Source organism: Malania oleifera, chromosome 6 (genome assembly GCF_029873635.1).
Source record: "Malania oleifera isolate guangnan ecotype guangnan chromosome 6, ASM2987363v1, whole genome shotgun sequence".
Lineage (NCBI taxonomy): Eukaryota > Viridiplantae > Streptophyta > Magnoliopsida > Santalales > Ximeniaceae > Malania > Malania oleifera.
The window spans coordinates 100,244,713-100,316,801 of record NC_080422.1 but is presented as its reverse complement, the minus strand read 5'-3'; the positions used below and the strand labels follow the sequence as shown (position 1 = coordinate 100,316,801).

At 35.9% G+C, this 72,089-nt stretch overlaps 2 protein-coding genes and 1 long non-coding RNA gene across 5 annotated transcripts; 2 read left to right on the top strand and 1 right to left on the bottom strand.

Moving 5' to 3' along the window:
- The first annotated feature begins 10,854 nt into the window (after positions 1–10,854).
- Positions 10,855–13,051, top strand: LOC131158153 (DELLA protein SLN1-like). Its single transcript, XM_058112805.1, has one exon. The coding sequence runs from the start codon at positions 11,134–11,136 to the stop codon at positions 12,703–12,705; it is 1,572 nt and encodes a 523-aa protein (XP_057968788.1). The 5' UTR covers positions 10,855–11,133; the 3' UTR covers positions 12,706–13,051.
- A 9,932-nt stretch (positions 13,052–22,983) lies between these two features.
- Positions 22,984–48,752, top strand: LOC131158152 (uncharacterized). Its single transcript, XR_009137413.1, has 2 exons — positions 22,984–23,733; positions 48,397–48,752. It is a non-coding gene; the product is annotated as an uncharacterized LOC131158152 (long non-coding RNA).
- A 349-nt stretch (positions 48,753–49,101) lies between these two features.
- LOC131158151 (protein argonaute PNH1-like) lies at positions 49,102–60,800 on the bottom strand. Of its 3 annotated transcripts, XM_058112804.1 has the most exons (23): positions 60,072–60,800; positions 59,418–59,788; positions 59,049–59,257; positions 58,768–58,914; positions 58,521–58,654; positions 58,278–58,387; positions 57,247–57,353; positions 57,023–57,161; positions 56,824–56,940; positions 56,446–56,553; positions 56,292–56,363; positions 56,066–56,188; positions 55,727–55,886; positions 51,484–51,605; positions 51,233–51,370; positions 51,013–51,155; positions 50,779–50,841; positions 50,569–50,632; positions 50,355–50,490; positions 50,089–50,162; positions 49,815–49,909; positions 49,698–49,729; positions 49,102–49,575 (listed from the first exon to the last, which is right to left on the bottom strand). In XM_058112804.1, exons 2-23 carry the CDS (start codon positions 59,784–59,786, stop codon positions 49,415–49,417), a joined length of 2,823 nt encoding a protein of 940 aa, XP_057968787.1. In that variant the 5' UTR covers positions 59,787–59,788; positions 60,072–60,800; the 3' UTR covers positions 49,102–49,414. The 3 variants fall into 3 exon arrangements, with proteins under 3 accessions (XP_057968787.1, XP_057968786.1, XP_057968785.1); XM_058112803.1 differs by having other exon boundaries at positions 59,418–60,073; XM_058112802.1 differs by lacking the exon at positions 60,072–60,800 and having other exon boundaries at positions 58,768–58,917; positions 59,418–59,851.
- Positions 60,801–72,089: the final 11,289 nt, after the last annotated feature.

Below are 72,089 nucleotides of genomic sequence, written 5' to 3'. Positions count from 1 at the left end.
AGGGTTATTACATGATCTGCCTATAGTAGTTGATACTGCAGAGCCTTGTGAAGCTTGGATGCTGGGCAAGTAACATCGTAAGTCATTTCCACAAGAGAGCAACAACAAATCAAAGCTTCCTCTAGAGCTGGTACATGCAGATCTCTGTGGTAAAATGACTACTCCTACACTAGGAGGATCTTTCTATTTTATGCTATTAGTCGACGATTATAGTAGAAAGATGTGGGTGTACTTTCTTCGTGATAAGGCTGAGGCTTTTGTAAAATTTAAAGTGTGGCATAAACTTGTCAAAAATGAGGCAAGTTTGCAGTTAAAGAAACTTTGAACAGATTAAGGAGAAAAGTTCACATTAGGGGAGTTCAACAATTATTGCAGTGCATTTGGCATCAAGTGCCAATTGTCAACACCAAAAACTCCACAACAGAATGGCATTGTGGAATGGCGAAATCGCACTATGATGGAGATGGCTAGAGCAATGATGAAGGCACGAGACCTTCCAAAATCGTTTTGGGCAAAAGTTGTTAATACAACTTTGTATATCCTCAATCGATGCTTCACTAAAGCTTTGGGGAACAAAACACCTCACGAGGCTTACTCTGGTAAGAAACCCTCCGTTTCTCATCTTAGAACATTTGGTTGTAAATGTTTTGTGCATGTTCCAAATGATAGTCGAAGGAAGTTAGATGACAAGAATCACAAGTGCATCTTCTTGGGATACAGTACAGAATCGAAAGCATATCGTTTGTATGATGTAGAGGCGAAGAAGATCATCACAAGCCGAGATGTGGTATTTGATGAAGGACCACACTCAATGGGAGATATAGATCGGCCCACTTTATCATCAACTGATAAAGTAACCCACCATGTGCCTCACTCAGAGTAGCAGATTGTGGTGAATGGTGAAGAAATTCAAAACCAGCCTGTTGTACCAATAGCACCTGTTCAGAAGCCACACCCTAGGTGGGTACAACAGCTCTTTGACAAAGGCAATCGACCAACTTGTGAATCAAAGCTCACAACCTGATGGACCTCGAAGGTTGAAGAGAATAGAGGAACAATAATGATCAGCAGAACACTTGGTAAATATGACCTTAATGGCTGATATAATTAGTACAGTTAAGGAACCAAGTAGCCTAGATGAAGCTCTGGCTGATCTGGAGTGGAGAACGACTATGGAAGCTGAATATGAAAGTATCATGAAAAATGACACTTGGGAGATTATGGATCGTCCCCTTCATAGGAAGGTAATCGGCACGAAGTGGATATGGAAGGTAAAATATAAAGCTGATGGTACTTTAGAGAAGTACAAAGCTCACCTTATAGCACAAGGATTTTCTTAGGGGGAAGGTTTTAATGTTACTGAAACCTTTGCACCAACAACCCGCATGGAAACAATCAGTCTAGTTTTGGCTACTACTACACACAGAAGCTGGGTGCTATTTCAAATGGACGTGAAGTCTGCATTCCTCAATGCTCATCTTAAAGAGGAGGTTTATGTGATGCAACCACCAGGATTTGAATTGCCAAATTCAGACAACAAAGTGTGCAAGTTGAAGAAAGTCTTGTATGGGCTGAAACAAGCCCTAAAGCTTGGTACCAGAGGATTAATTCTTTCTTCACCAATTATGGATTTTGTAGAAGTACCCCTGATGCAAATTTATATGTATTGAAGGAGAATGGGTTATATGTAATAATTGTACTACATGTAGATGATCTTGTGCTTACAGGTGACCACGAGAAGAAGATCAACAACATCCATGAAGGCCTATGCTTAGAATTCGAGATAACAGACTTGGGACTACTCCACTTCTTCTTAGGCATTGAAGTGTGGTAGCATCTACGAGAAATCTTTATTTCTCAGCAACGATATGCTCAAGAGTTATTGAAGGCATTTGAGATGGCATAATGCACTCTAGTGGTTACTCCAATTGAAGTAAATATTAAGCTCTCCATTGAAGATCCCTCTCCACTTGTTGATACTAAAAGGTACAGAAGCCTTATTAGGAGTTTGGTGTACCTGTGCAACACAAGTTCTGATATCTCGTGGACAAGCAAGAAGCAGCCAACAATGTTGCTATCATCCACAGAAGCCGAGTACAAGTCAGCTTGTCTCACCTCATGTGAAACTGTCTGGATAAGACAACTTCTTACTGATATTGGGATAATGATAAATGCTACAACTCTGATTCACTGTGATAATCAAAGTTGCATAGCTATCGGTAAGAACCTGATGTTCCATGCAATAACCAAGCACATTGAGATTCAGTATCATTACATACGATAACTCATTAAGGATGAAGTTGTTGAGATGGAGTATTATTCAACAGAAGATAATCATGTAGATATCTTCACTAAAGCATTGGGTAGTTCCGACTTTTAGAAGCATTGGGATGCTCTTGGTATTGGTTCAAGAGCGTAGGTGGACATTGTAATGACCTGCCTAATTTTCTAATCTATTTTTTTTCCACTGTGATACTATCTATGTCATTAGCCTAAGCAGCAAGAAGCATAAATCATAATAAACATATCCATACAATATAATACCAGAGTTATATACATATCACTGTTTTCCTAAAATATAAACACATCTCTTCGTCAAAAATACCCTCAACTAGCTAGGGTTAATACAAAAATTCGACTCTATACTCACTTTGCTGACAGGGCACTATAGATGCCCCTCTACTTGCGAGTCTGATCTGTTTGCCTACCTGGATCACCTGAAAAATATATCAACACTGGGATGAGCCAACGCTCAATAAGAGAAAATATGCTATTACTAGTGTGTGGCAAATGAGCTACTATATATCATGAAATCTGTTTCATATAAACATACTGAGTACAAAAGTACAGTATAAATAATAAAGCTCAACACCCCTTTTCCCTATTGCTTAACATATCAGTATTATGGTTATAATTCAAAATACTTCTAGTGTATATAGTAGGATCCCTGTTTCTGTAAATCAATACGTAAGTAATAGTAACTGAAACTGTTCCCTGTGGCTATATGTGTCATGACATGCCCCTCATGACGAGGTTGTGCTGCCCGTAGGCTGGATTTACCCTGACTGGCCAACCAGGAATAAATCATTGAACTCCGTCAGTCGACCTGCCCTCTTCAACCCATATCTGGATGGGGAGCCTAACCTCTTCTAGGGCCTAGGTGGTCAACCGTACCACGTATATCTGAATAAGTGGTTGCACTCATAAAGTAACATAGTATCTGTAGCAACGGTACCGTGCTTTACAGCTGCAAGTCCAACAGGGTCTGATATCGTATAATATATTTCTATATACATGTCTATCTGATTTACCATGATTCTGAAGTACTGAAATAACCATGATACTATTGACCTCACTAGTCACACTCGGTTTTGAATATGACAAATACTCATTGTATCTAATGAGTGTTTGAGGTTTTGTGCAGGAACTAAGAATGATAAGATTAAGATGTACACAAAGCAAGTAAAGTCCGAAGACCAAAGTTTATTCCATATTGTAATATATTTAATTGGTCTATAATAGTAATTAGGACATTCAGTTTGTAATAAGCACACACATCACATGCATGGTTTATTTTGTAAGCTCAAACCAGATACAAACCAAAAATGACCATAGAAAGACTTTAGGGTATTCCCTTCGGTCGATCGACACCGAACTTTTTTGGTATCTTCAAATTGGACCCCAAGTGACCCTAGGACACACACACTTTCACATATATTTGTTAGGCACTTGAATAGGGTTTGTTTATTTTGATACGGGACCGAAATGCACACATGATGCACTTTCGGTCGACCAGCCAAGCCAGTTCATTTTGGCCTGGTCGACTGAAACACCCTGGGTCAAAAGTTTGACCACCTGGTCGACCGAACCAGGTGGTTTAGAAGGCCTTGGTCGATCGAAACCCCCTAGGTCAAAAGTTTGACCACCTGGTCGACCGAACCAGGTAGTTCAGAAGGCCCTGGTCGATCGAAACCCCCTAGGTCAAAAGTTTGACCATCTGGTCAACCGAACCAGTTAGTTCAAAAGGCCCTGGTCGACGAAACCTCCTTGGGTCAAAAGTTTGACCATCGGTCGACCGACCACTTTTGTATTACAACTACCTGGTCGACCGGAGGGTCCTCGGGAGAATTCCCAGCGGTCTGGTCGATCGAACCAGCCAATTCAAAATGGCCTGGTCGATCGAAACTCAGAAAATTAGGAAATCGCCTCTCCTGGTCGACCGAGCCCTTAGTTCAATATTTCCTTGGTCGACCAAACCATATGAGACTTGGTCGACCGAACTTGTTCTGGTCGACCGGACCTCTCGGGTTGCCCTGATTTTTTTTACCGCAGTTAATATTTTTTAAACAGGGTTAAAATGCTTTAAACATCACTAAAATTTTCTAATAATACCCAATAGGTCCTCAACAGTCATATTTTCTCTCATGCCTATATATATGAGATCATTTGAGAAAATTAGTATGGGATTAGCAATCTTTGATTAGGAGAAATTCTCTAAAAATCCTAAAGTTTATAATACTTATTTTACTGATCCTCCAACACTTATTCTTACCAGATCTTCCTCTCAAACATTTTTGTAAGTGTGATTTAGGTGTTGTTGCTTTCTAGGGTAGCTCTCCCAAATGCGGTAACTGTTTTTGACGATTTTAATTGAGAGCTAACCCAAGTATTCTTAGGGGACTTTGTTAATAAGTCTCTCCTAAGAAGACTTATATTAAACCTCCAAGTATTGCACATTCATTGCAATACCTTGTGAAGTTTTGTATTTGGTGTGGATTGCAAAAACCATTTCAAAATACTTTCAAATATCTAGTGTGCTTTGCCTTGATAAATCCTTAAAGAGATATTTGTCTGTGTGAGAAAAATCTTTGTTGCAATATTCATTGATTTATATCTATAGTTGAATACAAAGATTAAACTCTATTTGCAAACCAAACTTATACATTGCTAGAGCTTCATATACATATATGTATTGAGAAAACTTGCTGATTGAAACATATGAAGTTTGGATAATATCTTTGTTTAAGCACTTAGATTGAATATCCTGTGATACAAAGATCATCTAGGTTTGCACTCTCACGCACTCATTACAACGATAGTAAATCTATTTGATAGTTGACATCTTAGACCACATTGAGCTTACATATTGAATCATACTGTGGTGTTTGTGATTGCGCGTATCTGGGTACACACGTACTTTACTTGAAAGCTTATTCATTGTACCATTTGATTGTATTTTAAATACTATTGTATTTCCAAGCACGGGTCTGAAAAGGGAGACTAGCCCTGGAATAGTCCCGGATTGGCTTAGACCCGGTTAGGAAAGTTAGGTGCGTTATCCTGTTAAGGCGTGTAGGTTGAGGTCAGCCTCGCTAATTGACCTGGTTAAGATTGAGGTCAGCCCTGTGTTAATTTGACCTGGTTGTAAACGGTGACGCTCCACCCTTAAGTGAGCCTTTAGTGGAGTCCTCGAGCTTGGGAGCTTGAGGCGGAGACGTAGGCACAGTTGGCCGAACCCCAATAACATATCGTGTGTTTGTTTATATTCATGCAGTTTATATTTACCGCACATGTATGTTATGGGTGAATGATGTGTATGACTTAATTTCCACGTTATACTTATCTACGCATTTGGAAATTGTATAGACTGACTCTAGGTTGTGTATTTATAGTTGTTGGATAAATTAACCTTGGTGAAAAAGTTTTAAATTCCAATTCACCCCCCCTCTTGGGAATACACCAATTCTAATAGATACTGCATAACGTACTGAAATCTGAATAATCATAACATGGAACTGCATATTCATAATACTGGAATTCGTGTTATCATGGTACTAAAATTCATAAGATCATGGTACTGAAATATCGTAAAATCATGGTATTGGAATTCGTATAATCATGGTACTGAAATGCGTATAATCATAATACTGAAATTCGTAAAATCATGAAACTAAATTCATAAACATATCCCCGTACCATATACATAATCATAAGCCACATCATACTAAAATACATAATTTTCGCAAATAAATAAACTGCATAATATTAAGAACTTTCCTAACATAGCATATTTCCCTTACCTTATCTCTGAAAAGCTCCTACTGTACTCTAGCTTGATACCCGCAGGGCCTCCTACAAAATACCCTGAAACCCATATTTGCCATAACTAAACATCAATATTTTTCTTCTTGTATCAATTCCTATAACTACCACAAGGCCAAAAGGAGACTAAAAGGCCTTACCCTGAATTTGGAATGATTTCCAACTCCGATTTCCTGACGATCCGCTCTGGTAGATGCGTAGAGAACTCTGCCAGAAGTGTCGTAGTAGCTTCGAATCGTCGAAACGGCGACTGGTGGGGCAAAAAATGAAGAGAGAAGGGAGAGAGAGTCGTAGGAGAGAGAGAACGGCGAGAGAATGACAAAAATCCCGTCTTTCCACTATTTATACAGCCAAGCTTGTCGACGAGACACGTCACCTCGTCGACGAGTTCTTCATTAAATTCTTCGACGAAGCCACGTATTCGTCGACGAAATTCAGGCTATCGCAAAATCGCTCTCGGTACTTTCTCGTCAACGAAGCCCTGTGTTCATCGACGAAATTCTGAAGGCCTTCGTCGACAAAACCCTGTGTTCGTCAACGAAGTCTGGAAAATTTCTTAAAATTAAATTAAATTATTTTATCTTCCAAAATACAATGTCGTCGACGAACGCGGCCTTCTTTTGTTTCTGTTTCTATTTTCTCTCCTCCTTATCATAAAAATGACATTATTCTTCGGTTCACTACAGACATTGAGGATTCCACTAAAGGCTCACTTAAGGGTGGAGCGTCACCGTTTACAACCAGGTCAAATTAATTGATCCATCTCCTACGAGTTAATTGACCCACTTAACTGATGTATGGTTCAAATGAGGTCGAAGTGGTAGACCGCTATGGTACCACGAAGACAGAAGATGTTCTCCTCCGAGACACAGGGGTTCGAGGGCAGCGCCCCCCGAGACGGTATGACCTATCTAGTGTGAACGGTAGGCACGGTATGTCAAAGATGGCCACTAATGTCAAAGACGACCACTAATGTCAAAGTCGGCCACTAATGTCAAAGACGACCACTAATGTCAAAGTCGGCCATTAATGTCAAAGATGGACACTAATGTTAAATTCGGCCATGGTAGGTGAACTACCACCGCCTACCATGGTAGGTGAGCCACCGATGTGCTTCTTCCACAGACTAGAGACTATAAATAAAACTCCCTCCACCGGAGCAACATACACATCTCGACTGCAAGATTGTGTTCTCTTTTGTTTTTCTATTTGTTGTCCCTTCGCCATTGAAACTCATTTAGTGAGTGCATGGTTGGACAGATTGTTGTAATCCGATTATTGTAATAAAACTTTGTGTTATTTCTTCAATCGTTTCTTCAAAACAAATCTTGGTGTTGTTATTCTACATTCAAAAAGAAAAATTTTCTAATTCCTCCAAATATGATATATGATTGCATTCAAGATGAGTTTGGAGACCTTTTTATTACTTGCTGATTAGATTAAAAGCAATTCTTCATTCTAACTAGAGCACCTTATAGTTAAATTCATTGAAGAAAAAATCTTGAAGTAAATAGTCTCTAAATATTCACATATGAAAAATAAGTGATCTCTATCTTCCTTAGCTTTATTGCATATTCTACAAGTATTATCTCATATTTTTCCCCAAAAATGTAGCCTTTCTAGAGTATTGAGTCTATTATGAATAGCCAACTAGCTTATGAAGGAGTGCTTAGGAATGTTACCTTTGAACCAAATGATACTTGCCCAGCTCACTGTAGGATTCTTCTTCCTTATGTGATTCCAGGTTGAATTCAGAGTAAAAATATCACTTGAAGAAGGAACTTTATAGTATCTTTTCTTTTAGAGATAGGAAAAAGATAGAATTCGTAAGATTCTCAACTCTTATAGAGTTTCTCATTAGCCATTTCCAACCCCAATTTAATTGGACTCCCAACTTCATATTGAAAAGAAGTTCCATAGTGACTGATTAATGGGCTATTAACATGTCAATTGTCATATAATAGAGACGTATCATATAATATGGAAAGAGAGAGGCAAGTGGGGGGGGGGGGGGGGAAGAGAGAGAAAAGGTATGACAAGTTTATATTTATACCTGTCAAAATTTTGACATACACACGCCTTGTTTAAGGGCACAAATTGCGCTCTCCATCTTTCTAAATTTACTAATTATTAGGAAATAACATAAAGTTATATATATATTTTAAATCATTTTAAAATTTAAATTTTTTATAAATTATTTTATGTATCAATGATTTCTACATTTTACAATTAAAAGATACATTTTAAGAAGAATTAAAAGTATATGTATGTAAGTTGTAAACAACTACTTTATATAGTAGACTTCATTAGAAATTTGTACACATGCTAACATATTTAGCATTCTTAATTTTCTTTTTGTGGTTCATTAATAAAGCTATCAATGGTCTTTTTATTTATTTTTATTTTTTTCCCACTACCTTTTCGTGTTACTTAACTAAAGGAAAAAAATACAATTAAAAAATTTGTAAATATACTTTGAATTATCATCTTAGTTCTTTTTTTTTTTTTACTATTATGTATTCAATGTTTTTCATTTATTTTATTTTATTTTATCTATTACCTTTTCGTGTAACTTAACTAAGAAAAAAAACACGCACAATTAAAATTCGAGTATCATACTATGCTCTCATAATTTATTTTAATTAAAAATAATTAATAATTAAATCATCCATGCATGTTTGAAGGACAACATATGCCTATTTTCCTTTTGCATCAGATTACTAATTTTAGAAAATATTTTTTCGATAAAATATATTTTAAATAGAAAAAACATATTTTCATAAACTTGAGATGTTAAATCCATCATTTTTTTTTCAAGATGAATAAACCCAACTTCAGGGCTCATTTAAATTGAATTATAATTTTTTTTTTTATTTTATGATTAACAATTTTGAAAATAAAATAATATTAAAAGTGCTCGTAGACTTTGTAGGCAATTAACAGAAAGCACAAACTTATTGATTGCGACGATTTAGTGTGGTCCTTCGTATCTTAGACAACTGGCATTTGTTTTTTTTTTTTTACTACAACCAATTATTATTGGATCCTTTTGAGTGGGGTACGAGATCTTTATATTCATCATGTTTATCAAGAACTAAATAAAGTTGTTTGACGAATTATAAATTTGTCATTAGTCTTGGCTTCGGGCTATCGGTCAAGTTGCTTTACTTCATCAAAGTATGTCAAGGTAACTCTCCCTCAAATTGCTATAATTTTTCAGTTTTCTCCTTAATATTTTTTAATTGACTTTTGCCATCTATTAAATAAAAATATAAAGAAAATAAAAAGGCTCACTTTATTTAATGTTAATAAGGGAAAAAATATAAGAATGATTTTTATATATAATTTAGTGGTGTTCCAATAATAGTATCATTAGTCCTCTTATATATGGTCTTAACAATTTTTACGAACAAATAAAAATAAGACCATACAAGAAGTTATTTCATGCATTAAGTGCGTGCATGCATCAAAACAAATAAGTTGTATCGACATGGGACCTACACCTTATGAGTGAGGTTCATGCATTAATTTGTTTACAGATAAAATCAAAAATATTTGACTCAAGAAAAATACATTGATGATAAGTTTTTTGTTTCACGGCAAAATGGGAAATATATATGTATAATTAGAAGTGATAATTTTTAGAATAAAAGGTTAAATTTTAAAATAATATCAAAGTTCGTTGTATTTTCAAAATTCTAATTGTGTGCTTGTTTTGTTTTTATTATTTACTCAACTAAAAATGCCCAAATAATGAAAATGCAAAAGAAGATGAATTGAAAGATATTTTTATAATGAATAAGAATTATTTAGTAATTATTTATTAATAATTATATTGTTAAACTATTTTTTTATATTTCAAGAGTATTAAGGCTGAATATTGCCAAAATATCTATTTGGATTACTTTATCTGTTAGAGTTATTTTAATTTATGATTTATTTTAAATTGTGATAATTTTATTAAAATATATAATTGACATTCCATATTTATTTTTTAATATAAAAAATAACAGTTTTACGCTTTACACACAAGAGCAGACCTACGTAGGGGTGCAAAATGGGTTAACGGGTCAAGTTCGGATGGGTCCTAAACGAATTGAGGTTAAACGGATTCAGGTTTGGATTGACTAATATGTAAATCCAAACCCGCCCGTTTAATAAACGGGTCATAAATGAGACACCCGTTTAAAAAATATAATTTATTTATTTTAAACATTTCATATAAAATGACATTTAAAAAAAAAATACTCCTTCATTTTATTTTTAAACGGGTCAGCCAGTGAGTGACCTAACCCAAACCCACCTAACCCAGTTTAAATGGACGGGTCATAAGTCACCCATCAGATTTCAAATCATTTTGTTGCCCCTAGACCTACATATAAGGGCCCGTGGCCTTATTGAAAATTTTAAAATAAAGTGTTTTTTTGGATAAATTAAGGAGATGCGCTAATTAAAAATATTAATTTTCCCTATTTTCAAAGACAACAAATATAAAAGATTTGAATTTTTTTTATAAATAATTTTATTTACAACAATTATTACTATAATTAAACATGAATGTATATATATTTTTAATTATTTGTGTAGAAAAATAAGAAAAAATTATGTCTTTTTTAAATAAAAAATAAGAAAATTTTTAATTTATATATTTAAATTAAAAAAAAGGAGGTTGGATGATTCTGCCTTTGCTGGGGTCAGTAGAGCCAAAACTTTTCAACCACACCCAAGGACCCCACACAAATCAGGTGAAGTGCAAATTGTGGGCATGTGAATGGGGGCATTCAACAAATAGTTGAAAATGTAGGGACCTATTTGTCAAAAAAAAAAAATTCAGGGATAGACATTTCATGGCCATACATACATAAGGACATGTTTCTCTCTCCCTGCAGACGCACACCCATCTTCCCCTCTCCTTTTCCCATCCCTTCTCTCTCTCTCTCTCTCTCTCTCTCTCAAATCAGATATGGTGGACGGGCAGAGACTACCACCAAGGCGCACTTGATTAATTTCTGAGCGGAGAGATCGGCAGATATGGGGCCCTACGACTCTGCAAGCAGCTCCGGCAGCTCTTCCTCTTGCCCCGGCAAGCCCTCTCCCTCTGACCTGGACGATGCTCTCGCCGACGCTGGCTACAGGGTCCGCTCCTCTGATCTCCGGCAGGTTGCCCACCGCCTCCAACGCCTCGAAACCGTCATGGATAACGCTCCCAGCGAGATCCCCCACCTCACCTCCGACGCCGTCCACTACAACCCCTCCGACCTCAACTCCTGGGTCCACTCCATGCTCTCCGTCTCCGAGCCTCACCACCCCCCTCCCCTCCCCTCCGACCTCTCCGATTTCTCCGATCTTCCCTACATTCACGGCCCCCCTCAGCAACTTGTCCCCACAAATCAACAGAATCAATTCGCGGCCGTGACGACGGCGGGGGAGGAAGATTCCGGAATCAGGCTCGTGCACACGCTGGTCTCGTGCGCGGAGTCGGTGCAACGTGGTGAGCTTCCATTGGCCCGGTGCTTAATAGACGAGCTGCAGGCCTTGCTTGCCCGCGTGAACACCGCGTGTGGTATCGGAAAAGTCGCCCGCTGCTTCATCGACGCTCTGACTCGTCGGATTTTCGGGCCGCCGCCCCCACCGCCGCAGGCGGTAGCTGGCTGCGAGAACGATATACTGTACCATAGCTTCTACGAGGCTTGCCCCTACCTCAAATTCGCTCACTTCACGGCTAATCAAGCGATATTGGAAGCTTTTAATGGCTGCGATTGCGTCCACGTGGTCGACTTCAACCTAATGCAGGGCTTGCAGTGGCCGGCACTGATTCAAGCTTTGGCCCTCCGTCCAGGTGGGCCTCCAAAACTCCGACTAACCGGCATTGGCCCACCATCCCCGGACGGGCGCGACTCGCTTCGCGAAATTGGGATCCGACTCGGAGAACTGGCCCGGTCCGTCAATGTCGGGTTCGCCTTCCGCGGCGTCGCGGCGGCTCGGCTCGACGACGTCCAGCCGTGGATGATTCACGTGAGGCCGGAAGAAGCCCTGGCCGTGAACTCCATCTTGCAGCTCCACCGGCTACTCGGGTCGGACGCGACCCGAGTTTCGCCCATCAATTCGGTTCTGAGATGGATCCGGGAGTTGAACCCGAAGATAATGACGGTGGTGGAGCAAGAGGCGAACCACAACCAACCCGGTTTCCTGGAGCGGTTCACGGAGGCTCTGTACTACTACTCGACCGTGTTCGACTCGCTGGAAGTGTGTCCCGTCCAGCCGGAGAGAACCGTGGCGGAGATGTACATCCAGAGGGAGATATGCAACGTGGTGTGTTGTGAGGGGCTGGACCGGGTGGAGCGGCACGAGCCGCTGGCGGAGTGGAGGGGTCGGCTCAGAGGGGCCGGGTTCAGGCCGGTTCACCTCGGTTCGAACGCGTTCAAACAAGCCAGCATGCTACTGAGCCTGTTCTCAGCCGAAGGGTACTGCGTTGAGGAGAACGAAGGGTGTTTGACACTCGGCTGGCACAGCCGCCCACTCATCGCCGCATCTGCTTGGCAAGTGGCGCCCCCTGTGGCGGCGCCGGCGGCGACGAATCAACGGAATGTGATGGTGCATTGACTATTGGCTTCTGGGATTCACTAGCTTCATTTAATGAGGTTAATTTTAGGATATGCGCATTTAAAAAAAAAAAAACTATAAAATGATTTTGTTAGGCACTGTGGTTAGCAGTGGCAACGTCTGGCATAATTGGGTTCCAGTAGGGAACCAAATATCATTCAAAGTTGGGTCGTTTGAGTTGCGGGTTGGTTTCACAACTTTCCATTAAATGCAATTCCCACAGAAGATCAGTTTGGTTGGCCTCTATGGGTTTTAGCAATTCCATAGAACATGAAATTCAGGCTTCGTGTTAATTAAATAAAATATAATATTTCAATCTATATAAATTTAAATTTAAGTCTTAAAATTATGCTCTCTCAGTTTATTCTTTAGCGTGAAGTGAAAAATTTTGAGATGGGCTCAGCGTGGTAGTTGGTGCAGTGTTTTGTTTGTTCTTATATATAAGTGAAGCTTGGCGCCGCCCAAAAATTAGGTGACTCCATAAGTCAAAGTGGGGTAAAGCGTGAAGGGGTTATAACTTATTTGATGTCACACGAGCAACAAACGAGCAAGGCACAGATTAGTCTATCAAACACTAGATCAATGGGAATTCAGCATACACACAACCCTAATATTAGTACCTTCCCCTATTACCAACATCGCGATCGTAAACAAATTATGTTAATCTTGGGGGATGATTTCTAGTTGATGCTAATGAGCATCGGGTTGCTGGAGTTTGGAGAGCAAGGCCAAAGTAGTAGGAGGGTGTGAATGGCGATTGAGGCAGGAGATTTTGCATAAATTAAGCAAACTAGGGTCAATGCCTGCTAGAATCTAATAGTTTGCAGTGTAAGAGTGTTGGGTATATGGTCAAACTTTAATGAAGGGCATCCCCCACTTGAAACACCCTCTTTCTAGGTCTAACATATGCTTTGGATGGCAATGTATATTAGTCTGAAATCCTGAAGAATTAGACAAAAACCAAAGCTAGAGTTATGCACAGGGTGAGGGGCATTCGTTGAGGTTCTAAACCCATGCCATGTTATAGGCAACATATCTATAGAAAAGCCTAAAGAGTAAAGACAGACAGTGGGTGGGCTGGCTGACCACTTCCCATCCTATTGTAATGAGAAGTCCAACTAGGTAGGAGTGAATCAAGGCGTTGCTAACTACTGTCTCCCTTCATTATGCACATTAATAGAAGGGAAGAGTCATATTACTTACCAAATAAGGAAATGAGTTTTGCAGCTAGAGCTAGTTGCTGCCTATGACAAAGACATGCACTGAAACTATGCGATTATGATCTATACTCAAAAATAATTTTAGCTTTTTCATTGAATTATGACTCATATTCTAAAAAGGTTATTTTTTTAGTATTGTGTTTTGAGAGAAAAAGTTTGGTCCTTTGAAGGACTAGCGTGGTCCTCTCGTAGGGATTTTTTGTTCAATAAAATCACTCTAAACAGTGGAAACTGCAGCATTATATGGTATTTTGAGTCCGAATATATTAGTGCTATTATATTTTTATATGAGATCATATTGAATTTTAACTTACGAGTCGACATACCCACACATAGTTGTAGCCAAGGCTTAGAACCCTAAAATAATTTTTATCAACTGTATCTGCAAATTTTCGCAAGAACTTCCTATATATAATTACATTGCTTGACCTCGGACGTTCTCTTCTATTTTCTTTTCAATTTTCTACACAAATATGAGTAATTTTAAGACCTGTCACAATACTTCTGTCTTTTCTCCTGCGCTCATCTAAACCATAATGGTCATTTGAACAAGTAATTAATTGTATCAATATTTCATGCCATAAATTATATTTTTCCAATGATGGTATTAAGAAAAAACAACATGATAATTAAGGGATTTAGAGGTTGTGGACTGCACTCAAGTAGGCCCATTTTGATGTAACCCACTTCCTCTCCAAGGAAGCAAGGATTGAACCCTTGGACATCATATCTGTCTTAAAGGGATAATTTCATTGAAAAGGATATATATAAGTTTAAACATATAGTTTTAATTATTTTGCTCCACTGTTATGAACTTTTAATACCCCATAATTACCTAATTAATGTTGATTTGATAGAATTATTTATAATTATATTATAGTATGTATTATATATTGGTTAAGAAGTCATTTTCAACCATCATGCAAGTTCAGAATTTCACCCCATACATGGTCTTGAAACCCATTTAGAAAAGCAAAGCACTGCACCATGGGACCATATCCGGTCCTGCCCTGCAACTGTGTGTGTGTGTGTGTGTGAGAGAGAGAGAGAGAGAGAGAGAGAGAGAGAGAGAGAGAGAGAGAGGCATCCTATGCTCTTGCTCTTATCTACCGTTGGATGATTCTATTATCATATTATTTCATGAAGCTTTGTTTCTTGGTTGCTTTTTATCTACTAAGAAGGAAATGAAAGGAAAGAGTATTAAAGCAAGAGCAAATGGAAGAAAAGTAGGCTTTCTCTTTTTCAAACTTCAATTGTAATCATTGCTGTTTACACTATATAAGTGGGTGAGTTTTTAGCTTTTATTTTAATCAAGTTATTGGTAATTTTAAGAAATGAAAAGGGTCTATTTTATTTTATTTTATTTTATTTAGTCACTATATTTTGCCATATTTTTTTTAAAAAATATATAATTTTATTTAAAATCATGAATTTTTGACCTTAAACTTAAATTGATGTAGATTTTTATATTATGTGGATTTGAATAAAACTCTTAAACATCAATTTTTTGCATGATGTAATAAATATTATTAATCACCATTAAGGAAGGTTTCAATAATAAATGGTTTTCATATAGTACTAGGAAGAAGATATATTTAGTTTTATTTTAAAATTATTTTTAATATCATTTTTGTTAATGTCTGAGGAGTCCATAGTTAGGTTTGATATATATGGGTAAACACTTTTAAGTCTATTGGGCTTGGACCTAATTATGTATATAAGCTAACACTCGCCATTCATTCTATTTTTCTATTGTAGAACAAACTCACAGGAGGCTTTCTCTCACGTTTAATAATTGACTACCAGTCCCTTCCACTACTGATGTGGGATGAATCGGCAGCCCCACGTACTCGGCATCCGGAGGAAAATATTGAATCATAACTCTGATACTAGTGTTGGGTGATCCAGGACCTTCTCAACTCCAAAGGCTAACTCCTGAGATGAGGTTTTCCCTCACACTTAATAACTGACCACCAGACCCTTCGACAACCAATGTGGGATAACCCCAACAATAGGTTGGAATCTTAATAGTCATATGCACCTTAATTAAAACTTGGAAAAGATATATGAAAGAGAAAGAAATATATCAAAGGTTATAGCTTTTCGTATTTGATATTGCGAAAAGTGAGAAAAAATAATCTATATATATATATATATATACCAAAAATGAACAAATTCTTTACTTTATATGCCATTAATGTTTGATAATTATAGTTTTGTTTACGTTTAAATAAATTTTTTATTCTTGACATTTGATATAGAAAATTATATAAGAAAAACAATTTCCATCTTATTTTTTTTTTCTTTGTTATCACAAAATCCTTAATTCAAATCAACCTTTCAAGAAAATATTTACAATCCCAACATGGTCAGATATAAGTGTAAGGTCCTCTTAAGATTGGGGGAGTCTTCGCACGTAGGCTTATACATGAGCAAACACTAACTTGACCTAAAAGTCTTAAACTTCAGATCCAACCAAATATATAAACACCCATCATCTACTTATTTATTTTTTTCAATGTGGGATGAACTCATGAGTAAAATTCTCAATAATCTCCCTCTTACTTGTGAGTTTCAATCATTTCCCCTTGAACGAAATACATTGCTTGTCATGCAATCAAGTAGGAGTCGTTGCTCAAACATAGGAAGGGCACGAGACCATGGAAGACCACCTACCATCGCTCCTTTTCCACGTGTCGCATCTTTAGGAACGCAAACACTTGAGCCCAATTCAAACTATCCCATTTAGCTAAAATTGTCTCCATTGATCCTACCTCCTACGTCCTGATCCTATTTAGGTCTATCTATCAGGCCTAAATGATCCTTAATAATCTCGGTTACAAACTTGATCCTTTATCTATTAGTATATTAAGAAATTTAGTTTCACACCTCGATTTTACAATGTCACTTGCTCATAATTATGAACCGTTGGTTCTAATACTACTTGTTAGCATTAGGAAAATTTTCATATATAAACATAATATACATAAGTGAACACTAACTTGATGTATGTAAAAGTTTAAGTCTATTAAATCTTGAGTCCGATGATATAAACACCCCTCATTTACTTATTTTTTCCCAAAGTGGGACAAACTAATAAGTAAAATTCTCAACAGATATTTACCTTGCTTGTTCCACCCATCATATCTCTTAAAATGGGCAATAAAAGGTGATAATAGTCACTAGCATCACCAAGTTAGAACCCTTTAATGGTACTAACTATAAGAAGTATAGTTTCAAATTGCTTTCCATAGAGATCATGCACTTGGATTTTGTCCCGTAGGAACCAAAACCAATTTGATTAATGAGCCTTTATATCTCTAGAGCAAAGGGTAGTTGAGATTTTTTGTAACAAAAATATGTAGTTGAAGATATTGGATCTAAGAAGTTTGCAATGAAAAAAACTAGCTGGAATTTAAAATGGTGGATTAAATTAGTGTCATCACAAACCACTAAGTACTAGCATAGTAGCATCTGATAGGCGAAGACCGAAAGAAAGAAAAAGTTGACAAAAGCTTCCAAACCAAAGCCTTTGATCAAGAAATTTCTCCATCATAAGACTATAAGGTGACATTGTAGTACAAGCAAGATCATGTCATGCATACAAAAATCAAAGAGACTAATTGCCACCGACATCATGCTAAAAAGCGAAGGAGAAGATTTTGAAAGTTAACTATGTTGAAGCTAAAATCTAAGATCGCATTATAATAGCCGGATTATGATACCTTAAGTTAAAGTGAGGTGTATAATAGTAAAAGTAAACATATATGCATAAAATATAATGCTATGAGAGTTATAGAAAGGCGATGTCTTTCTAAATTTGCTAAGATAAAAATATAAGATGCATTGTCTTTCGATATTTGACTTAGCGGCTAGTAAAGAGGTTGAAAGAAGATATTTTGTAGGTGATGAGAATTTAAGCCCCCATTTGGGAGTACTTAAAAAAAAAAAAAGTTTATAGCACTTATCACTTAAAATATGCACTTTTGCAAACAAAAAAAGAAAAAAAGAAAAGAAAAATGTTGCTTAACTTATATTATAACAAACACTTATTGCAGAAAGTACTTTTCTAAAACCACTTTTTTGAGGACCATTTTAGTGAATTTTTCAAAGCAATTTAAGATAGCTTTTCGGCCACTTATAAGCAATACTATTCATAGGTGTGATCAATTTTGTAAATATAAGAAAATTAATTAACTGTTTTATAATTTAAAGAATACATTAAAAGATAATCATATATTATTTCATTATGTATTATAATATATTAATTATTAATGAAATATAATTCAATCCTAGAATGAAGAAGAAAAACCATCTACTAATTTAAATTAATATTAAAAATTAAAAATACTAATTTAATTAATAATATTATTTTAACATAAATTAATATAATAATCATATCGTATAAATATAAATAAGAACATGATTATTGCCTATAAAAATAATATTATATTATTTTTACTTAATAAAATATTTAAATGTTAATTAATAATAATAATTAGCATAATTATTAATTAAAAACTAATCATATATTATTTTATTATATATTATAACCTACTAATTATAATAAAATATAATTAAATTCTAGAATGAATAAAAAGACCTATCTATAAATCTAAATTAACATTAAACTAATTAAAAATTTTGAATTAGTCACTAATACTATTTTTAACATAAATTAATGTGATAATCATATGTTATAAATATACATCAATAACAAGATTATTGTTAATTCATAAATAATATTATATTGTTATAGTTAATAGAAAATATTTAAATTTTTAATTAGAAAATAAATATAATTATAATTTTATCTTTTAATTGTAAAAAAAATAATATATTTTAGTATTATAATTCAATTCTGAAAATTAAGTTTTTTTTTTTTTTTTAAGTGCTTATGTATAAATGATTCCAAACGATCCCTAAACAATATGGTATGAGTCATCTCTAATAGTAACTCAACATATGCAAATAGAAATCATAGAAATTAGGTTCAATGGATTAATATAATATAGTAGGGTTCGCCCCTTCATGCAATGATTCAATGAAGCCACGAAGTGGAGGAAAGTAAAACTTTGTGATTTCATGATGCAACGTGCAATTTTGATAAATTTGCATGTTTTTCATGCTCGACTATCATACCGACAACAAACTTATTATTTTATCCTAAATTTTCATCACTTTATATAAAACTATATTTTTTTTTACCAGTAAAAAGTAAGTGTACCGATCAAAGTTGAGAATATACAACTACACTAGGCATACCCAAGATTCATAAAAAAACTTTCATAACATACACAAAAGTAGGACAGATCATAAGACCTAGCATGAGTAACAAACTTCATTGATATAAAACTACAATGATATTAGTAAAAAGTGCTTTAGATGCATGCAGACGTGAGCCCCTTTTCAGGTGAATTTCTCCTTTTGCCCTTCAGCCTACACGGGATATTAGCAATCCGATGGAGAGAAGAACCTATGATTAGCTTTTTGGAAAATTTCCAAACGAACCGTTTGGTGGAATGGAATAAAATGTCGAGAAAAAGTATAGACTATTATGTACCAAACATTGAAGTCATTCTTAAAATTTTAAAGCAATTTGATTTCTGAGTAAGTATTTATATTCTATTGAACTGATTGGTTGGATGTAAATCACATATTTTTGCATATGTTAATAATTTGCTCTTCAAGTTTAAGTCAATTCAATTTTTAATTTTGCATTTGAGCACATGAATTTGATATCTATGTAAATTTGGATAGGTGTCGTATAAAAAATTGTATTAAGTTTACTTCAAACCCACACAAATCCAATTTAAATCCTAAAATTCATACTACAAGACATTATTTGAATTAGTATTTGGGAGCATAGATTTCAGAGTTTAAATTTGGATTTGTGTGAATTTAACAAGATTTTTTTTATTGTATTTTGTCTAAATCATACAAATTAAAACCTATAGAATACTCCCAATCATAGGGTGAAAGTATTTTGTTTAATGGCATAATATATATATTTTAAAAAATATTTATCATAATTCATATTTAATTTTAGTGATTTTTTAATTTTTAATTGATTAGCTCTAGAGCTTCTCAGACACATTTTATTAGTGGCATCATTTTTTTTTTGGTTAATATGTTTGAATGGCAATGCCATCATTTAAAAAAATTAAGTTCATTATATCCCCAAATCAAAATAATAGTAAAAAAAAAAGTGACAGTCAAAATATGAAATTTTGAATATTCTAAATACACCGAATCTATAATAATGAGCAGGTGTTAGAATACTAAAATATTTTATTTGAAATTACCAAAATATGTTGAGCTAACCTATAGTATATATTTGATGTGAAAAATATTTTAGCTTTCATATTCACAACCTGATGATCTCTAATAGATAAAAAAGAATTATTGAATTACCACCGGAGGGCTTCGCTGAAAATATTTTTGAGATGGGGATGGCTAAAGTAATATTTTAGAAGGTGAGGGTTGAATTGAGAATAAAGAAGAAAGCGGAGCACTGGAGAGAAACACTGCCGCTCGGGCCGCGGGGAGGGAGGCGGGGGGGAATCACGTGGCGAGCAGGATGTGGGGCCCGCGGATCCCTCCAGGCTGCAACAACCCATCACAATCACGTGCCAACTTTCTCCCACGTGTTGACAGCACTGCCAAGTGGCCATATCGCTCTCACATCAGCATCAGCGGTCAATTTTGGGGCGAGGGGGGTGGAAGGAGAGCTCACTTTCAAAGAGCAGGCCCACTTGTAACGATCCACCAAGTGGGTGGGCCCAAGCCCACCTGTGTTTATGGGCCAGGCGGCTGTGGTCCTCCTCTACCTTGCCCCCCCTCCTCATTGAACCCACCCACCGTTGTTTCGAAAGTGGAAAAGCAAAAGCAGAGGAAGCTGATTTGAAATGTTTGGGTGTGTGTGTGTGTGTGTCCTTTTTAAGGTTGGTCTACTTTTGTATTATTGAGATGGATGTTGATGGTATACTTATTTTTTTTTTTAAATAATTGGGAAGTTAATTGAAAATAGTTAAGGATTGTTATAATATTATGTTTAGGAGTATGAATTTTGAATTTCGAATTTTAGATTTAAATTTTGGTTATTTTAGATATTTTAATATAGTTATGTATTATATCTTATCTAAATTCAATATAAATTTAAATCTAAAAACTATCCAAACATATGATTTACGATAACCCTCAGGGTGTGGTTCAGGTGGTAGTGTGGGTTGCGGAAGTACCTCTCATGAGGTCAGGTGTTTAAACTCTCCTGAGCTCATTTCCACCCCTAAACTCCTGAATTTATCCTTCCTTTAAAGTTGTGGGGTCAACTTCAAGAGGCGTAAGATTAGTCATGTGGACCGTAAAACGGACACGTGGATACCTGGTGCGTAATCCAAATATATATATATATATTTACGATAAAAATTGGGCATTAATGCTTTATACTCTGTTTCATTTTGTTCATCTCTTAATTTTAGTCTTAGGATACGCTTCATTTTGCTATTAACTAAGGAGATTAAAATAACACTGTCAAATACTTTCTAGAAATTGATGATGTATTTGTTGACCCTAAAATTAGTTCCTTGTATACATATTGATGCGAGTTGTCTCACAAACCCTGCCCTAATGATGATAAGCACTAATCAAAATCAACATATATTCTAGGACTTTCTCTCGCTATCTTTTATTTCCATCTTCTCTCTCTACTCACTCCCCCATTTTACTGTCTCCTTGCTTTCTTTTTTCTCTTTATTTTCTTTTGCTTTCTTTTCTATGTCTTTTCTCTTTTTATTTTCTTTCCCCCATTCATTATTCTTTTTAAAAAAATTTCTCTCTTTCTTCCCTACTTCATCTCTCTTCTACTTCCATTCTTTATTTTCTCTCTTCTTTCCATTCTTTTTTTTATGTGTTTGTATTCCTTTGTCTACTTCATGTTTTATTTATCCAATATTACATTTTCTTCATGAATTATATATGCTTTATTTTTAATTTATTTGCATTAATGTTCTATTAATTTTTTTTCCTAAAACCTCATTTGGAAAATGGGATTTTGTGAGAAGATGAAATATTTAATTATTTTGAAAAAAAATTGTTGTAATTATTTTATTGTTGTTTTGAGATTGAAAAATTAAGCAAACAATTAAAAATGTTTTTACTTGTTAGGTTCATCAAATAAACAAATCCAGTTTGAGATTCATGCTCAACTTATTAGACTCGTGAATTGACTTGTTTCCTAACTCATTTATCAACTCGTTGAGCCATTTGCTAGTCGACTCATTTGTCAACTCATTTATTGACTTGTTTACTAGTTTTTTAATTAGTACCTCATGAACTTACTCGATATTAGTCTCACTAAGTGTTTTATTTTAACTTTAAAAATATATTTTACTCTAGTTATCTTTATTAATTATCAATTAATTTGATTAATTTAGCTGGTTGACTTGTTTATTAATTTGAAATGAGTTTCTATCAAGTTGATTTTAAATCTGAACTCGAGTTCAACTCATTTAGTATGTGAAATGAGTTTTAGTGGAGTCAATCTGAAGTCAAACTCGAATATATCTAAACAAACTAAATTTGAATAAAAAATCTTTAAATTTGAGTCGATTTCGAGCTTTCTTTAAAATAAATGAATAAACATACTCAACTCATTTGAAGCCCTATCCAAGATCCGCCAATACTAAATCATGGGCTTAGATTTTTCCACAACAAAAGAAGAAACATTTTTTTTTTAATAGAAAAAAAGCATAATAATGAAGGGCTATTTAGTATTTTTATTCCGTTGTTTTACATTATAACAATCCATTTATTTAATAAAATTTATAAAAATAAATAATTTAAATGCTATTTTTTTATCTTTTATTATTTAAATATTTTTAAGGACTCTTTTATTTTTCCTTTTTACAAGTATAAAATTAAAATATAATTTTAATAGAAAATAATGGAAAATGTGAAAGAAGCATATCAACATAAAATTTAAGAAGAATAGAATAAAATAATGGAATTTCCATGGCCGGCTACCGTCTCTTCTTCTTTTCACCTGTTTTTTCGATATTTTGTGGACCCATGACTGAATTTATTTGCGTAGAGAAAGAAAAGGGTTTATGGGGGAGGGGTGTAGAGCCCAGCAGCAGCTGCTGCCTTGGCAGAAGGCCCCCACCCCCTGCTGCTTCTTGTACTTCCTTCTTCTTCCTCTTCTTCGTTTTCTCCTTCTTCACTGTGTTATATATATAATGTAGAGTTTTTTTTTTTTTTTTTTTTTTTTGGGGGGGGTGGGTGGGTGGTGGGGGTCGTCTGAACCAGGGGAGAGATTTTGCGAAAAAAACCAGCGCCTGTTAGGGGGCTTTCGTACGAACACCGGTGAAATCCATGGTCGCCGGCAGCTTGAGCTCTAACCCACATCTTCACCCGCATTTAGTTCTCTATTTTTATTTTTGTCTTGGCCAAAATCATTCTGAAGAACCTGAAACGAGAGGCCTGGGGGGGGGGGGGGATCAACTCTTGCAAAGTCCGATGGTCTGAAATTCTAGGAGAAAGGAGAACATGGGTGCTGCCCTTTGGCGACCCCCATTGACGCCGGAAACGCAACCTTGAAGGGCCACCACCCATTGTAGCGGAATCTTCAGTGGCAGCAGTGGAGCTCATCTCCATCATTTCCGTTGACCATGGATCTCTGACAGGCTGCCTGGTTCCCTATCTGGTCATAACTCAGCTGTGGCCTGTCGTGTGATCATTCTCCACCGCTCCACTGCGGCACGAGCTAGTGTTGGATCATTCGCGATGGTGATTGCCATTGGGGCTGTCGGTATAAGTCTAAACCCCCGTGCCTCTTTTCTTTGCATGCTTTTTAATTTTAATTTTAATTTTTTCTTTGTATCAAGACTGATTTATAGGGGTAGCAGCACAGGAGCATGGATTTTCTTTGAAAGTGATAATAATGATTTTTTAAACGCAAACTTTAGTAGTAATGATAAATTATTTTTCTTAAGAAGGTAGTAGTGGTGGAAACAAGTCTTCAAATAACAGCAACCATGAAGATGATGATGATGGCGAGGATGATGATAGTTCCATAATATAATGATGATGACTATAGAAGATAATAAGAACAATAGATGATGCCCATAGTTGATAATCTTACAATAATAAATATTAATGATGATAATTGTGAAAGATAGTCAAGTATATATCCTACTCTGATGCTAATTCCTACCTTCTTTACTTAAGAAATTTGTAGTGATGGAAACAAGTCTACCAGCAGTAACACAACTATAATGATGATGACGACAACGACGATAATTCCACAATATAATGATGATGTCAATAGTAGATGATAACAATGGATGATGCCCATAGGTGACAATCTTATTATAATAAATAATAATGATGATAATTGTGAAAGATAGTGAAGTATATATCCTCTGATGTTACTTCCTACAAACTTCAAATTACTTGTGTACCATGGGGAATCTAGGGCTCTAAGGGGAATCTCCAAACCATAGATCTTCTGGGAAATGAGAGGAAAACCAGGCCACTCAAAACCTATTACATGAGTTGGGGCTAAGTTTGATAAACCACTAGAGGGGTAGTGGGCAAGCTTAAGAGGAGAGGATTTGGGAATAGTAAAGGAGGGAAAAAAAAAAGTGTGTGTGTGTGTGTGTGGGGGGGGGGGGGGTTGGATTTTGTTTGCACTTAACAACCTCTAAATAGATGAAAAACTCTTAATGGACTAATATTAAGTGAATCGGTGCTGTTTTCTAAATGGATGATAGAAAGTGCTCTGACCGAACTAGTATATGTCTCCTTGCTGATTCGGTGAGCACCAAGCCTTTAATGTATTTTGACACATTTGCCGCCATGCAAAATCTACACCCCTCGCTTCTCAGTCTTCTCCTCTAGTCATAAAACAACTGTGTGCACAACCTCTTCTGCTTGCGGGGCTTCTCTGAGAAGCTTGCTCAGGAGGCTTCATGGCTTGCTTGCTACAACAAGAAACCTGCTATCATATTGCACAAGATCTAGACTGCTGTCAGGCTTGTTCTATTTGATGAGTTGGCTTAGCATGCAGTGTCTAAAGGCATGAAGGTGGTCACGAAGTTCTTGACTTCTTGAAATGATCGATCCATTGACGCTTGAAGATGTTTTTTAGTTAGATCTGTATGTTTGCTTTGTATTATGCAAACAATTTTGCTCTCAAGCTATTTAAATGTGAATTCAAATCAGTTTTGTTGCAGATTCAACAAACATTTTTGCTATTTGGTTTTGTGTTCAGATTGAATATTGGCCAGCCAAAGACCAAGAGATTAGCAAATTGCTGTAATTTCTTGCAGTTTTTGAACTAGTCATGATGGGTGTAAAAGATGGTTTTGAGTTTGGTGAACATATTAAATATTTTTCTTTTATAACATATTAACATCCGCATTAAAAGAAAATATTTTTAATAAATATTTTTATGTTTTATATTTGAGAGACATTAGTTTTGCTATTATAAAATACTATTTTGATTGTTGAATATGCCTTTTGTTTTTAACTAACGATTTTGCTCTTGGCATTTCAAAGGGTTAAAATAGGAAAAACACAACTATTTAGAGGTTAGCAACCAAACAACTGAAACAATTCAGCATTCAGATTCAAAGACTCGATCTATTTGTATGCGGGAGTTTGTTCATAGATTTAGAGCTGCTCCACTTAAATGCTTAGTTTTATCAAATGCCCCTTACTCGTGCTTCTTCTATAACTATGATAAAGTGGGTAGGAGATTTGGGGCCATTAGTGGGATTAGTCAAGGATCCTTTCGTGGGATGTGCTAGAATTTACTGTGGTGAGTGGAGACTGTTTAAGGAGTTAGCTAATACTTAATAGGGTTAATTCCAGCATTCTGTTTTTTACAAGAACCTAAGTTAGATGTAGTGGATGCTTGTTTAGCATTTGGCAAGTTAGGCTTAAAGATTGGGTATCTTTCCGTAGGAGTGTTGAGTGGCCAGGTCATGGTTTGGGACATGGGGATAACTTTGCTTAATGAGTGTTTGGTAGGTCCTCTTTCTATTTGGTGTTGTTAGATGTGAGGAGTGTGGGCTTAGGGATATTCCCTTGATCAATGAGCATTCCACATGTTCATATTGATAGGTTCTTGTTTATTGATGCTTGGGAAAATGTCTTTTTCAAATGTAGTTGATGAGCATTTAGGTAGACTTGTTTTTGATCATTGCCCGGTGCTATTAAACAATCCTGTTCAGTGGGGTCCAACCCTCTTTAGATTTGAGAATATGTAGCAAAGGCATCCTTTATTTTGGGATTGTATCAAGAAGTGGTGTAGAGAAAGTGTTTTTCAGGCATGGGAGGTTTTCAGGTTTATAAAAAAAGTTGAAGTTTTCGAAAAACAATCTGAAAGTGGAACACTGGTACATAGAGGATTTTGGCAATATTCAATAGTGAAAAATGGAAAATTTTGTTGAGATTGAAAATTTGGATAGATTGGAAGAGTGTAGGTTGTTGGGTGAGGAGGACAGGGCAAGGCCCTTCTCGGTAATGATTTGGAGGTGGTTCTTTTGAGGGACAATATTAGCTGGCGATAGAAATTGAGATTAATTAGCTACAGGATGGGGATTGTGATTCTAGGTTGTTTCATAGGGTGTTAATGGGTAGACAGAGGAAAAGCTTTATTAAAGAGCTATAGTTAGATTTGGGTAGTGTTGTGAGAGATCATAAGCAAATTGGATAGGTAATCGGGGATTTAACATAAAGTTATATACTGAAGGTTGTCAACATTTATTGATGGTAAAGGGACTTAATTGGAGTCCATAAGTACGAAAAAATCTTTTGGTTAGAGAGGTCTTTTGATGTTGAGGAAGTTAAGGGTTAGTGTTTGAGATGGAAAAGAAAACGATCTAGGACCTGATGGTTTTACAATTGCTTTCTTCTGAAATAGTTGGGAGGTCATTCAAGAGGATATTATGTGTTTTTTTTTTTTTTTTAATATTAAGAAAAAAAATGAGTTCCTCACAATAGGGTGGTGGGCAACAATGTGAACTCTACTTTTATTGCCCTATTTCCTGAGAAAGAATGATTCATGGGGGTGAGAGGTTTTAGGCCTATTAGTTTGGGTACTAGTCTTTTTACAAGATTTTAGCAAAGGGTTTTTTTAAGAGACTAAGAGAGGCTTTAGGGGATATGAGACTTTGTCTCTGTTTTTTTTTTATATTCCTGATCAGCGACTTTGGCTTAGTTTGATTTTGTTTAGTACAGACAGATTTTGGTCCTTGTTTGGTAGTCAATGAGGTGGTTGAAGTTTTGTATCAAGGCAGGGGTGTAGGGTGTCATTCTACAATTAGATTTTGAAAAAGCCTATGATATGTTGAGTTGGATTTTTTTTTTTGGATAAGTGTTGGGTAAAAAGGGTTTTGGAACAATTTGGTGGAAGTGGATTAAATAATGTTTGTTTGTCCTTGATCTATATGGCTACAATTTTGAATGCATAGCATAGGGAATGGTTTACAACTTCTTAGGGATTAAGGCAAGGGGACTCTTTTTTTACCTTTTTGTTTACCTTGGTGGTGAGTGGTTAAGTTACTTAAGTAGAATGGTTACTCATGCTTAGGGTTTGGGAGTGATTAGAGGTTTTATGATAGATAGGAGGAGTTGGAGTTGTCTCACCTCTACATGATACTATATGTTTTCTTAATTGAAATGTCAAATTTCGAGGAGTTCTTATTTTATTGAGAATTTGGGGATTGAAGATCAATATGGCAAAGAGTGGGTGGCTAGTATTAAAATGGATCATGGTGTTTTGGATGCTTTTAAGGCTTTTGATGGTTACTGTAGTCTGTTGAATAATTGGGTAAAATGGATGACCTAAACTCATTGATAGGTCTCTCTTTCTATTTGTATTTTATAATATATGTCAAGTACAATTGGAATGACCATAATACCCTTACTTACACTTATTACAAGCCAAACTCTAACAATTAATAATAATGCTAAATGACTAAATAACCATTAATACTCCCCCTCAAGCTAGAGCATATATATCATATGCTCCTAGCTTGTTACAAATGAATTTCACACTCGCACCTCCCAAGGCTTTAGTGAACAAATCAGCAAGCTGAAACTAGGACTTCACATGAGTGGTTGTAATGAGCTTCTGTACAAGTTTCCCTCGAATAAAATGGCAATCAACTTCAATGTGCCAAATTACCACTGACAAAGATATAATTCTTGGTTGTGGATCTTTAGTTGGAAGGTGACCCGACCAAATCTGCATCTGTATATCCTTGAACATGAGTGTGACCCCGATCCTGGTATAAAAGACCTCCCTCGCGCACCTTTGAGATATCTCAAAATGCGAATTATTGCATCCTAGTACTTGTTCTCAGGGAATCGAGAAACTGACTCACAACATTTATTGCGAAGGATATATTTGGTTTTGTGACTATGAGATAATTCAACTTTCCAACAAGTCTCCTATACCGACCTAGGTTAGGCAACAAATCACCCATATCTAGCACTAACTTACTATTGGAATTCATGAGTGTATCAATAGGTTTGGATCCCAACAACCCCATCTCATCTAAAAGATCAAGAACATACTTTCTCTGTGACAATACAGTTCCTGTACGAGATCTCGATACTTCTATACCCAAGAAGAACTTCAATGGTCCTAAGTCCTTGGTCTGAAACTTACTCTGTAGGAAAAGCTTTAGGTCTTGGATGCCTCGATGATCATCACCAGTGATCACAATGTCATCCACATACACAATAAGCAAAATCCCGCCAGATGGAGTATGACAATAAAAAATAAAGTGATCTACTGCACACCGATGAAGGCCAAAATCAAGTACTACAACACTAAAATAGCCAAACCATGCCCTTGGAGATTGTTTTAATCCATACAATGATTTCTTAAGGTGACATACTAAGCTTGAATCCCCGTGAGCAACAAACCTAGGTGGTTGCTCCATATGTACCTCCTCATGAAGATCACCATGTAGGAAAACATTCTTCACATCTAACCAATGTAGGGGCCAATGACAAGTGGTGGCTAAAGAAATGAACAAATGTAGTGAAGCAAGTTTAGTGATCGGAGAGAATGTTTCTGAATAATCCAAACCATAAACCTGAGTATACCCCTTAGCAATAAGGCAAACCTTCAAATGAGCCATAAAATCATCAGGATTGACTTTCATAGTGTACACCTAGCGATGACCAACCACTTACTTATTAGGAGGAAGAGGTACCAAATCCCAAGTATCATTATCATCTAGTGCACGCATCTCTTCAACCATTGTTGTCCTCCACCCAGAATGAATAGGGCTTTAGAATTAGATTTTGGAAGAGCAACGAAAGACAAAGTACTAACAAAATAGTAATAAGAGGGTGACAAAAAATCAAACTGGATGAAGATGTAGGAGGATCAGGCATAGATACGAGGTTTGGATCTGGGAGGCAAAGTAGAGGAAGAAACTCATTGAGGTTAACAAAACTCAAGGAACCAGAGTAGTATGGTGTAGACTGAAAGAAGGTGACATCAGCAGAGACAAAAATCAATATAAAGTAGGACTATAACATCGATATCCTTTTTGAGTATAGGAATAGCCCAAAAAGATACATTTGATAGCACGAGGATCCAACTTATCCATTCCTGGAGTTAACTAATGGACAAAGGACATGCAACCGAAGATATCAGGAGGAAGGGAGAACAAAGGAGGCTTAGGGAAGATAACTGAATATGGGATTTTGCCGCCAAGGACAAAGGATGACATTTTATTGATGAGGAAGCAAGCTAAGAGCACAACATCACTTCAGAAAACTTTGGGGACATTCATTTGATATAATAAGGTACAAGTGACTTCAAGAATGTTTGTTTTTCCACTCTACAACCCTATTTGGTTGTGGAGTGTGGGCGCAAGAGGACTGATGGATCATACTAGAGCTAGTCATATAAGTACTGAATTGGGTACTGAAGTACTCCTTAGCATTATCACTACAAAGTATCCTAACTAACATATCAAATTAAATCCTTATTTGGGAACAAAAGGTACAAAAGATATCAAACAACTTGGAACAATCTTTCATTAAATATAATCAAGTCATCCTAGAGAAGTCATCAACAAATGTAACAAAGTACCGAAACCCCAACTTTGATGTGACACAACTTGGACCCCAAATATCAGAATGGACTAGCATGAAAGGACTAACCATTTGTTTGTCGACTCGAGAAGCAAAGGGAACATGATGATGCTTGCCCAATTGACAAGACTCACACTCAAGATTAGACATAGAACTCAATGTAGGAACTTACTATTTCAACTTGTCCAAGGATGGATGACCAAGGCGACAATGGATTTGAAGTGGTATAGCTGCAACTATGTATGCAATGGGTGGAGAAGGCGACTCAAAGTAGTAAAGTCCATGAGCCTCACGTCTTGTGCCAATTGTATTTCTCGTCTTTAGATCATGAATAACCACAGAAACAAGAAAGAATGTAGCAGAACAATTTAGTGACTTTGTAAGCTTACTAATTGACATGAGATTGAAAGGAGATTTCGGAATGTATAAAGCAGAAGAAAGAGTGATGGAAGGAGTAGGACTTCTGTTCCTATCCCCTTAACAACAATAGTGGACCCATCCGCAAGGGTAACTTGAGGTAGATTTTTAGGATACTGGAGATCAGAAAAGAAGTTAGTTGCACCTGTTATATGATTAGTGGCAGTAGAATCAATAACCCAAGGACTAGTAGGAAGGATACCAGATGACATACAAATTGTAGGATTACTTTATTGGGCAAAATACGCAATGTGAGAAGATGCTTGTTGAGACGAATGATACTGTAGAAACCTTGAATACTCCTCCTCTGATATAGTAACAGTCATGGTCTTAAATTTCCACGAAATTGTCGAAATTTCCGATTTCCATCACCCTCGAAATCGAAATGGCAGTCAATTTCTGTCTTGCATGATTTCCATTGAAATCTCAACGAATCATCTGAAATATATCGAAATCTTTAAATTTTAGCGAAACTTGTCGAAATTTTAACTATACAATGAAATTTCTTCGGAATTCAAATGAGAAATTTAGGAGTGAAGTGAAATTTCTATTTTAATTTATTTCATCGAAACAAAAGATTATTACAAATGCTTTTGAAGTTATACGAAAAATTAAACTTACAGTAACATTTTTTTAAACCATTCATGTCTAAATTAAATAATATTTAAATGATTTATGTATTTCATTTGTATTAACTAAATATGTTTAATGTACATTATCTCACAAATATGTATGATATACATACTATTTTACAACTTTTCCACCTCATACAAAACATAGATGTATTTAATTTGTAATATATTAGTCCTAAAACTTATATTATTATGTTTGTTAACCATTTCTAAAGCTTCACCAAGAATTCCATGCTTTACTACTAATTTCCGTTATTTTTTCAAATCGAAGAAATCGAAATTTCCGTACTCTTGGAGCTTCGAAATTTGAGTCGAAATCAAAATTTAAGACCTCGGTCACGGTATGCAGTTCACTCAAACAAGTGATTAACTAAGGAACCATACTTTTGGGATTTGCAGACTCCATCCCAACATTCAAAAACTCAGACCAATGACCATAAGATTAATTGTTGGAACAATTGGAACAACCACGATTAAGGTGACCAACCATGAACAAGTCACAGATAAATCAGTACAAGACTGCCACAGCACCAAGAAACTCAAACACAGCCCCAAGAAAGCAACTCACAGCATTAAAACAATTGGAGAAGTGAACCGTTGAAACTACCATGGATAAATCACCAACTAACTTATATAACACTGCCATTGCCTCACAAAAAACAGCTTATGAGCACTGTCACTGCTCCAAGAAAGTCACCAATGACTGTTACTAACACTGAACAACAACTGATGAATTACCATGAGTGCATGGTTAAACAAAGATTGGATCTTTGAGCAAAATACATGTCCAGCAGCTTGATATTTTGATATATGGAAGGAATTAGATCATTGAATAAAAAAAACACAGCAAATCCCATTGTTTCAGACCCAATAAACTCAATTACCATTGATAAACTGCTTCATGAAGCATCAAACAACCATTCCTTGTGTGCCACAATTGAGCAATTAAAAAAGGTGAGAACTTCATGCAAAAAACATCACGAAAAAATCCAAAAACATGTTAATAGAGAGATTGGATCACTACTGGATCATTTCAGGTCAAAACCATGCCCAAAAGTGGCTTCACGCACTGGTGCATGAGGTCGGCCCTTACAGCCTCCGTCTAACGCATGAGGGTGCGTGGGACACTGCCTGGAGGTGGGATTTCAGTGGGAGGGGGGCAGATCGGCAGTGTCTGTGGGTGACTATGGTGTTGGTTTTGACATATCTATAGTGGATTTGATGTTCTCGAACTGGCAGTGTCACCCAGAAAATCCGGTGACTGGTCTGACTTTCTGCTGCTGCTGGCTGTTTCTAGGATAATAGTATCGTTAGAAAATCTTTTATGATGATAGACATGCAGCGGATTCTAGGTTTCAGGCTTCGGTTTGATGGTGGTGGTAACACTTAGGGTTTAGGTTTCAGAATCATGCTTTGATGCCATGTTGAATAATTGTGTAAAATGGAAGACCTAAACTCAATGATAGGTCTCTCCCTCTATTTATAATATATGTCAAGTACAATAGGTATGACCATAATACTCTTTACTAACTTACACTTATTACAAACCAAACTCTAAAAATTCATAATAATGCTAAATGATTAAATAATCATTAACAGTTACAACTCTTTGGCTTGGCCTTTGTCTTACTTAGGTCTTTATTTAGGGGGTAACCCTACTTAGTTGCTTTTGGAATCCATGGTTGAGAGAGTGGTTGGAGATTGAAGGGGTGGAAGAGAGTATATTTATCCTTTAGGTCATATTACACTCATTAGTGCTTCCCTTTCCAATATTTTTATTTATTTATTTTTTAAAATCCCTTTTAGAGTTCTTGGGAGGGTAGCAAGTGTTATGGAGAAGCTTATAAGAGATTTCTTATAGTCAGGCCCCGGAGATAATTAGAGGATCACCTTTTTTGTTGGAATGTGGTTAGGAGACCCAAGTCTTGACGGGGTTTGGGGCTTGGTAATGTGGTTTCCATCAACATTTCTTTAGTTTCACTGATAGAGAATTCCCTTTGGCATAATGTCATTAGAATGGCTGGATATAAGAAAAAGTGGCAATGTTTCTCATGTGTGTTGCAGGAACTTTGTTACCCAAATTGCCTAGTTGTTCTTTCCTATCACCCTCTTCATAATGGGTAATGGCGATTTGATTTGGTTGTGGGAGGATCTTTGAGTGGGGGAGATTACCTTGGAGGCCTTGTTACCTTGTCTTTTCAAATCATCTTCCATTCATAATGCTTCAATCCAGTGTTTTAAAAGGCTCAGTAAAGGCTCGCCTCAAGGCAAGGCATGCTTAAACGCCTTGAAGCTCAATTTAAAATACCAAATTCCAAAAAGGCTAACGCATTACATGCTGAGGCTCACACATTTTTACAAAAAGCACGCCTTTTGTGCTTTTTTAGCTGAGGCTTACGCATTTTGGGTGTGTGATTCTCAAGTTAGAATTGGTTAGAAAATTTTAACTACATGTTTGTACAAAGGGAATGTCATAATATGAGTTTATTTCTAAAACTCTTGAACCTCAACCTTTCCAAAATAACTGGACTTGTATCTTGCATCATGAAAATAGTTTGATCTTTGTAATGGTATAGCAGCTATAGCTATCTATTGTCATGATTTATGTCATGTATTCAAGTTAGCAATTTTTGAATGACCAACAAGTATCTTGCGAAGTAAATCTAGTTTTTCTTTTTTACATTATATTTGTGATTTTCTTAATTTTTACTTTATTTTAAATATATATAATTTATTTAACAAATTTTTATCTTAAAAAACAAATTCTCAAAAGGCTCACGCCCCAACGCCTTAAGGCTTACGCCTCGCCTTATGAGGGTTAAAATGCCTCGCCTTATGCCTTTGCCTTTTAAAACATTGCTTCAATCTCTTCCTTTTATTCTTGGCAGGGGGCACTCTTACTTGGAATTTCCACTTTCTTAGGAATCTTGAGGAAAGAGAGGTTAATGAGCTCATCAATTTGCTGAATGTTTTGGATTCTTTTTGTTCTTCATTCGGGGAGTGATTCTAGGGTTTGGTTAGGGAATTCTTCGGGTTCTTGTTATAGGTAAGGAGACCCCATATGCTATTAGCCCATACATAGGTATCATGTGCTTAGTGTCCAACCAACACACTATGTATGTTGGGTGGCGCAACAACTTTGGTTTACCGTGTTCTTTATTTTTAGTGATTCATGGGCAGCCTCCCCAAGTGTGGATGAATTCTTGTTGATGCAGCATTGGAGTTCTAGAAAGAGTAAAAAGGGAAGCCTTATGGAACTGTGCAGTGTATGTTATTCTTTATACTCTCTGGGCAAATAGAAATGCACGAACATTCAATGCTTAAACTGTATCTTTGCACTTGTTATGGGATAAAGTAGTTTCTTTCACTTCTATTTGGGCTCACTCTTTGGGAATGCTTTAGAGTTTGACCTCCAAAGAGACTGGAGAACGACACTTTTGTAGTTGTTTTTTAGATGTTCACTTGAGGATGTTGTCCTCCAAAGTTTGTATTTTAGTTTCTTTTCTAATGATGTAATTTTTCTTATCTAAAAAAAGTGAAAGATATTAAATAAAGCGTTAAACATAGTTGATCTTTTCCAACATTAATAAGATGGTAATGAATAACAATGATAATGAGTTTCATTAAGAAAAAATTATGACAATAACGTTAATAAAAAATGACAATGACAATAATTCTGATCATTATGATTTGTCAATTTAACACGTGTGGTAAGTAAAATCTCATTTTATAGAAAAATCTATAAATTTAGTAAAGTTAAGAAAGATGCTAAACTAAATAAAATTAACATAGAGGATAACAATCATGAAAAAGGATTATAGACCCGCAGACTTCTGGGTAAAGAAAATGATGGATTCAAGAAAATGTTAGTTTTGCAAACAAGAATATGACAACAATTTAGTTTTGCAAACAAGAATATGACAACAAATGTAAAATGGCTCTCTTACACAATTGAAGTTAGCCGAATAAACCAAAAACAAAGAAATATTAAGCTTATAGACTTTTTTCTTAATCATGATGTGCGTGCAAGCTTGTTTGTTTTCTCATGTTTAATCTATCGAATAGGGTTGGCTTATGACCTTGTGTAAAATTAAACAAAGTAGAATATAGCTGTAGACTCCACTTCATATGCATCATTCTCCATGTTCCATTCATAATACTTGTCATCCATGCGTTACACACATACTCTACACGATTAGGTCACGGGATCACATGAATGTTGAATTCATAACAAGTATTAAAAATACAATAATCGAAGTGCTATTAGAGTTTGCATGCTTAGTCTATATCTAGGTCCATGGAGCACATTTGTATTAGTCAAATGAACACTAGAGTTTCCTCCATTCATTAGTAGAGGCCGTTAGGGCCAAACAAATGCCTAAGTTAGCCTAACCCTGTCTTGTGTGGATAACTTGACCACTGAACAGCCTTGTGGGCGTAGATTTTTGCCTTTCCCTTTAGAGTCTTTTTAAGGACCTTTTGGTGATGTCAATTAGGGTTTTCTTTCCTATTTTAATTTTTCCCTTAAAAACGAAAAACAGGTGGCGACTCCATTTTTCTAAAATTAGAACCATATTTTCTCAAAAGTGGGCCCAAGGTCCAAATTCCACAATACTACTCAACTCTTCTACTCTTGACAAGCCTATGCCATCCATGTAAGCCTCGAATGTGCCCAAGCAACTCCTTGAGATGTGGTTAATAGGAATTAATAGATGGATCTTAATATCTTCAAATCAAAATGCTTAACCGTGTAGCAATATATATTCTTAGTGGTAATGAAGGTAGCCTTTGCCTTTCGGGTGCCCTTTTAATCTGATTATATCCTGAGAAGGAATTCGTGAGACTCAGTAGTTTGTGCCCTGATGTGGAGTTCATAAGTAAGTTAACTCTCAAAATTGAAAACTATTGTGTTGGCATGCCTTATTAAGGTCAGTGAAGCCAATGCATGTTCACCATTTAACATTCGTCTATTTTATTAGCACCACATTAGTCGACCACTTGGCTATTCTACTGTTTAATTTGCATGGATTGTGGGTAGTTCAATATTCTGGAAACTCAAAAGAAGTTGTCAGTGTTTCAGAGGTTAGAAAATAAACCTAGGTATGTGGATGCTCTCACATTTGGGATTCAATCTGTTAGGGAAGATAACACTGCCGGTGAGCTTGGTCAGAAGTTGCAAGTGGTAGAGGATGTTTCCAGAGATTGCAGTTGGAAGAGATAGATTCTAAGGCCAAGGATTCGGAGGAATTTCAGCTTCAAATTCCACTGAGATATTCTAGAGGTTAGGTATAATTGGGGTGGCCTCGATGGGTTGGGTTCGCAATCAAGTAGTAAGCAGTCCATCATGAAATGGGCATTTTACAGTAAGCGGAGATGGGGGCAAGGTTGGAAAAGGAAAATTGGAGTTTTGGACTAGTAGATACTGGGCATAATGGAGTTTTTTTTTTCTTTCTTTTGAGTCAACCCAGCTCTTTAGACAACCTTTTGTGAGGGTTTGGGCTGGTGCTAAGAGAGTATATTTAGGGTGCCAGATCTAAGCCCAGCATCGAGAATAAAAGGGCTGACAAAGAGTTTGAAAGAAATGACATAGGTATGCTGGGTCCAGATGAAGATTCTGTGTCAGATGTTTGAGAGACATGATCGGTTCTGATATGGTTCCAGGTGTATCAGTTGATCTCAGGAAAAAAGGAGGGAAACAATGCTTGTTCTGATCTGCCTGTTCTGACATGTGTCGAGGGAATTGTGCGAAGGAAGATATTGTAAACTTGTAATTGATGGGGACTCTGAACCTTCTGCTTGGGATATTATTTCTAGAAAAGACGAGACTAGACATTATTTGGGCAATATTAAAGATAAGTTCAATGCAAAAGAGAAGGATGTGATGCTGGAGGAAGATGGACTTAATATTCCCTTGTCCCACATTTTCGGTGAGGAGGATAATTATGATTATGATAGTATGAGTGACCCTGAAAGAGGTTTACTGTTGGAACAACTGATTGAAATCCATGGGGTTAGAGATGAATTGGGTAAATGAAACTTTAAAGATATTGAGCCGTCAGGTTTGGGCTTAATGAAATTGGGGGGTTGTGAATAATCTAAGCAGCAAGAGGGGGGAGACAATGGATTCTGAAGGTGTTAGACTACCACAGTACCACTTTACCTAAAAGCTTAAGTTATTAGGTTGTGGGCCGACAATGTATATCAAGCTTTAACACTCCCCTGCACATGCAGTTCGACAACACGTGGAGAGATAAACACACAGTAGATAACACCTATGATAGGGAACACAATAATTTTTTTTAAACACCACACAATAAACACGGGCAACAAGACTTGAACCTAGGACCTTCTAGTAACCAGCTCTGATATCATGTTAGATTACCACTTTACCTAAAGGCTTAAGCTATTAGGTTGTGTGCCAACAATGCATATCAAGCTTTAACGGAGAGTAATTCTGAGAGTGTACAGGTTGGTGTTTGCCAATTGAAGGAAGCTGCAGGCATACAAAGCATTGTAGTTATGGAAGGAATTTTAGCCTTTATTACAAGTAATTCATTTTCTTCTTATAATGATCCTGTGGGTAATATTGAGAGAGTCTTGGATAAATCTCAAGTGATCTCTGATGCTCAAGGGGTTTCTATGCCTTTTTAAGCCATTCTTCCATTCCAGGTAATATGCATAATTTACTAAATAATACTTTGTGCCAGAGGGCGGATGCTAAAGGTGGGGAGAGGGTGAGAGAGACAATCGAACCACAAGGGCTCCTTGAGAGGATGGAGTTAAAATTGGTGAGCCCTTTAGGAAAGGAGGTTACAGTGAGTGTTTTGCCAAAGACTTATGAGAGAGAGAGAGAAAAAAAAAGAGTTAAGTGTCAAAACAATGTAGAATCTTCAATAAACTTTGGGGTGGGAGCGGGGGTGGCGGAGGGAGGGAGGAATAGGTAAAGTGGGCAAGATTTAAAACATAAGGATAATGAGTTGGAATGTTAGAGGGTTAGATGATTGAGGAAAAGGGATGTGGTCCAAGAACTAGTGCCTAAATACTCTCCTGATATTTTACTTTTGCAGGAAACAAAGCTAGAATGTGTTGGTGGGGTATGATTAGGAAGATATGGCTACGTAAAGGTGAAGATCGAGCTGTTCTATTTCAAGAGGGGTTTCTAGAGGTATATTGGTGGTTTGGGACAGGCTTATAGGGTAGATTGTATTAAGGGTTTCTTTTCCTTGTCATTGTTGTTGGAGGTGGGGAAGGGTACAATGGTGGTTTACTTTGTTCTATAGTCCTTCTAGACCGACCTCTAGGTCCCAATTTTGGGAGGAGTTGGGGGTTGTGTATAGGATGGTTACCCTAAATGGCTGATTAGGGGTGGATTTAATGTTAGGTTTTCGCTGAGAAAAAGAGGCAGTGAGAGGTTTCATATGGAATGTAGTTTTTTAATAATTTGATTAGGGAATGTGGTTTGGGAGATATTCTCTTGCAGAATGTTTTGTTTACTTTTTTTTTTTTGGGGGGGGGGGGGGGGTTAAATAAGAATGATAGGTAGTCAGTTAGATCATTTTCTTTTTATTGATGAGTAGGAGTTTCCTTGATCTCACTCAAGTTTCAGATCATTTTCCTCATTGGTTGGAGTCTAGAAAGGGTAGATGGGTCCCAACTCCTTTTGATTTGAGAATGTATAGATGGATCATCATGGTTTTCATAATTTAGTTGAGGAGACTCGTAGTAGGTTTGATCTTGTTGAGTGGGAAGATTTTAGGTTTATGAAGAAACTTTAGGGGATTAGAGAGGTGTTGAAGAAGTGGAATTTGAGGTGTTTGGAGGAAGTTAGGAAGGTGAGCTTGACGAATGAGACGATAGAGAATGTTCTTTTCAAGGAGGTTAGGAGTTGGAGGCTAAAACTAAATTTAATTTGGTTAGATTAAAGCTTGATATACATTGTTGGCCAACCTAATAGCTTAAGTTTTTTGGTGAAGTGGTGATCTAACATGGTATTAGAGCTGGTTACCAAGAGGTCTTGTTGCATGTGTTTATTGTGTGCTGTTTATAAAAATTACTACATTCCCTATAAAGGGTGTTATCTATCATTTGTTTATCTCTCCACGTGCTATAGGGCTGCACATGCAGGGGAGTGGTAAAGCTTGATATACATTGTTGGCCCATAACTTATTAGCTTAAGTTTTTAGGTAAAGTGGTAATCTAATAGGTTAGAAAAGGGGGATTGTAACTCAAGGTGTTTTTTTTTAGGTGGCAAATAGATGATGCATAATTATATAGAAGAATTGGGGTTGAGGATTGGTGTCATGTACCAAGATTGTTCAAGGAAGGTTTTCATAATTTAGTTGAGGAGACTTGAAGTAGGTTTGACATTGTTGGGTGGGAAGATTTTACGTTTATGAAGAAGATTAAGGGCATTAGAGGGGTATTGAAGAAGTGGAATTTAGAGGTGTTTGGAGATGGAGGTAAAAAAATAAGTACTTAGTGATTTGAGTTTGCTAGATAGGAAAGAGATTGAGGAGGGGTTTCCCATAGATCAGGAAGTTAGGAAGGTGAGCTTGAAGAATGACTGAAAGGAATTATGCTTGCTTGTGACTGCTTATCTTGTGTGCATTGAGTGGGTAACCAGCATGAAATACTAGTGTAGGTTTTATTTTTTGAGAAGGTTAATGCCTTAGTGCTAAAAGGAGTATGACTCCAAGGTCAAAGCGATGTTTCCCATTGTTAGAGTAGGAATTGCATACAAAGTTCTTTAGGAGAGGATGAGTGTTCATCAATCACTGTAAAGCTTACTTGTTATTGTGAACTTGTTTAGCCTACTTGTTTCTCTCATTAAACACATGTTTCCTAGGAAAGCGTGATGATACAAATTTCATTGCTTATTGGTTTACCACTTGACTTGTATAGTTGTATTTACTTTCATTATTGGTTATTGTTTCTGCTTAATTTGCTGCCTTGGTGCAATGGCAAGTGCCTCTGCCTCGGTATGGGTGGTCTCGGGTTCGAGACTTGGGAGCGGCCTCTCCAAAAATGGGGGTTAAGGCTTGGCGACATCCACCTCTCCCAGACCCCACTCAAAGTGGGAGCCTTGTGCACTGGGTACGGCTTGTGAACTTGTTCATGTGGTGAATTTGTGGTTTACTTTTAGTTGACTAGTTAAGCTTGTGTGCTGCAACTAGTGCTGCATGGCTTTTCACACGGTGTGAAGTGTTTGGTCTGTGACAATTGGGGAAGTAGACAGATGTTAGGATGTTAGCATAAGAGGTCTCTAATTTTTAAACTCGTTTTCTGAGGAAGATTTAGAAAGGCCTATAGAGGGATTGGAGTGGAGTCTTACATTTGATACACATGTCTTGGTTGGAGAGACCTTTTAAGGAAGAAGGTCAGGGCTGTACCGTTTAGTCTAAAAAGCGATAAAGCTCTTGGTTCGGATGGGTTTCATATAGCTTTTTTTCAAGAGTGTTGGGATTGCGAGGTAGGATTTTATGAAGGATTTTTTATGAGTTTCATGGTGATGGAAAATTGGGAAAGAGTGTTAATTCTATTTTTATAGATTGGCACTTGAGAAAAAAAAATAGGTCGATTACGTTAAGAATTTTTCCTATTTAGTTTAGTATCTAGTGTGTATATGATCATCATCGCCAAGGTGCTTGGTAATAGGTTGAATTCTCTTAATGATATTATATCTCTTGCCTAGAGTGCTTTTGTGCGAGGGAGGCAAATTGTGGATGCTATCTAGATTGTGAACAAGGTGGTGAAAGATGTTTGTCATAGAAAAAAATAAGAACTTTATATTTGAGTTAGACTTTGAGAAGATGTACGATAGAGTTACTTGGGAGTTCTTGGATGGGGTGCTTAGGAGAAAAGGGTTTGAGGTGGAGGAATTGGATTAGGGGCTGTCTTTCTAATGCTTCTTTTTCAGTGATTATTAATGGGGTAGCCTAAGGAACAATTTGGTTCTTCTAAAGAGACTAGGCAAGTGGATATCCTTTATTGCCTTCTCTCCTTTGTTGCCTTTTCTTATTTGTCCTTGTGGTGGATGTATTAAGTAAATTGATAGATGGGGTGGTAGATGGGAGCAGTGAGGGGTCTTAAGGTAGGTAAGGAGGAAGTGGTAGTGTCTCATTTGCAATTTGCTAATGAGACTATCAAATTCTTGGATGACCATGTTGATCATTTCATAAACATTCTCTTTATAGGGCCTATATTGAGCATATCTAAGAGAGTTTCTGGTCTTAGAATTAATTTGGGTAAAAGTGGTGTTGGGATGGTTAATCTTACTCAAAAGAGGCTCTTGGAGTTGAACTCCTTTGCTGGTGTGGTATTTTAGAGTAGCCTTTGACCTATTTAGATGTCCCTTGGGGAGGTAGGCCTCTTTCCTTAGTTTTTTGGAATCAAATGGTGACTAAGGTAGCTAAAAGGCCTGTCTATTATTCCTCTATATTTTTTTTTTTTATCTCATTTTAGATTTTGCCATGTCCAACAATTTGGTTATATTGAATACGTGCTTTATAAAAAAAAGAACATTTTAATAACTTTCAAAGGTGGGCAAAATAAAAGGCAAATAGATTTTTCCTTAACTAGGAAGGGGAGATTGTCTTTTGTTTAAAGATTGTAAAGTTATCCAAGGTGAAAGTTTGACTGCACAAGATAGATAGTATTAGATATATACTAAAAAATGGAAGAAAATATAGTGGTGGAGATTGAAGGGAGAAAATATAGTAAAATTCAAAGATAAAATGATTAAGAGAGTGATTGGATAATAGGGGATAAGGTAGATGCGAACATTATATGGAATAAAATGGCTAACTCTATCATAAAGATAGCAAAAAAGGTTCTAGGTGAGAAGAAGACATAAAAAAAAGGTGGTGCAGATAATTAATAAGTTGTTTAATGAAAACCAAACTGAAAGCTTGAGCTTGGAAGTGGCAAACAGCGAAAGACTAAAAATAAGAGATTTATTCTCAAAGTTAGAGTCCTTGGAGTTAAGATGGCTTTAAAAAAAGATGAAAAGTGGGAAATCTAGAGGGCCAAATGACATATCAATTGAAGCTTGGAAATGTTGAGGGGATAAAGGAAGTATATGGTTAACTAATCTATTCAACACCATTATAAAAACCTAGAAAATAGTGAGGCAATGGAGGAAAAACAGGTTAATACCTTTATACAAAAACAAAAGATATATTCAAAATTGTAGTAACTGTCTTGGAATTAAGATTATGAGTCATATAATGGAACTATGGGAAAGGGTAATTGAACAAAGAATAAGACTAGAAATAAGAATTTTACAGAAGTAATTTGGTTTTATGCTTGGGAGATTGGCAACAAAAGCTATTCATCTTTTAAGAAGATGAATGGAAAAAGTTTAGGGAAAAGAGAGGGGCTTGCATATGGTTTTTATTGACCTAGAGAAAGCCTATGATAGGGTACCTATGAAAGTTCTTTGGTGGGTTTTAGAAAAGAAGGGAGTCTGCAGTAGATATACTGGTCATTAAGGATATCTATGATAGAGTAATGACTAGTGTTATGACTCTAGGAGGAGGAATCTAGACACTTTCCAATCACAGTAGATGTTCATCAAGGTTCTACTTTGAGTCCTTATCTTTTTGATTTAGTTATTGATGAACTCATTAGGAATATCCAAAACGAGATCCCTTGGTGTATTTTGTTTGCAGATGATACAACAACAACAACAACAACAAGCCTTAAGCCCCACTAGGTCGGGTCGTCTACATGAATCCTTTTTCGCCAATTCACCCGATGTAGAGCATTTTCCTCTTATCAAATTAAGAGCTATTAAATCCTTTCTCTCTACCTCATTCCAAGTTATTTTATGCCTAGCCCTACCCCTTTTCATGCTAGAAACCATAACTCACTTCTCCTCACAAGTGCTTTATGAGGCCTGCGTTTCAAATGCCCAAACCATCTAAGTCGCCCCTCCCTTATCTTGTTTTCAATTGGTGCTATTCCTAAATTATTGTGTGTATGTTCATTTCTTTATCTTTTAATGTTAAACCACTCATCCACCTTAACATATGCATCTTAGCAACTTTCATTTTTTGTACATGTTTCTTAGTTGCCCAACATTTTGAACCATAAAGCATACCTGGCCTTATGGCCGCCTTATAAAACTTTTCTTTTAATTTTAAGGGTATTCTACAATCACACAACACGCCTGACACCCTCCTCCATTTTACCAAACTTGTCTTAATTCTAAGTACTACGTCTTCATCAATTTCCTCTTCACCTTGCATAATAGATCCAAGATATCTGAATCTATTGGTGCTATTTATCTTTTGATTATCTAGTTTAATCTTCTTTCTATTGCTACTCCTTACATTACTGAAATTACATTTCATATATTGTGTCTTATTCCTACTTATCCTAAACCCTTTAGAATATAATGTGGCTTTCCAAAGTTCTAGATTAGACTCCACTCTGCTCCTACTATCATCAATCAACACGATATCATCAGCAAACAACATACACCAAGGGATCTCATTTTGGATATTTCTAATAATTTCATCAATTACTAGTAAAAAGATAAGGACTAAAGGTAGAACATTGATGTACACCTATTGTGTTTGTGGATGATATTTTCTTGATTTATGAAAGTAGGAGTGGTGTTGAATCTAAGTTAAAACTTTGGAGAAGCATTTTAAAGTTTAATGATTTTAGTACAAGTTGGAATAAAACAAAATATATGACATGTAATTTCTATAATGTAATTTCTATAATTTGGAAACCTTCAACAGATTGAAAATTCACCACGACAAGTGCTTGAGAAATTATAAGGGAGCATAAAGAGGAATTCTCAGTTGCAAAATGGATCTGGCATCCAATGTTGCCAAAAAGGGTGTCAATTTGTATGTGAAAGTCTTGGTTTGCTTGTCTTCCGGTTGATACTCGTATTAAAGAAGTAGGTGTCCAGATGGCCTCTCGATGTGATTGTTGTTCAAATGCCAAGATTGAATCTCTAGACCATGTGTTTTGCACCGGATCTTTTGCTTAAGAGGTATGGAAAAAAGCAGCAGTGGCGTTGGGTGTCAATTGTATGGCAACAAGTACTTGGAAAGGCAGAGTTAATGTCTGGTTTAGTTGTGCAAGACGGACCTCACAGTTAGGCATTTTGGTAGGTCTTATACCTAGTCTCATCATTTGGAGACTCTGGACTCGTCGATGTAGAGCTAGGATGGAATCAATTCATGATTCGGTGAGAATTGTGTGGCTTGATATTAAATATTGGCTAAGATCCATTTCAGACAAGTTAAATAAATGTGCACCTGCTTCTTGCACGGATATTGCAGTCCTTCGTGCTTTGGATATTCATGTAAAAAATGTGGGGGTTCGTCTTCCTCGTGTAGTTAGATGGTGTAAACCTGGGATAGGTTGGGTTAAGCTGAATGTGGATGGGAGCTGTAGAGGTAACCCAGGGAATTGTGGTGGTGGAGGCGTGATAAGAGATGAAAAAGGTTTATTTAAAGCAGCTTTTTCCTCATTATTGGGTTATGGAACAAATAACATGGCTGAATTGAAGGCGATTATTTTAGGGATTAATCTGTGCAAAGATCTCGGATTTGATCAAGTGGAGATTGCATGTGACTCTCCTTTGTTGGTTCAGTGGATAAATTCTGGGAAGTGCTCGTTTTGGAACTTATGGGATTTGTGGGAAGAACTTATGCTAGTATTAAGAGGCATACAGTTCAAAGTGGAACATGTTTACAGGGAGGCGAATAAAAGTGCAGATTTCTTTGCCAAACAAGGTGAATATGGTATTTCTCGATCATATAGTTGCCAAGATGATCTTCCTTAGCATGTCAAGGGAATGATTCGATTGGACTTGTTGAGTTTTCCTTCTTTGCGGTCATGATGTTTTGTATTATTACACTTTTAGTGGTTTAGTTTCTTAGATTTTTGGTTGCTGGTGTTTGGTTTTTTGGTTTGGTTTATGTTGGTTAAGTTAGTTTTAGGGTCTTGAAATTTTGTTTTTATTGTCCCAAAGTCTCAAAATTGTAACCATGGTTTTCCTTCGTCATAAGTGAGGGGTTTTTTAATAAAGTTTAGGAGGTGTCGCCCTCTTTTACCAAAAAAAAGAAAAAAAAAGAACAGGGAGTATTGGAGAGAAGATTAAACTTGATAATCAAGAAATTAATAGCACTAGTAGATTTTGATATCTTGGATCTATTATACAAGTAGAAGGGGAAATTGAAGAGAATGTAATATATAAAGTTAAAATAGGTTGGGTAAAATGGAGGAGTGCATTAGGCATGTTTGTAATCGTAAAATACCCTTAAAATTAAAAGGAAAGTTCTATAAGATGACTATAAGGCCATACATGCTTTGTGAATTAGAATGTTGGGCAAACTAAGAAACAACATGTACAAAAAGTAAGTTACCGTTGCCAAAATGCAAATATTAAGTTGGATGAGTGGTTATAATGTTAAAAGATAAATTGAGGAATGAACATATATAGGCAACTAAGAAACAACAAGTACAAAAAGTAAGTTACCGTTGCCAAAATGCAAATATTAAGGTGGATGAGTGGTTATAATGTTAAAAGATAAATTGAGGAATGAACATATATACAATAAACTAGGCATAGCACCACTTAAAGACAAGATAAGGGAGCGGCAGCTTAGATGATTTGGGCATTTGAAACGTAGGCCTAGTAGCACACCTATGAGGAGGAGTGAGTGAGTTATTGTTTCTCGTATTAATAGGGGGTAGGGGAGACCTAAAATAACTCGGAAGGATTCAACACAAATCTTAAACTAGAGGAGGACAATTCTCTTGATTGGGTGAATTGGCAAAAAAGGATTCATGTAGCTAACCCTGTCTAGTGGGACTTAAGGCTTGTTGTTGTTGTTGATTTTAGAATTCCAAAAAGGGGTATTTCAAAAGCTTGAGAGGGTAATGAGTGATTTTATTTGACCAGCTGCCAGGGAGAAGAGAGATCATTTGGTTGAATGGGAAGTGGTGTGCAGTTCAAAGGATGGAGGGTTAGGACTTGGTAATTTGGTGTCTAAAGACGCACTGCTTTTGGCTAAATGGTTATGGCTATTTCCCATGGAGGTGAATTTCCTTGGGCACAAAGCAATAAAAAATATAATGGCATACAAGATAAACGGGTGGGATGCAAATTTGGGGTTAAGAAACCCTTGAGAGTCCTTGGAAGTTCTTTTTTCAGGTATTTCTGCTTTTTCTTCCTCTGTTTCAATTGGGTGAGGGGATCATATTTGGTTCTGAGAAGGTGTTATTTTATTTTTTTATTTTTTTTTAGGGTGGGGGTGCTTATCCTGTTGCTCGTCTTGCTAGTATTGTCTTTCTTCTCACCACAATGATTTGATTTTCTTGTTTCTTTCTCTTGAGACAGATTCCTTTTCTTGGGGACTTTCATTTTTGAAGGGATTTAAATGATAGAGAGGTTGAGGAACTGCGTCTCCTTTGCTCGTTGAACTGAGGGGTTGCCATATCTCTAGTATGTGATTTTAGAGTCTGATCTTTGGATCCCTTTGGGGTTATTCATGCAAATATTTCTTTTATCACCTTATTAAGGAGGATGTAGATTTCCATCTCTATTGGAGATTTTAGGAGACTTAACCTCCTTATAAGATAAAGGCATTTTTTTCGGCTACACTTCATAGAGTTTTGTTGCTACAGAGTAGGAGGCCTTCTAGAGCCTTGCTTCCCAATAAATGACTCACGTCTCATGTTTTTGCTTTGGTCTTTTGCTTGGGATTTGTTGAATACTCTTTCTGGAATTTATTTTGTGAAGTGTGCTTTTTCCAAAGTCAGTGAAGGAGCTTTTGGATATATCTTTTACTGATTTTGGAAAGGTAAGGATGAGAAAAGATGGTGGTTGTGTGCTTTCTCTGCTGTGTTATGGGGCATTTGGATGAAAAGGAATGCTAGAATTTTTTCCTTGGAACGATATTCTCAGTCGGGCTTCTTTGGGACAGGATCTAAGGTATTTGGCTTCTTTTTGTGCTTATAGTGTAGCATAATGTTGTTTTGAAGATGTCAACCGAGATTGTGCAGCTGTTTTAAATTTATCTTGTTTGTGATTTTCTTTTTTGTGAATGAGGACTTCTTTTTCTCCTTTATTGTATAGTTTCTCCTTTCTAGTTCAATGAAGCTTCTTTATCTATAGTAAAAATAAAAAACATTCGATGTTTGCTGAATTCAAAAACTCAGATTCCTGCAATGCAAATTCGGAGATATGGAGATTCTGGATGATGCCATGGCAGGCCAAGGCTTGAGTATTGGTCACTGGAGGACGAGGGGATTTGCCACTCGACATTTGCTGGCTGAGGTCCTGAGTTGGCACTGTTTGCTGGAGGAGCCAATGCTGCTAATCACTGGAGCCTGGAGGATGAGGCTTGAGGGCTAGGGTTTAGCGAAAATGGGACATGGGATTTGAGAATGATGGAAAAGGGAGGGGGGGGGGGGGGGGAATGAATGAATTAAGGGTTAGGGAAGGTATATTCAGTTAAAGACTTAAATATGTAACACATGCGTTTGGTTAAAGTCAGCTAGCCATATACAAATTGGGTATTCTGAATTGAAAACCAAAAAACCAAAATTTTCAGAAATTCGTACTAAACCAATTGAATTGAAAAAATTAACCAAATTGATTTAAGTGGTAAGGCTACGCACACTGTGACGACCTTTTCGTACCCTCCCAAAAGCGAGGAGCTTGTGTCCTAGGAGCACCTTATTTTTTTATTTTTTTAAAACAAACTGATTTATGTGAATTAGTCAGTATGGTCTGTTCGGATACTGCTCAGTCCTAGGTTCAATGCCTTGAAACCTTGCCCTTGGATCCCACTGATGTGGGGCCTAATCCTCAGTAAAGCCCATAAGGGGAAAGGTCCGTTGAGTTTCATTCATTTTATCTGTTTCAATGGAGAGTTTTCAGGGTATGTGAGCAAAGCTCCCCATATTACTGATTTGACCCAGCCCAACCATATGTTTAATATTTGTAGCTCACGCAAACACAGTGCACTTATGGGCACATGTTATGATCATCCTTGATAGGGTTTGGCGAGCTTTTTGTTTACAACTACATATATATATATATAGGTTTTTGAGTTTGTGCATTTGATATCGTTCTCACCTCTATTTGTTTTGATTCACAGTGAATGTAGGCTTTGTGTTATTTTGTATTTTATATTGGTGTACTTCATCATATTGCATTAGTTTGGGGTGTAAAAAAAAGCATTTGTTTATGTTATCATTTTATTTAGTGTCCATGATAGTAAAAATAAATGGTTGAACTTTTTTACCTAATTGTACCGCCCCAGGATCCACGCAAGCGAGGTTCACATGTGGTGCTCAAGACATGGTTGCTGTTCGGCAACTTGGGTCAGACGTGGGAGATCCACTTTGGTGTGCATCCTTCTCAGCTCCCAGGATATCTTGTTTATTTGGTTCAGTATCAGAGAGACGCATGGTTGCACAAACCTTATTATTTCAGTTTTTGGGAAATTGTTATCAGAGAATTTGTTTCCATAATCAAAAGAAATAACGGGCCAAGAAACTTTGTTGTAGGCATAGAGCAAGTACTTGTTTCAGAGATCTTCAAAACCTGTTTATATTGTACATTCATGTGTGTTGTCCTTTTTTCCGTAATATATGTTCTTGAATTGGTTATATTGCAGCTTCATTGTTTTGTCTTCTAGCTTCAGATCACTCATCTTGAAACATTTACCTGCATATGCTCATGCTCTCTCTCTCTCTCTCTCTCTCTCTCTCTCTCTCTCTCTCTCTCTCTCCAGTTATACCAGTAGAAATTCCAGTAACTTGGTGCCTTGAAAATTCAGATGAGATGCCATGCTTACCCAACAAAGGGGGCATTTATGGTATGCTGGTGGGGTCTTGAGATGTTTCCATGGAAATTGAATAACCGCATTGCATTTTGCATTTGCATAACTTATTGTCACCACTGATAAAAAATACGTCACTATTATCTCTGAATTGAAATAGAAAAGTCAGCGGCGGAGAGGCTGTGAACCATGAAAGAGCATTAGTTATCAGCTTCATCAAATACATACATCTGATGGTTAGCATTAGAGTCTCATCAATTCCATCAATTGTACATACCTGATGGGTTAAAAGTTTGCTAGCCCTGCCTTTGTGCTCTACATTTCAAACTCCTATCAAACACTCGACAAGCATGCTAGGTACACTTTACAAAATTTCTAATGCACCATTTCTCATTCTCTCACTACATATAAACACAGCTGCCATGTACAATTTTCTCCATATTTTTGTTATGTTCTTTCCCTGTGATTTTTATCTTCCTTTCAAAATCTATTTCCCCTAGCAGTAGAACATCACATTCTTCACCTTCTCTTTCAATGCTGGCAGGGGCCGGACACACGATCCATGCGCACAACACATTTTAGAATCCTTATGCACATCTGGTTCCATGTAGAATCGAGCTCGGTATGCAGCCAGATGGGCATAATATGCAGGAGGCACTGCATACAAAAGAGAATAAATTTCTTAGACTTTGCTGTCATATATATCGAAACACATCAATTGCAAACTGGGTCCTATTTTGCATATAATTATCCATGTGAGAAATGAACTAGAAGATTACCTACTGAAACAGAGCGAGTGCACCGAGCATAACTGCAGCAAAATCATCAACCAGGTTATATCATTGTAATATAAAACACTGCATGAGCGAGAGCAGTGAGGAAACTGAATTTCTTACGTGTAACAGAGGTTGTTTGTCAAAGATTGGATCTCATCGGCTCTAAAATTGTTCTCGTCCCAGAGAACATGATAATGAGCAGGTCGACTGGTACCCTGCAAAAAACATGGATTCCAATTTAAACAAATGTTTAACAAGCCAATATTTTACAGTAAAAACTTATTTAAAGCTTGCAAACAAATGATTAGAACATTTTGGCCTGATATCAGAACTTGTGCGATAGATAAAATGAATCATCACCTCCCTAGTATTTCATACGAATCAAAAACTATACCTGAATTCCTGCATGGCTGCAAAGATAAAAATCAAACTCTGTTGGATGACATATCTTAGAGTCAACAACGGTACCTGCAAGCAGAAACTTCAAGGTCATTAATATCTAAAAGAAACAATCACATGATCAACAGAGAGGAATGGCAAAACATGTGGGCTTATTATCTATTTATTTTTGCTATGGTGGTCAACCCAGCTCCCTTGTGGCCTTTTTACTGTGATCACAAGCACAAAACTCAGTAGCAGCCATAAGTGAAAATTGATTGCCTGGTAAGATATTCCCGCTCTTGTCCATACTACTTCTATCATTGTGGTCGACTGCGAAGAGTCTCGTGTGATGTCGCTTTTGAACCACAACAAATGTTACTGGAGGTTGATAACTTGCCTCCAGTGATGCACAAGCCTAGACACAGATAATAGATACTTCAGCACTGGAAAAAACATACTTTAACAGGACAAGCAAATTAGGTGCTAACTTCACCTTACGAATGGCATCAAGTTCATATAATAAAACCTGGTAGAACTGCCCTTCACTCACACCATCTCTACAAAGATTAGAAAAGATGCCATTAGAAAAATGAAGCAATTTTTGGTATACTTGAGCCTCACAAGCTATTTGAGGCCCATCTATACACTTGAACCATTAATCTATAAAGAAATAAATGTGTGAAAATGCTGATCGCATAACAACCTGTAAAATATTATCCTCAGTGGTTTTTGTCCGGTGGCCTTCTTAAATGAGAGCAAGAGTTCCCTGCAGTATGAGCCATGGATTGAATAAATCTATTTATATGGGAGATATGAACAGAGTCAATCCGCTAACAAGAGTAAATAAATCAATTCAATGATATGCAAATTGGACATATGCAGGGTGTAACCTCATACACAAAATTCATACTATATTGAAGTAGCCTCAAATATCCACCTGATCATTCCTCCTGTCATGGTACCCTGCTTAGGATCTTGCCAAGTTTTGAACAAATCTTGAATAAGCTCTTGGCGATGAGCTTGAGCACACACCAGCCCAGCATACTTTGTGACCTCCGGCCAGTCTTGGGAGGCTACAACCTGTGCAGAAAAACAATCAGTACAAGCTCAAACAACAATCCAGAGCGATATACAATACAGAGAGTTGACATCCTTACAGCAGCAATTGATGGACTAGAGTCCTCTATTGACTCCGGATGGGTTACATCAGCTCCAAATATAATCGTTGGAATATCACTAACCAAAGGAATTCTCCAACTTAAAGCATCCAAAAGCACAGTATTCCTTCCTCCCATCTTTATAAGAAAAATAAATCCATATCCGAGCTTAGAAAAATAAAATGAATGTATATATTATATATTAAAACTGTGGTATTTTAAAGTGTAGAACCATAACAGTTCTGAAAAACCTTGACATTGATCTTAAGTGCCACATTTGCAAGGTACCGTCTGCTAGTCTTGGTGACATATTTTGTAAGGCAGCACTGAGAAATCAACCCCAGATCCGTTTCACAAATTCTTTTCAGATCACCTGAACTCGGAGCATGTTGTTTCTAGTCAGTTATAAATCACTGGTCTGATTCGCACAAAACTATGCGAATATAGAATTTTACACCTCTTATCCTAATAATTTGCATAATGCAGAAAACACATCTACCCAATGTTTGGTACGCTATAATGGAATGAAATGAGAATGGAATAGAGTGAAAATTGAAATGGCAAATATGTAGAATTGCAAAGATCAATTTCATTATGTTCCATTCCATTCTTACATGCAGATTCTACTCTTCATCTTCAAAAAACACAGAAAAAATAATTTTGACCTTTTTTAGCCCGAACTAATTTGAAGGCCATGTGTGAATTTGCAGTTATTAATGAACACGCACGGTCAATTTGCATAAACCGAGGTTAGATGTATGTCAAACAGTAGGAAATATTAGCATGGGCTTGTAATGGTCAATGATCCACATTCTCTTTTTTATATCAAGTCAACTTTATTTGTAGGTTTACAATTAGTGTGGTCCTATATGCGCACCATGATGGGTATAATTTGCATTATAAACATATAAATATAAAAGGAGGTCTGTGGCACTTCCTGCTATCAACCCTTAATGTATTGTAGTTTCCCATCAAACTATAGTTTTGAGAAAATGAAAGAGAGTAGTCTGCTCCCCACACATTCGAACTCTCTCAAAGCCACATAGCGAGAGAACATGCCAATGGATTCGTTGATACCAGATAAATGTATTTTTTTGAGTTGATTTTATTATTTTATTTTAAGGCATATCAATGCAAAGTTATTTTACAATTTGGTGTCAAGACAATGGGTTGTATGCAGTACAAATGGTACGAACTTCCATTTTTCTTAAAACTAAATCGACAAATAAAGTAATAAACCATATAATCATTGTTTATGCTCTTCAGGTTGAATCTCGATGATAATATTTATGAGATTGAATGGGTTTGAGAAGGATTGTTGCAAGTGCAATATTTTAAAGTGAAAATTGCTGTTGAATTTATGGTTTTCCTTCAGTTTCTGAATTAAATTCCACAATTCTATAATTGACCATTCTGTACTAATATATGGGAGTTGTAAATCAAATTTGGAACATAAATCATGAAAAAAATTGAGAAAAATAATGGAAAAATGAAGCAGACTCATTTTGCAAGAAACTGTGTCAAAATTGACCACATGCGGTCCATGCATGTGCAGCCTGGGTTTTGTTGTTTCGGAGTGCGTCATCAGTAGTCCACTCACCCAGGTCTCTCTGTTGGGGCCCACAGTGGGCCAGGATCAGTTACAATATTTTATTACTACATTTTCTAATATTTAAATTCATGGTTTGATTGTTGGAAACAATTCTTGCATTGGTGTTATGCTCATAAGAGAATGTCATATTGTAGACATTAATAGAAATAACCTTTTTGTTGAATTTGATTCTTGACATAATAGAAATTTCTGGCAATCCAGTATACAATTCACAATCACAGGTGAAGTCAAAGATATGATTAGTTGTGTTACTTGTGTACTGGTCTATTATCGACTCAATTAAGCATGGTCATATCATGTATATTTTACATGTCAATAAAAATTTTTCACTGGTTTACAGTAGCACTAAGAGTCCTTATTTACAGTTCTTAGTGAAGATAAAGAGAGCTAATTGGGTATTATATATTCGAGAGCTTGAAATACCTTGTTGGTATTGGCTTTCGAGAATATAATACATGATTGTGCTACTTCATCTTGTGGAGGGGTTCCATTGCCTGTTGTATTCCGAGACCTTTAGGCGAGATTGTGGACTATAAATCGAATTAATAACAACTAATTCAATTGTGAGGAGGGTTAATTAATAGTACAATTTTGTTATTACATGTGTAGTGATTAGAAAATTTGATTATTTTCAATTGTCTTATCTTTGCAACTTTGTGCCATCAAGACTTTAACTGAAACCAATTTGGAAGACTGAATTGAACATTGGCATAGCTTTAAGAGTTGATGATCCTGTAGAGCCTACTAAGACTGCTTCTACTAATGATAGGGTTTATTATGGAAAAAGGAAGCACTTCAATAGAGTATGTCTAATGCCCATGAAGCAATCTATGGAGAAGACCATAAGGCAGAGTTCACCTGCAACTGAAAATTAAAGTTGTTGCTGACTAGTTTACTAGGGTTTAATTTTTATTTTTTTATTTTTATATGGATAACGGACAAGTTTACTAAGTTTGACAAAGCTAAAAAAAAGAGATTTATATGAAGCTATTGACTTCCACTAGCTATGATGCTATTGATGAAGGTATGTAAGTATATCATCAAGCTCAAATGCTATTTTAATTAGCTTAATGACAAAAGTGACATCAGAAGAGAGTTTTCTTAAACTAGAAGAGAGCCTTTTAGAGTTTTCTTGAACTAGGAGATAGATTTTTTAGTTCAATAAATCTTAAAATCTCTTGCATCATAGTTTTCATGCTCTTAAAACATCTTATGATGCTCAAAAGGAGCAATGGAGCTTGAGATATGGCGCCATTTTTCAAGAGGAAGTGATCTCGTAAGGGTAGAGCTTAACATCATTACTTATAGTGCTGCCGGTGGGAGAAAAAAATTGTTCAGGGCTGCAAGAACAACTATTTAGCTAGGCGAAAAGGAAAATTAGTAAAGTGTGTAATTCAATTCCTATCCTAACCTTAGGCAAGAACAAGTCAATTTTCGGTAATTTATGAATTGATATGAAAATACCCCTCAAGCACTAGTTCATTTTAAGTCCAACGTTGTTGGTTTCTCATAGTTAATGCTTTGGTACTCATGCTATAATTCACATAAAAATTTCAGAAGTAGCCAGATCCAGTAAAAGAGAGTTGAAAATCAGCACGGGGAAGAAAGTCAAAGTAAAGGTGGAGCAAATTGGAGTTGTTAGGCTTTAGTTGATTTCTAGTCATATTTTGGATTTTAACTTAAGTACCCTCCATAAGGAGGAATTTGATTTCTATTTCTCTACTAGATATGGTTAATGGAAAGTTAATGTTGAATTATAATCCAGTTGTGGTTGAACCTGTTATTCTTTGTGATTGATTAAATAAAGTTATTTAAATCCTTTGTTGTTAATTCCATTGTGGTTGAATTTGTATTTTGACATGTAGGATATCAATACACTTCACTATGATTATGTGCACAGTGGGTTACGGTATATATGATTTCATTTGGACCTGTTGTATTGAGAACTGCTTGCATATATTTCATATTCCAAGCTGTAGCCACATGTCGTGTAATTTAATCTAGAGAATTCCATTTAGAAGAATGAGAATGTTAAAATTTTCAGTTATTGATGGACTAACATAATTGATCTTTTATTAAACTCAGATTAACCATGTTTGGTGGATTTTGATTTGTGATTTTATCTACGCCTATTTAGACTTGTTTCTTAGTTACCTTTGTTTGGATTTGTTGTCCTGGTTTGGTTGGTTGTTGATGTTGTTTTTGGGAGGGTTTTAATTTCATTATCTGTAATCTCCCTTTTGCTTGTCTTGTAACCACGGTATTCCTCCGCCAAAAGTGAGGGCATATCAATAAATAAAAGAGGTGCCGCCCTCTTTTAGTAAAAAAAAAAAAGGATTGCATGAATGTAGAATATTGTGAGTATTAGCCTAGGCCTATAATGGTCAGTTATTATCATCCTTCCAATATCCAGCCAAATGTATGTCTGGGGTTCACGATTAGTGTGGCTGTGGGGGCATTGTATGTACGCAACTAATGATAGATAGAGTTTGCATTGAGTTGCATAGAAATGCGAGAGGTCCCTAGCCCAACCTACATCTCATGTTTCCCATCAAACCATAAGTTTGAGAACAGAGAAGAGGGCAGTCTGCTTTTCATACAACTCTCAAAGCCCCAAACCAAACCAATGACACATATAAATGGATACATTGATACCAGGTATTAATATTTTCTTATATTTATTTTTTTAGTTTAGTGTTCATATGCCTTTCGTTTGAAAGCAAGAATTGGAATTAAGGTTATTGCAAACCCATTTTATCAGTCAATGGTTTAATATACCCAAGAAAAAAGGTGACAAAGTGAAGCTCTACAAGACTACAACCTTACAAAGGTAGTGCATAATAATATTAAGTAGACAGTTAGTTGCTATAGAAACCACATACCATACAACGAGCCATTGTTGTCCGGGAGAATGGCAATGAGTAACTCCAAATCTTTCCCTTCAAGTTTGTTTGCAGCAGTATTATATACATGCTTCAAGGCCTTCTTTACCTGATCTGGTCGAGCTGAATAAATTGGAATTACAGGTTCGTGGTTGAACTCCTAAGATGAAATGTGAATAAACAACATGAATAATTAGCTTGTAAATACATCAAGAAATTAAGAGGAATATTGAAGTCGAAAATAGTTTAGTTTATTGGAATGCTATGGTGATCCTAGAAAAATATAAAAGACAATCAAAACTTGCACCAGTTAGGTATGATCAGATGGGGATAGATTACCATGCCAGTGACTTGGCACATCTGGATCAATTGATGGCAAAAACCACGAACGGTACTCTCTTGGACACTTCGTGAGAAGTTAATACAAGCCCAATAGGTTACAGTGCTTCCGTTTATGACTTTCTACATTATAACAATGAAAATTAACTTTTAGATTGAAGAAACTCGCATCTAATATTGAAGATGTCAGGAGAAACCATATGATGCTTTTCTGTATAAAAATTACCTTGTTCATCATATTCCACTGACCGACTTCAGGCAAATATACTTTTTCTTTTCCAGTATCATGGTATTTCAGCTATTTCAAACAAAACAATGAACAAAATATAAATAATCCTCAGATCAAATCTCATCATATAAACATGAATTTGAGGAATTACCCAGGGGGCTGGAAGAACTCGAGCCTGAACTGATGCAAGCCTGTCATCTATGCTGATGCTAAACTCCTTTGCATAAGGATCTTGTGCATATCCATTCTGGTTAATAGTCTGATAGATATAGTGAAAACCATCATTATGAACACAAAGGTTTTTGGTTTCATGAATTTGTGCTAGCTTTGAAAAAAAAAAGGAGGTTATCTTTTGGCAATTAATAAGTATATGACCATATAAAGGAAAGAGGGATGGATTGTTATCACTCCAAAGTTTCAATTAGAACCAAGCATTAAGCAAATAAATAATTTGTATTTTTATTTAACTTCCAAATTATTCAGCATGTAGGTGAGGCACCAGAAAATTGTAGGAATCGGACATCTGAACCTGCAAAATATCTGTTTCTTGTTCATGGGGTCTTTGGCATGTAACTTTCAGCAATGAAGTTATCTGCTTTTCATTTAGCCCCTTGGTGTATCTCTGTCCCTCGACTATCTTGCAAGCCTGGAGCAACATCTAAAAACTTATTATAATGGACTAAATTTGCTGCAAGAAAAAAGTTGAAGAAATATTGGGCAAAGCTTACCTCCATTGGTAAATAGTTCACCTTTCTTTGGTTTCCCACTTGGAGACAAGGTAGGTGGGAATGCTGAATGGTGAATCCATACATTTCTTGAAAGTACTCAACAACTGATTTCATGTTCATTTTCTCATCAACTGGGAAACTGATGCAAGGAGAAAAAAGAAAATATAATTTTAGAGAGGGGAAACTCCATAACCAAAAGAATGTCATATGGAAAGTGTAACTACATTAGTTCCCTAGTGGGCTGCGATGTCAACCCAGAAATCCGATATTTTCTCCGCACATTTCCTCTGTGTGTAACTTCAACTTTGACACCCCGAAGGGCTCTCTTAACCTGCTCAACATTGATGCAACAGTCACTTGATAATAGCTTATTGAATTCTCGCTCCTGATTTAATATGCAGAATGTGACATATATATTATTTAGCCCACCAGTACAGTTTAGCTTTTTACTGCTAAAGAATTGGATAACTAATAATACACATATGGGATATGCTGCAACATACATGTTATGTGAATCTCACACGACAGTGAGAAGAAATGTACTGTTTTTCACTTAATAGTGATGGCCATTAAAGATCGAGTTAAAATGGAAAGGGTGAAAAAGAAAATGAAGACTTAAAAACATCCAAAAGCAATTGCCTAGAACCAAAAAACAAAAAACAAGAACAAAAAAAAATTGAGAACTGACATGACTAATCTAGGCAGGTTACTCTAGTTCAACATTGGTTTGATAAAATTACGACAAACTATTTTGTGAATTACTTGGAAACCAAATCAATTTTGGTTTGATAAAAGTAAGGCAAACTGCAATTGTGATTAAATATTTGTGGTAACTTTGAATTGAAGTACATACTACATATCTTCTTTCCTTGTTAAGTTGATTCATGTAGTCATATATTATTCACATTTGTTTGTCCATTACACAAGCATGTGAATAAGTAAAATATTTCCTCTTCTACAGTATATGATGCTTAGTTTATGTACATATGTTTTTTAAAGTATTGTGTGATTACCATTACTTGCACAGGTAATGGCAAATCAACCTGAACGTGTTGCACCTCATTTGAAATACTGTAATACAATTAAAATGCTGTCATCATTTTTGTTGCCACCATTAAAAGCATCTCTATCACTTAAGACAATAAACTAAGAAGCGAGCATGTAAGTGTATGTGCTGTGTCTCTGCACACAAAGTAACATGGAAAAAAATTTTTGGAGTATGACCACTCAGTTTCCAAAACCTACTACACCATACCTTAACACGATCTGCATCTGACAATGGCCTTGAACAAATATCTTTACCCAAAATTTGGGCTACAAACTCCATAACTGGGAGTGGTTCGATGAATGCTGTTGTTGACATATCTGACAATAATAAAAAACCAAAAATATACATTTTATTTTTCAAAAAAGGGATAATCTTGTGCAACCATGACTGCCATGATATATAGCTTTTCTGACAGACAATAAGAACCAAATGGAGTTGAATCCCCATTACCAATATTCAGTGATAATCCCATCTGTGTAGGCCTTATACTTTGGTAGAAGCCACGCCACGACTGTAGGCCCCCCCCAAGCGGCTGTGGCCTTCTAAAATTTGGAGAGTAGAAGAATCTCCCAACAGAAATATACCTGAACGCATCAATAGTTGAAGTTAACAAACAGTTTATCTGAACATGCTGAGGGTAGCCCCAATTCAAACCCAAGAAGAAAAAGCGAAAGAAACTATAAGCATAGAGAGCGACCTTTGGGCTGCAAGTTCCCTCAACACAATATCAATGACCTTAAGTGCTTCTTGAGGGGTGTCAACTTGCTTCCCAGCTAGAAGCTCACGCAATTGGCACATACTAGCTATCGCAATGAACCTGATTCTCACTTTATATTCTCTTTCCCTGCTGATATGCAATTAGCTCAAACTTGATTAGAACTTCCTAGGATGCAACAAGAAATGCCAATAACGAATCCTAAATTCCATCAACAAATACATGGCCAAAAAAATAAGATGCAAGGGCAACGAGTCACCCACCTTGGGATGCCCATAAGCTCATCTTCATCCACTAAAGTTATGGTAAACTCTTTCGATGTAAAAGGCAACAATCCAGCAGTGTAAAGGGTTCTTTTTCCATCATAAACTGGAAGCCTCATCCCCAAATCAGTCTCTCTATGAAGTTTCACCAACTGGGTCATGATAGATTTGTTCAACTTACGAGAATTGACTTCAGGATTTATGGTGACCTGCACATAAACAAATTAAGAAAATTTGAAAATAAGCTTAAATTTAATCCCTGCCATTTCTTACCAACCCATAACAACAAAGAAGAAGAAGAAGGAGAAGAAGGAAAGAAATATCTACATAATAAACTATGGCATAGTTTATAGAGAGTCATCTTCTTACACTATACTGACTCAAGTCTGACATAGGTACTTCTGCGAGGAAATGGTTGGCTTTAACAATACATTTGGTCCCTAACTGGCCATAGCCAGGCCTGCGGTGGAACAAAAGATTGTTTTTGCTTGAAGCGGGGCAACCCATTTGTAAAAACTCAAGCTTTGTGTCCTGCAGCCTCCCCGCTTTGGTTCCCTTAGCTCGTCTCCTTGCCTTTCTCCTCCCCATGTCACTACTGCTCTTTTTTGCATCTTCCAATTTATCTTTGATATCGTGTGAGAATTGGGATGATGGCTGCTGAGTCATGTTATTCTGAATAGGCTTATTCCTGGAGGCTACACGCTTATGCTCAGGTTCTTTAATCTGCCTTTGAGGCATTTCTGCAAAGTACAGACAAACATTCTAAAGCAGGTCGATATCAACCCAGAGAAAGAGACAGAGAAACAGACATAAGAGCACATAGGATTTGGTTAAGAGACTCGATTAGGAGCAGGACAAAACAACGGCTTTAAGAGAAAAAATTGGGTTTAAATTAAGGGAATGGTGTAAAAGTTCACACGTTTTCTCTGAGAATCTTGGAGCATGAAGGATTAAAATTATGTTGAGACAAAAATGAAGATATGGGGAAAAGAGCGAGGGAGTAGCATGCCGATGGATGCCAACCTGAAAAGAAGCAAAACAGAGGAACCAAATCTCAGCTGGGTGCAGTCTCGGCAGCAGTACTGTTATTCTCTACCGAGGTTAAAGCCAAAAGCAACAGACATTACGTGCAAACATGCAAAAAAAGCAACATCCACGGCTCAAAGCTTCAAAATGCCAAAACACATTCCACCCCGATGCATCAATTTCTATAATCACAATAAACACAACATATTCACACAGACGTCAGCTACTACGGATTAGGTCATAATCAGAGGAAAAGAGCAACTTCCTGTGCCCTGTTTTTGGAAAAAAGCCATTTTGCAGTATTTTATTCTGGGATATCTGAAGAAAAAGATCCTGAGGATCATATTTTTAGCTAATTCGAAAAACCCATTAGGGAGGTGGACCCTATGGAAATGTTGAATGACTGGGTCTAGATGGGGGGCGGGGGTCTTGGTCAGGACTGCTTGTAAGATAGCACAATCCTTTTTTCAGCGACATAAAGGAGCTTTAACTCATCCCAAAGCTCAGAGCCGAACAGAGCAGAAATGGACAACACAGCAACAGCGAGTAGGGAAATCAGCGCCTAAAAGCAAATGATAATCTGAAACAATTTAGAGGCTATAAAGCAAGAAAGCAGATGGGCAAAAGAATAAAAAAAGATCAAATGTACCCATTCCTTTAATTAATGGAAATTTCATAAGCTGCTGATCATTTTCTCTGCCCCTGTAGTTTTCTCTGTTCTCCAATAACCAGACAGGGTATTAACTTGCTCTAGTTGCTATCCTTGTCAGTTTTTCTTTTTGTTTTGTTTTTTTATGCTTTTGTTTTTTGGGTACACTTCTTTTGGGGGGAGAGAGAAAGAGAGCTCAGCTGATAAATAAATTGTTGCAGAGAAGAGGTAAAATTTAAATAGGATGGCAATCGACCACGGCATGCATATTGGCATGGGATTCCCACAACACATAAGAGCACAATCACACATTCACACGTCTGGTTCCCTTCACAATATTACAGCCCCCAATATTGGAAGTATATGCAGCTAGAAAGGGTACCGGCTGCTATATATTATGTCCAATAGTGAAGGCAAACAACTATTTTTCAAGTGAGACCTTGTGGTATTTCGGCTAGCCACGTACTTAAGGATTTGACTCTTTTGAAAGGATATAAAATAGAAAATGAACCGAACAAAATATAAACTTTTTAAAAAATAAGATGTTTTGGATTCAATTACAAGATCACGAGAGAATTACAAGATCAGTCACGTTATTTTTCACTTTAGTACTATCTAGGATGGTTTGGTGATAAAAACCGAGGGTGAGGGAGAGAGAGGGTCACTCTCCCCATTGTGTAGTCTATAAGAGTGTTGCTTAGGATTACAAGATCAGTCACGTTATTTTTCACTTTAGTACTATCTAGGATGGTTTGGTGATAAAAACCGAGGGTGAGGGAGAGAGAGGGTCACTCTCCCCATTGTGTAGTCTATAAGAGTGTTGCTTAGGACTGGATTTCTTGCTGTTAATATTTCAAGATGGTGGGAGTAGTGTTTTCTAAACATTGGAATATATATATATATATATATATATATGTATGTATTAATATATTTTGTCTTTGACCTATTATCGTATTTGCCCCGAGCAGATGTAATGGGGATGTGGGTAGGTCGTCATGTCACGAGCAGATTTGAGTATTTTAATGAATTGAAATGAGAAGAGATGGCAATTTGGAGAGGGCACAAAGACGACAAAAAAAGAGGATAATCGCAGGAGGACGATAAAATGGTACACACAGTCCCCCACTCAAAACAGAGTCTCTCCAGATTCCAGGCATGTCCAAATTCCCTGTACCCAGCAGGACAATTCTGCCCCTGGGGCAGTCCAATTATTCATTTTGACCCACAAAACTAAGGTCAAAGGGTAAAAAAGACAATTCGCAATCAAAACCCTAAGAACAAGCACAAATATTGGTGCATGAGAAACATTTTAATTTTTTTTTATTTATAAAATGTGTGTACATGGTCTTATATAATCAAGGAGCTCCCTACAATTTCTAAAATTCTTCAGGATTTCCATTAACGTTTCAAAAAATTCAAGAATCTCACTAGAAATTTGTCAAAAAAAAAAAAAAAAAAAACACTATATTTTACAAAAAAAAGATAAAACACTTTTAAAGAAAAGTTCATAATTTTTGACAAATTTTATGAGAGATTTGTAATATTTTTAAAATCTCATAGGAGGTTAATGAGATTTTTAAAATCTTAAGAAAGACTAAACTTTAAAAGTTAGTTTGATATAATTGTAAAAAATTAACTAAAGAAAAAGAAAAATCAAAAACTTGAAAATTAGAAACCAACAACATGATCGGTTGACATTTATAAAATTAATATAAATTTAAAACTTAATTAAAAAATACTCATTTTAATCTTTAAATTAAATAATATTATAAAATATAATTAAAATAATAAAATTACAAATCACACACATCAAAAAATTACTTTAATAAAAAAAAATTATTATAATTATTTTACTTATTGTGCTACATATATATTTTTAATTATATTTAAATCATTTAACTTCGCAGATTTATGTGTATACAAATATAGTTAATTAACTAAATTATATTAAGCAATGGATGTGCAGTAACTGGAGGCAGCTGGGTAGATAGGTATAGGGTTTGAAGGGATAGGCGGCTGATCTGATATTGACGGCAATGCGGCCAGCTGCCTAATTCTCAGAGATCCATCCATCCATCCATATATATCCATCTGATCATCAGTATCTCCTAAAGATCTAAACCTGAGATCTGCAAATCTGACGAATTATCTAAAGATGGGTTTTGAAGATGATCTATCGCTGTTGCAATTCATGCAGGTGGCCGGTGCTCTCCTAATTAAGGGTCGATGATCGATTTATATACATGTATAAAGATAAAGTTTCGCCAAAAAAATATATACCAGTTCATATTAAAATTATACAACTTAATCACAAAATTAAAGGGGGTGCTGACCAGAAACACACCATAGAAGCAGTAGTAGACAGTCGCAGATGCAATAAAGTAATTATAAAAGCTAGGATAAAACAAAATCGATCTTCAACATCAACCTAACATTAATAATTCGCCTTCAAGAGTACTAGCTATATAATTACAAGGTTTAATTTTCTAAGTGAAACTAATTTCTGGAATCAACAAATTAAAAATGCCAGAAAGCTTAAACAATATATATATATATATACATACATATATTCTTGTGTGAAAAATCTTCATCATGTTCATGACAGAAAAGGAAAACGCACATGCAGAAAGCAATAGCGAAAGATGGAACCTGGAAATTAAGTCTTCGAGATGTGGAAAAGGAATGGATGCGTCTATCCGTCGCCGGAGCTAAGCAAGAATTTATGGATATATATATATATATATATATATATATATATATATATATGAAATCGAAGGAACGACGACGACCTGCAAATTGGTATATATATATATATATATATATATATATATATATTGTATGCTAGCTTTAGGAATATTGGGAACAGGAAATTATATATAAATTAATATGTATATGCATGCTTGGGGAATAACTCTTCAGTCCTAGCCTGGGAATTACATTAATGTATATAAACAAATACGATGTGGTGATTTAATAAACATTTGAAGCTAACTAGGAACAGTCGCAACCTTTAATTAAAAAAAAGTAAGCTTTAAACAAGACACAAAAGATGGAGCTAGCTAGCTTTTCAAGAATCACAGCGTGCTGCAGTGTGTGCACTGCGCGTTTATATATATATATATATATATAGAGAGAGAGAGAGAGAGAGAGAGAGAGAGAGAGAGAGAGAGAGAGAGGGAGAGAGAGAGAGAGAACTATAGGGTCATGCTTAGAGATTCCATACACGGGAGAGAATATATAGAGGAGGAGGAGGCGGAGGAGGGGAGTGGTGGGTCGTGGGGTGCAGTACTGTCGTCTCCCTTTCTTTATATCTCTGCAACTTTTAAAGCTTTCAGTGCGTTTCCTCGCTGGTGCCTGCAGCAGATTCCGGCAATATTTGCAGAGAGAGAGAGAGAGAGAGAGAGAGAGAGGTGGGGTTTGAAAAAGGAGTGGAGTGGAATGGAGGAGGTGAGCTCTGGCCTTCGAGACTTTTATATGTGCTCGATCTGTCCACGGCCACCCCTTTTTTCGTATTTTTCCTCTTTCACCCCCTTGGCATAAAAAAAAAACCAAAAAATTTTAAATAAAAATTAAGGATAAAAGACACTTACCTTCTATCTATACAAAAAAATATTATTAGACCAAGTGGTTAAAAGTCTTTCATTCCAACTGCCTTTTGATGACAACAATTCATTAACAGTTCTTTAAGATTACTAACTTTTTCCTTTAACTTGCGCAGAACATCTCCAAAGCAAACAAGTCTTAAACCAGCCAAAAGCAACATATGACATGATCACCAGAACTCGGCCACTCAACCAAAGCATTCATGGATCCTACATAGCAAGCACATGTTCTAAAGTTGAGTGTGAGAGTTAGAGAAATTGTTTCTGTAAACCTTTATGTATGGTGTGATTCAAAAGAACAAGCAAGAAATGGACAAATCACACACATATCACTATAACACAGGCACAATCCCACAATCCCACATATATAACAAGTCAAGTAAAAATGCACAAGATGTCTAAAACCTTCAAAAATATTTTATTAAACCTAAGACATCTTAAAATAAATCAGAGATCATTTCCAGAATAAAGTTAAGGACCTTTTTACTTCGACACAAACATGGTTGAAATGAATTTTGGAAAAGTAAAAGGGGTCTCGTCGACGAACACAGGGTTTCGTCGACGAAAACAACATAGACCCTCGTCGACATACACAGGGTACTCATCGACGAGAAGATACCGAGAACACCAAAAAGTTCAGAGCACCTTTGTCGACGAATACATGGGATTCGGCGACGAAGTCTGCATACATTTCGTCAACATACACAGGATACTCATCGACAAAAAGAAACTGAGACCTACCGAAAATTCAAAACCAGTGACTCGTTGACGAACATAGGGCTTCGTCAACGAATGAGCTAAAGGGCTAGTCGATGAAGGCGCAACCTTGTCGACGAACATTGGGCTGCAAGCTTCATTTAATGCGGCAGAATGACTAGTTTTCTTATTATCTCATATCAATAAATGCCCAACGACTCTCCAGTGCTCAGCTTGCCCCTTTGGGCTTTAAAATAGGTCTTATGCATTGATTTCAAGTGGAGAAGCTTATTTGGTTGTTGATAACATTCATTGTGCATTTATTCTAGGGTTTCATTGTGCATCCACTTGCCCTCTTGCTCTTGCTTTTGTTTACACTTCATTGACAAAGAGGACATAGAGTGAGGATTACATTGTGATATTCAGCTCAAGAGGAGCATTTAAGATTGCATCTACCTCTCTTCCAACTACTTGTATTGTAAGGCTCTTTGTGAGCCACTGTAAGGTGTGTCTAGGTGAGCACCATTGTAAGAACTCTTTGTGAGCAGCTGCATGTATTGGCTTCTCCGCCGGAAGGAGGATCAAATAATGGATTTAGGGAATCCTTAAGTTGGTCTCAAGGCGTGGACGTAGGCGCAGTGCTGAACCATGTAAATATCGCTACGTTAAGCTATTCTTCTCTTCTCTCTCTTGTGTTGTTTAGCTATTGCTTTTTGCTTTATTTATACACTGTGATATAATACTCTTGTTCATGCCAAGAAATTTGTGTTTTTGAAGAAAAACTTGCATATCCGTGAAAAATGTCTATTCACCCCCCCTTTAGACGCATATCTGGGCCAACCACTACAAAAAATAAGGTTATTAGTGACGGTTCAAAACCGTCACTAATACTCACAAAATCGTCACTAATACTTATTAGTCGCTATATCTGCCGTTACTAATACTTATTAGTGACGAATTTTTCAAATCGTCACTAATAATAGAGTATTAGTGACGGATTAAAACCGTCACTAACAAATCTAAGCCCGTTACTATAAATTCTACACCAGCTCGATCGAAAATCGTCACTAAAGTCATAGTATTAGTGACGGTTTTAAATTCGTCACTAATGCTTTATTATTAGTGGCGGATTGAAAATCGTCACTATTGCTCACAGGCAACTATTAGTGACGGTTTTCAAACTGTCACTAATACTATAAAATCGTCACTAATACTATATTATTAGTGACGGTTTGAAAACTTTCACTAATACTCTTTAAAAAAAAAGGCAATTATTAGTGATAGTTTTGAAACCTTCACTAATACTTAAATTGGACAATTAGTAGTGACGATTTTAAAATTGTCACTAATAATTTTAAATTGATTTTTTTTCAATTATTAATTCCTGAAAAAATCTATAATTACATTTTTGTATACGTAACATTAAACCATAATTGCTAAAATATCATAAATTATTCAAAATTCAAATTCAAATTTAAATAAAAATACAAATATATTATATAAATTCAAATTCAAATACAAATATATTATACAAATTCAAATTTAAATACAAATATATTATACAAATTCAAATTCAAATGCAGAAATTTCATCTGTTCAGATAGTGCATGATATCGTGCTGATGTTGTGACGGCTGCAAACCCTATAAATTAAGAAAGTAAAAAAAATTAGTATGTGCTTTTTGAAAAATTTTGGCAGCATTTCTCCTGTAAATATGACATTTTCCATAGAGATATGCTCAAAGCCTAGGTGTTTACAATAAACAATTCACAATAATCCAACCAGTAATGAATTTTACGAGTGCACAAGAGCTTCATATAATAAGCATTAAATAATGTAACGTATTCATGCATCTCATAAACAATATATATCAAAATATAGTTCTATGAAAAAATAGAATGTGATGTTTATGGTTTACATGGCTTCCATAAGACTCTAAAACAATTATAATAATCAAATAATGCAAATAAGTCCATGATTGATAGAATTTTCACTTAACATATGCAAAAGTAAATTTAGAGATGAAGTTCAAAGTTCATTTGGAGTTCACTCATTCTTTCAAAAATGCTTTAACATTCAACACACTATAACCATATGAGCATATGGTATATGACTATGATTATTTTGGGAAAAAGTCAACAAATTTTCGACAGCATGACGTCTATAAATAGAACATTTCCCAAACCTGCAAGTCACAAAAACATGCAATTCACAATATTTTTGCATCATACAGATGTCATTTAGATTAAGATATGCAACTACCTAAAAGTATCTACCAACAGGCAATACACATCACTGCATCAGCCATGCAGGTGGCGTTCCAATCAAGCATGCAATCCTAATATCCACTACCAGCATGCAGTTCACAAGATATATCAATCCAAACATACAGTCCAGAAGTTAAATCATCTATTAAACTAAAGTTAGATATATACCCATCTCTAGTTGCAATGAGGTCATGGATGATAGAGAAGGACGATGAGGTCGTGGATGGTGGTGGCTACATCAACGATTCTTTATCTAGTTTACCCAGAGTTTCTTTTCAAAATTGATTTGAAATGCGATAAGCCATCCCATGTAGACAAAATGAATTTTAGCCTTTCATCTGATAGGTTGTCTCTTATAGTTAAGGTATGATTTAAATATTAATTTTATTTCTCTTGAATCTTGATGCCCTTCTTGCAGTCATTGCATCCACCCTTAACTATAAGAGACAACCTATCAGATGAAAGACTAAAATTCATTTTTTCTATATGGGCAGACTTATCGCATTTCAAATCAATTTTGAAAAGAAATTCCAGGTAAACTAGATAAAGCCCCTTTATATACACTGCAAATGATATGCCCACTATCAAAAATAAAAGTTATCAAAAGTAGACCTAAAATTATATAACAAACCCTTCTCAATGACGGCAAAATCTAAGCTGAGGATAGCTAAATTATGTCTCCTTGACCCTTTTTACACTTTTAGGAAACATTTGATAATGTTGTTTGGTCCTAAAGTATTGTATACTATCAAACAAGGCAATCGCCTGGGGATGAAATGATGTAAACAAAAACTAAAATTGCATGAGCTCAGCCATGAAGTTAGCTACTAACGAAAACATTAATGATCTTTAAAAGAATAGAGCTTGAAAAAACAATGGTCCTGCATACAAAATAAAGTAGAATTGACAGAAAAATATATATTACAAATGCAATTTCCTTGATTTTCTTATTTCATTTTCCTTTCCTTCGTCTAGTTCATCTTTTAATTCATTTATACCTCGTGTTCAAACACTATTATATAAATTTAAAATACAATGTACCCATTATTATCGAATAGAAAAAATTTAAAAATGCTTAAAAATGTATATATTTTTATGTAAGATTTGAAATTCATTCATTTCAAATTATGATCTCAAAATTGCCTTAAGACAAACCCCAATGGTACAGAAAAAAAAACAAATAAAAATATTAAAAAAAAAACAGAACACACTAACCCCTTTAATTGTCAAAAATACAAAGCATCTTTCTTAAGACTTTGAGAAAATTTGCAGCAACTTCAAAAATGCAAATCAATGGCCTAGTTGCAAGCCCAAATCTCACCTTTAACCAAGTTGCAATGAACCAATTCTTATTAACCATGGAAATGGTCAAGCACCAGAGGGCGGCGGCGACGGGCAGAGATTAATTAATTATTAGGTCATTGCTTATTAATTTCCATATTTTTTTTTTGGGTGTCATGTCATCTAAAAGGGTTTGTCATTTTAATTGATGCAAATGTCGATTTCTGAATTTAAAACCTAGTTTACTATATCAAGGTGGTTCATGTCTCTATGCAATTGGTAAGTCCAAGTGCATCCATCGTGACCTTTATGTTCATTCAATCCATATTGTCTATTTATGACATTTAAATGTGATAATATAGTGTTTTTTTTTTTCCGTCTTACCATTAACTCATCTAGCACCGGACTATATGTAATTAATAAAGTTTTCCATACAAGTATAGGTTAGATGTTATAGAGACTAAGGGTTCTTCCTACATTTGGAGTTTCTCTTTTTCTTTTGATTAGACATATAGCATTGATCTTTTCATCACCTCCCTTTTTCTTTTGATTAGGCATATAACATTGATCTTATTACGTTTGGATTTTTCATTTAAGGTTAGGTTGAAGCTTCCCCTATACATTTCTTTGTTGAGAATGTTTTTTTGTCATTTGTCTTCCCGCCTTTCTAGTTTGCCCTAAATAGCTAGCATACATCTTGTTAGGCTTTGGTTGCCTCTGGGTTGAGGTCAATGTTCAAATGACAATTTCTAACTCTCAATTTTTTGTTTATATTAACAGTTTTCCTACCAAAGTGGGTTGTGCTATTTTTGCATGAGAGGGTAGCATACAAGCATTCTACTTGAGATTTATGATTCCATCGAGAAGTGGAAGGATAAATCATTGTTTCTTTGTGGGAAGAAAGGTTAGGGTACAAATATGGACTAGGTGATCCCATGAAGCATTTTGTGACTCCATTATTTTCTTTAGAAGACAAGGAAATTAGGAAGACTTTAATAATGGCTATGCTAAGGGCCTTTGCAGAACTAAGACCCACCACTAAGCTTATTAAATTAAGTAATATGGCAATCATCTTTTGGTTGGATGTTTTGTCCTTTGCATTATGTCATTCCCAAACTAAAAGAATCATTCCTTGCACTCCTTTTTGCCTACTTAATTCAATCGTGTTTATGAATTTATCTCAAGCCTTGAGCTCATTCTGACCCCAAGTCAACCTTTTGCTCCAAGTTGACATAGTTTTTGAGTCCATAGCTCATTCTAGCATAATTAAGCTAAATTTGCATTCAAGAAAATCCTAAGCCACTGCTCACGTGAGCTCACAACTTGGGCCAAAAGTATATTCACATTCACATGAAAATGCCCTCTTCCGCCAAAACTAACAATATTATTATTTCTACTACTATTTGTACAAAGTGACAAGTACCTTTGTTGGAGAGAGAGAGAGAGAGAGAGAGAGAGTAAATCCAAGGTACCCTATTGTCACAAAGGAAGGGGACAATATAATTATTGTAAATAACAAAAGATATGTATTTTCTATATGCTAGACTTTAATGGTCACATATTATAGAAACGTCCGAACAAGAAAGATAGTATTCATACAAAGTTTGTGTGAAACCATATTTTACTTGTTTGTCATACTGTAACTTTTCTCAATAAAATTACCTATATGTTTTTGATAAACTAATATTACACACTTTTTGTCTTTCAAATTAAAATAAAAATAATAAAAATAAATAAACACATATTACATAGAAAATTAGTATGTCATGTCTAATTGGACACATGAATTAACTACGTATATATAGACTAGTATAACTCATTTGTGCAGCTATTATAAAGTCTTATGTCAATAATTGTATCATATTTTTGTTGAGGTTACATAAAACTCATCCTCCGAATTTTATTTAAAAAAACAAAACACAGATGCACACATATTCTTACGCACAAAACATGCTGCTAGCTTTCATCATCAAAGAGATTAATTAAAAACAGTCATCCAATCATCTCTCTCACCCTCTCTCTCTCTCTCTCTCTCTCTCTCTCTCTCTCTCTCTCTCTCTCTCTCTCTCTCTCTCTCCATATATATATATATATATATATATAGCATTTATATTCTTTTTAATTTTTTCAAAAATTCAAATTAGTACTTTCCTTTGACCTTCTAAAAATGTAATTTTATTTTCAACAATTCAAATTAAAACCCCATAATTTCTCTTAGATGTGTGTGGATGGTGCAGGTTTTCCACATATATCCCCTTCTTATTACATGTTAAACGAAATAATTATAATATATACATATATAATGTAAATACTTAGTCTTAATAAACAAAAAAAATTATAATGTATTATTAAGCAAGGGCAGCTTATTTAAATATACATAATTAAGACTAAGGATTACTATTAAAAATTAAAAAATAAAGTGATAATATGTATTTTTGAAAGAAAAAATTTTGAGTTTAAATGTAGATTTCTATAGATTAAAATAACTTCATACAAAAACTAAATTCTGTCTAAATCCAAGCAAACCAATTAAAAATTTTCCATGCTCCCAAAAACATAATTAGGGATTGACTATTTTAAAAACAAGAAATAACCCTTGAAATTTAATATAATGTTGAGGTTCCAGCCAAAAAATAAAAAAATAAAAAAATAAACAAAGAAGAAAGACAAGGGAACAAACCTAAGGTGTCCGACGAAAAGCTAAGGCCGTCACTTGGCTGGGAACAACGGGAGCTAGACTCGGAAAGGTCTGGGTTTGACGGGGGTTGCAGCGGGAAACTGGGAGAGGGCGTACCAGGTCGTCAGTCCGCTAGGGCTCTGACGAAGCCTACGATGTCCGGCGAAGTCAAGCACATCAGGCCGAGAGAGAGCAGCGGGAGACTAGGAGAGACGATCGCGCCGCGGGGAAGAGGAGGAGCCGAGAGAATAGTAGGGAAAATATCTCGCGGATAGGGATAAGAGATTTTGGGCATTAGTGACTGTTTCAAAACCGTCACTATTATTCTCCGTCCTTTTTTTTTTTTAAATGACATAGCATTAGTGATGGTCCACAATTCGTCACTAATAATGGCATAGTAGTGACAAGTTTAGAAATTCATCACTAATTAAGAACCAATGGTGACGAGTTTATAAATTCGTCACTAATATTTTGAACTTAAATTTTTTTTTTTTTTTAAAAAAGGAAATATTAGTGACGAATTTAAAAATTTGTCACTTTGGTCCCTTATTAGTGACGAATTTACAACATCATCACTAATACTCTGAACTGAATTTTTTTTTTATTTAAAAAAAAAACATTATTAGTGACGTTTTCAAATATGTCACTAATAAGGGACCAATAGTGACGAATTCATGAATTTGTCACTAATACTCTGAACTTAAAATTTTTAATTTTTTTAAAAACAAGAAGTATTAGTAACGGTTCTTGAATCCGTCACTAATAATAGGCCAATAGTGATGAATTTACAAATTCATCACTAATACTCTGAACTCAATTCTTTTATTTTTTTTTTAAAAATGA

Coding starts and splice junctions, on each gene's coding strand:
- LOC131158151 (XM_058112802.1), bottom strand. CDS start 59,786: ATGCCTCAAAGGCAGATTAAAGAACCTGAGCATAAGCGTGTAGCCTCC. Junction 59,258..59,417: donor CAGACTTGAGTCAGTATAGT/GTAAGAAGATGA, acceptor GTTTATGTGCAG/GTCACCATAAATCCTGAAGT. Junction 58,388..58,520: donor GGGATTATCACTGAATATTG/GTAATGGGGATT, acceptor TATTATTGTCAG/ATATGTCAACAACAGCATTC.
- LOC131158153 (XM_058112805.1), top strand. CDS start 11,134: ATGGGGCCCTACGACTCTGCAAGCAGCTCCGGCAGCTCTTCCTCTTGC.